Here is a 72,089-nt window from a genome sequence, read left to right as displayed (position 1 = left end):
GATGCATTCTTTTATACATAAGTAATTCAGTTAGTCATTAATTCTGTTATTGGGGTGAAAGTATGGCCTGATACTACAGATTTTAGAGTGTTTACATTGTTCACATAATTAAATTCTTTAATCCTTAGTTATTTAATTGCAACCTGATACAACAGATTTTAGGATACTCACATTTTCTTATATATAAGTGCATCCATTCATCCTTGTTTTGGGGATAAATTTGCTCCCTGACACTACTGCTATTTTACAGTTATAGTTACTGGTACAGTACAGTATACCCGGCCCTTCTAAGGGAACAGGCAGTGGCCAAAATGTTTCTGGAGCTGGCAGAAGTAGCAGCAGAAGAAGGGGGGTGGTAGCAGCAGTCGCAGCGACAGGTCAGAGCTACCAATGTCATCTAGCCGTCGTGTTTTGACCAGCAACCCACCTGTCCTTGAATGGTTGACTCGGTCTTCAACATCATCTCAAGTGACATCAGACACCTCCAGCAAGGAGTCAGTGGGTTCCTCTGACACCACGCTTAGTTGGCATGGCCCGGGTACAAGCTCTGTGCCCCCACCTGTCCTGAACCTGCCTCTTTCATTTTCTGTTCCTTCTGCTCGGGAAGTATTGTATGCCATCAGATTGGCTCTGCTTTTTTGCTACTGCCCTGTCATGATGTGGAGGAGAGATCCGTTGCTTCCTGTGGTATGCGGGCAATTAGCAATCATGAGAGTTTTGCGGGAGCAGGTGTTGCGAGCGGTCAGACACGCAGCCCTGAGACTGGTGAGGGTGACCTCAATGATGTGCAGACAGTAGTGGATAATGATGTAGCCGATCGCACATGTGAGCTGAGTGAATAGGGGGATTCATTATCATCAGGGAATAACGGTGGCAGCTTGTGCATGAGGCAGCAGCTGAGCCAGCAGGGTTATGCCAAACGTTCCCGGGGTAGACCGTCTGCTACTCAGGAGCCTTACTATCTGGAAAGACCCAGCCGTGCATGGGTTCACAGTGGCAGCAGGCAGTCAACATGGAGTGGTGGGGGCAAAATGCCATACTCGGCAGTGTTGAAATTGTTCATCAAGCAGCTAGGGGACGTAAGAGTGGCAATTTGTAGAATCTGTGGGCAGAAGGTGAAGCGTGGCTAGGATGCCAATGTTGGCACCACGGCCCTGCATCAACATATGCAGTTTCACCATAAAGTGGCCTGGGAAAACCGTGGAGCTAATGTAGTGGTACAGCCTGACGCAAGTGGCCCACACCCCTTCTCCAGCAGTCAAAGCCATCCACCTCGGCAGAAGGTAGCTGTGTTTCCTTCCCATCATCTACTGGTCCTGATGCTCCTGCTCCTCCTCGTCACTTGTTCCATCAGCAATCGATCACGGAGGCGATTGCAAAAAGACAATAGTATGCGTGCACTCATTCAACGACGCTGAAGCTGAACGTGTTCCTGGCCAAGTTGCTGGTACTACAGTTCCTCCCTTTCCATGTGGTGGACTCTGCACCTTTCAGAGTCCAGCCCTTATTACTTCTACAAAAAGGCTGTACCAGACCTGCACACGTATGTTGGACCATTCCTTGAGCCTGTTGGTGTTCGCAGCAGTGCCAACAAGTGGAGCTGTAACTACGGTCAAGGATAATATATGTCCTTTACAGCCCACTGGGTAAATGTGGTTCCCGCCCAGCCACACCAGCAACTTGGCCAGGTGACTGCACTGCCACCTCCACGTTCTCAAGCCTCAAGAGTCCTGGCAAATGTCCTCCTCTGCCTCCTTATCCTCAACCTTGTCCTCAGCCTCCACTGAAGGCACAATTCGGAGTGCTCCTCCAGCATATCACTTATGCAGAGCACGGCAGTGTCACTCTGTTCTGCACCTGGTTTGCCTCGGCAAATGGAGTCACACCGTGGAGAAATCAAATCCTGGCTCTCTCCTCGCTAACTGAAAATCGGAACCATGGTCACCGACAACGGGAAGAACATTGTGTCGGCGCAGCATAAAGGAGGACTGACCCATGTGCCCTACATGCACTTCAGCCATTCTTAGGGTGGGTTCACATCTGCGTTCTGTATTCTGTTATGGCTTTCCATTCTAACATGGTTATAACGGAAAATAACAGAATCCATAAGACGGAAGCCTTTAAGAGGCATTTCGTTTTGATCCGTCTAAATAGAAGTCTATGGGAATCATAACGGATCCGTCTGTTTTCTGGCTTGCATAACTGGAACCAAAGTCCTGTCGACAGGACTTTTTTCTCCGTTCTGCATAACGGAAACGGGATGGATCCGTTATGATTCCCATAGACTTCTATTATGACTGAAAGCACAACGGAATGCCTTTCAAAGGCTTCCGTTTTGCATTCCGTCATAATACAAGTCTATGGGCAGCAAAACGAATCCGTCCGGTTTCCGCTATGCAGGACTTGACACCTGCATAATTAAAAGCATAAGCTTCCGTCTTATGGATTCCGTTATAACCATGTTATAACGGAAAGCCATAACTGAATCCAGAACGCAGATGTGAACCCACCCTTACCCTGCAAAACACGTCCTATTTGAGCTGCAAAGGCAGAATAATGTTCCACAACATCGCCTGATTGCGCCATTTCCACCCTCCACATGTTGGACCAACTATATAAGCAGAGGAAGGCCATAAACAATTTCTTGATGATGCAGGCAGACAGGAGTACTCCCCTGTGTGCCTTCGACGTTAGCCAGTGGCAGCTCATGCGTGACACTTGCTGTTTGCTTAGGCTCTTTGAGGAGGCCACATTATTTGTCCGTTGCCAGGACTCGTGGATGAACGTCATTCCACTACTACATGTCCTGGAGAAGATGCTGATCAATCTGGCTGGCCAGGGCACAGGAGATGTGGCTCCTACATCTCACAGCCACCTGAACCCTGTGGGGGCTGGAGGACATTCACGCACAAGCAATATATAAAGAAATGGGTGGTTTATCTGCACAAGTGACTAGAGGGTGATGAGGAAGACCAGGCGGGTGACAACACCACACCGTGGCAGTATACAGTGGAGATGGAGGCAGGGAGTCCCTCCATGTCCCTTGTTCAAATGGCCAGATGCATGCTGAGTTGCTTGCGTAGTGGCAGTCATATTATCACGATTCGGCAGAGGGATGACTACTAGCTCTCCACCATGTTAGACCTTTACTACCGCTCCAAAATGGAGGCCTTTTTTCCACCCACTGAGAGGGAGAATAAACTCAACTACTATCGAGACATACTATGTAGTCAGTTGGCCGCTGCCTATGTGTGCCATCACCCATCCTCACGAAGGTCTGAGTGGGGGGGGGGGGGCTCTGCGCTCATGTTCCACTCCATGGCTGGAGGGGGTGCAGGAGCAGCACCAGCTCCATCAGCAGCAACTTAAGTCTTGAGGGACTGCACTCTGCCACCCCTCATCCAAGATCCCCTGGACTACTAGGCAGCCAAACTCGGTTTGTGGCCGCAACTGGCCGAGTTTGCTCTTGACAAGCTTTCCTGCCCAGCCAGTAATGTGTCATCAGAGCAGGTGTTTACTGCAACGGGGGGCATAGTTACCCCAAGGAGAACTCGCCTTCCAACCCAAAATGTTGAGAGACTGACCGGTTGCCACCTTACCACTCTGTGACTGGGCCACTATGTTGACTCCTCATGTGGTTGACACCTCACCACTCTGTGACTGGGCCACTATATTGACCCCTCATGCAGTTGCGACCTCTCCACTCTATGACAGGGCCACTATGTTGACTCCTCATGCGGTTGCCATCCTCCCCACTCTGTGACAGAGCTACTAGTGTCCCTGTTTGGCCTTGTTGACATCACCATTTATTTTACCCTTCTTCTGATCTCTCAGAAGAACGGAAATTTGAAAAACAACGGATTCTGTCTTTGGAGCATCTGTAAGGCCTCCATCACACCGTCCCTTGCATCAGGATATGCTCATGATTTGGAAGCCAAAAGCAGGAGTGGGTAGAAAACACAGAAGGTGTGCAAATATTCCAATCACGTGTCATCTCGGTTTTGGAACCACTCCTAGTTTTTCTTGGCCTTAGCAATACTGATGGATTACTGACCAAATGCTGACCATGTGAAGGCGGAGGCTCAAAAGACGGGATCCTTTTTTTGGGGTTGTTCTTGGGACCGATCAGAAGAAGGGAAAAATAAACAGTGATGTCAACACAAACTAACTGCTGACACCCTCTCTATCATGGGGCCACTACTTGTATAAGCGTGTAATAGAACAGGTTCTCTAGAATGAGCTGACTGTGTAGAAGGAATGCACTCTTTCACTCTATAGTAGAATCTTGGGCCACTGCACAGTTCTTAATACCCAACGCTAACACTGACCTGTAAGTTCAGGCTTCAGTTATTTGGTCAGTTTTGGCCCCGTAACTGACCAAATAAGTGAAATGTGAAGTGATTCTAAGAGTGATGCCTGTCATACTGAAGCACAGTAACTGTTTCACTACCACAGCGGACTAACTATGCATGTTTCTACGATGTACAGTGTTGTACACAGATATATAGGCTCTCTGCAGCCTGGAAATAGCAGATTTTTTTAACGTGCCTGGTCACGAATAAATTCGGATCAAATCGTTATTTTTTTTAAAATTCGGCGAAGCATCCGAATCGAATTTTTTTAAACTTCGCTGATCTCTAATTCTAACCAATGATTTCCAAAGTGATTTTTATAGAATGGAAATGATAAAAGCACAAGATAATCTTATTTTAATAAAATGGGGTTAAGTGTAAATTAAAGAATTACATAAATATACAAGCTAAGGTTTCAAATAATATAGTAGCATTTAGGTTATTTTGACACAAGTAGCTTAAGGCTGACATGCGCTTAAAAGGAGGCACGCCCTCTCCTCAGTTGCGTGCGTTTTCGGTGCTGTTCCCGCCCTTAGCGTCACACCCCCTGCTGCCGTGCTGCTCGTCAGGTAAGTAGTCTCCGCAGCTCCCCCCGATGCTCGCCTGTCCATCCGGCTGTCAGGGTAAGTTACCTCGGTCTCGTCTCCCCCCCCCCTCCGCGTGCTCCTCCACCACTGCCCGGTGTTCCCTCACCCACCTTCTACTCCCGGCTATGCGGCCAGCGCTGTCCCCGCTTCCGGCGCCGGCAAAGGAGGCCACGTGGGACGCCAAGCAGGTTCGCGGCGCAGCGTCTCGGTTGCCGCGGCAACGGAGTCGGCGTCCCGGCCTGCGTCGCGTGGCAAGCTTCCCCTGGCGGCTCCGGGGAGCCGCCGCAGCTCCTACCTCGTTCCGGTTCTCCCCCTTTTCCGACCCTGTCATGGGAGGGGGTCCGTCCGGAGCCGGTGCCAGGGGGGCGGGGGTGCCGCACCTTCACCACAGGGGAACCATCTGGCCTGGTGTGATGGCCACCTCCAGCTCACGTTCAACACTAGGGTTCACACACATATTAAAGTATTAACCTTCAACTAGGGATCCATGCATCCTTACAGAGGTCATAAAAATCCCCACTCAGGGTTCAAACAGATAGGTGCTGGCATTTTAGTCCTTCCCACTCCAGTCACACCCAAAGCTTTTTATTCTATCCACACAGTCAAAACAGCAGCATCGAAATCTAATAAAAAATAAAAAAATAAATAAAAAAATAAAAAAACTATGATGGATCCCTAGGTCACGGTTGGGACGCATTGGCGCGTTCGGGTCTGCATAGTCTCCCCCTCACGTTACCAATTATTTTGCAGACCCCGGGTGCTGCGCCACTCTGGCTGCGCTCGTGAGCCAGGTTGCGCTCTTTTGTCCCGTTTGAGCCGACCATCGCTTTTCCACTTCACTACATCCACGGACATTTCCGGTAACTGCTTCATTTTCTACCACACTTTAGCGGTCTTTCAGTCTACGCTGCAATGCAACTTCCTTTTCCTTTTTGTCACCCGCGTCAGGGTCACTTCGTAGTCACCGGGTTGTCTCCAGTCACGTCTCAGGTCACTTCTTGTTCATGTCACCATGTTTTGTTTCACTGTCATGTCTGTCAATGACAGGCTGTTGCTGTTACGTGTCAGGCCTATGTATCAATTGGCGGTCACGGCCAGGCTTACGCCTCTTGCCTCCCACGGCCTGTTCTGTCCAGGCGTCCATTCCTTCTTCAATCATTGGCCTGTCACTTTTCAGACTCACGTATTATTACCATTGTCACCTGTTGCGCTCCAGGCTTACGTTCACATCTCACCATGTCGGGTGCCTGCCACGGTTCAAGCTCACGTTTTTTTGTTCAAGTGTATCATCTGTTGCCTGTCACGTTCAAACGCACGTTCATTCTATCATCTATTGCCAATGTATCATCTGTTGCCTGTTACGCTTCAGGCTCACGTTTCACTTTCATTATCTGTTGCCTGTTACGTTTCAGGCTTACGTTTTTAATTTATCATATGTTGCCCGTTACGCTTCAGGCTTACGTGTCATTTTCATTATCTGTTGCCTGTTACGTTTCAGGCTTACGTTTTTAATTTATCATAGGTTGCCTGTTACGCTTCAGGCTTACGTTTCAATTTATCATCTGTTGCCTGTTGCGCTTCAGGCTTACGTGTTTAACTTTTCAGGTGTTGCCTGTCACGCTTCAGGCTTACGTTCATGTCACGCCGTGTCTGCCACCGGCTGAGCATTGATGTATGTTTCCGGTTTCTGTTGCCTCTTACGTTTAGGGTGCACGTTCGTCACTTCTCATGCCATGGTTTATCGCGCTCAGGCGTACGTAGATTTTTTATCTCTGCCAGTGTCCGTATCGCTCAAGGTCTTACGTGGTATTATTTATTTTCTGTTGCCTGTCACTTTCAGGTTCACACTGTTAATTTACTGTTTCTGTTGCCTGTCATGTTTTAGACTCGATTCAGTATTCCTTTCTCCGGTACGATTTCAGGTTTGATGTTTGTTTTTCTTCAGTTTTCATTTCCCTGTCTGGGGCTAAGTACGGTTAGCCTTCTCATGTCATTTCACGCTTAGTCCACGGTCCCGCCGTTCAGAGCACTAGACACTCGCTCGTCCTCCTTTAACCACCATTCACGACTCAGGTGTCGCTTGCAAGGTACGGGGCTTCCTGGTCAAATGTTATTTTCTATTTGTCGCTTCACAGCTGCAGTATGTCGCATATTTCCAACATCGAAGAAGCCCTGTCGGTACCGGGAACACCCGCTTCCGAGCGGCCCTAAGGAGTTGGTCAATTCGGAAGTTGATTGCGGAGCTTAACCAGAGAGGGATCCAATACCCTGCCTCTGCCCTAAAGCAGAGCTGTATAGGCTACTGATGGCTGAACCAGCAGCCCCGGACTTGGAGCAAGTCTCCATGTCCACCCTTCAGGTGTCTCTGACGCAGCTACATGCTGGGATGAACTCCATCGCCTCCTTGGTTTCGGTCGTCCAGTCCAGACTCCTGGACGTCGAGTCCTACCGGGGGCTGCCACCTGACCGGTCCACTCTAGCCTTGCCATAACCTCCACCCCAGGGCCCGTTCCCCCAGGTAGGGTTCCGTACGCTCCCGAGATTGCTCCCTCGCATTTCATTCCCGGCCACATCAAAGACATTTTAGAAAGGAAGGATATCAATCCAGCACCCATCCTGATAGCCACCCATGACACGGTAGACAGCAAAACCATAGCTTGCGGCGACGCGTCCATTGTTCTCAAGGCCAGGGATCCCCGCCTAAACAAAAGCTTACAATCACGGAATTCGCCCTCGCGTTCAGTCTATTTAGGGACGTCATCTGCTCGGTCCATCCCGAGAGGCGGGAGGAGTTAGACACGTACCTGTATAGAGTCACGGACTTGGGCCACTAGTACGGCGGCCAGGCTTCCTACGACTACCATCGCTCCCTTTCAGCCAAACCGCCGCCGCACTGGTCCAACTCCAGCACATCACAAACTGGGCCGCCATGGACATGGAGCTCTTTGCCGGCATTTCGTGGGGCTCAAGGCCCCGGAGTGTGCCTCAGGCCAGTCCATTGCCCACTCCGCAGATGGGTGCCCCAAGGCAAATCCCTCCACGTCCCAGGGCAGATCCCTTCCCAGTAGCTCCGGGTCCCTTCAACGGTCTGACCCAGCCACGGACAAGCTATGGCAGCCAATAGGTTTCCGGGGCAACAGCCAGGTTTGTAATAACTTAATTAAACTGCTTGTCATTACAACAAATGTAGGGCCCGCCATGTATGCACAGTCTGTTTCAGGGCTCACCCCCAGATGGCGTGTCCTCAAAGATCCAGGCCATCCTGACTAAGCGGGGTCAATGTGGTTCTACTAGAATCCCTGCTGCAGAATCATTATAACCCACAGTTTGTACAGTTCCTGGTCTGCGGGTTCACCACGGCTTTCCACACAGGCCTGGTAGGTCTCCCACAAGCCTCTTGGGAGGGTCCCAATCTTCGGTCGGCAACCAGGGATCCCAAGCCGGGGGGGACTCTGATCAGGTCAGAATTGGGCAAGGGGTTACTCATCGGTCCCTTTGACCTCTGGAGGATACTCCCCATAGGTATCGTGTCCAACAGTGCACCAAAAAAAAAAAAAAAAAAAAAAAAAAAGAAGAAAAATCTAATTTAGTCTAAACTCCTTAGTGCCCTCCAAGGAGTTTTCAATGAGTTACACCACCATAGACGAGGCCATCCAATTCACTCTTCAGGTAGGTCGGGGGGCATGGTTGGCCAAGGCGGACATCGCTGATGCCTTTAAATTGCTGCCATCCATCCACAGCTTGGAGGTTCTATGGGATCAAGTGGCAAGACCGGTATTTCTTTGCCAATCGCCTGACGTTCGGGTCCAAGAGCAGCCCCTAGCTGTTCGACCAGTTCACGCAGGCGTTGCATTGGATCCTGGTCAACCACTGCATCTGTCCTCTGGTCATCCTTTACTTGGATGACTTTCTTCTATTCAAAAGCCCAGACTGCCAGCCGAGCAGGCCCCAGGCTCTACTCCAGCTGGTTTCTCAATTCAATGTTCCGGTGGCACCCGCAAAGACAGAAGGCCCCAAGACGGTAATCACCTTCCTAATGCGGCCGCAGACGCCTTGTCCCGCTTTAATTTCAAAACTTTCTTTCAGGTCATGCCAGAGGCAGACCGAGTGGGGCTCCCTCCTCCGATGTATCAAACTCTCGTGATGGATTAAACCTTTTCATTGCTCCAGCAAAATCTTTGATGCAGAAGTCTTTATCTTGTAACACGGCCGGGAACTACAGGACCGCTTGGAACACCTTCAACAGGTTCATGTACTTACATCCAAGACAAGACACTGACAAGACCACTTACATCACAGCTTGCATAGCTTACTATCATACTGACCGCAAACTATCCTTTAGCACCATCAAATGATATTTGGCCAGAGTCCAACATTTCTCCATGTTGGAGGACCCCGAAAGTAGGTCGGTTTTTCTGTCCCAAGCGGTTAGGGCAACACTCGGGGGTGTTCAGAAGAGTAGTCACGCGGTCATCCCGAGCAGGCAGACTGTGTCAGGGGAATTATTTAGAAAGCTTTCCACCTCCCTAGATGGTCTTCCTTTTGGGCTCCTTTCCAGCACTGTCATCAAGGCTGCCATGTACCTTAGTTCCACGGGTTCTTAAGACCCAGCGAATTCACCCACAGTTCAGCCAGGTCCAAGGGTTTAACTAGGGGTCAGCTGGTACGGCACGACGACCATTTCTCCTTACACCTCCTCACTTCCAAACCTCGCAGGTGGGACCACCAGTGGAGGTGAAGTTCTTCCAGTCCACCAACGCATGGTGCCCGGTCCAGGTACTCAGGAGCTTGCTGGCAGCTCTGGGGGACTCCGCCCCTGACTGCCTATGGCTCCCGTTCCAGGCCTCGGCCCTCACGGCCTCGCAGTTCATCTCCCACGTTCGCACCCTGGCGGCGGGCTTGGGTTTCGACCCCAAGACCATTTCAGGGCACTCCTTCCGTATTGGAGCTGCATCCGCGGCTTCAAAGCACAGCGTCCCTGGCCACGTCATCCACAAAATGGGTCGCTGGCGCTCCTCATGCTTCACAGGTTACATACCTAACCCTCAGGCCGAGATAGCCCAGGCATTCCACAGTTTGGTATTGTAACTTGGTCAGCTGCAATAAAGGTTTTCTCTCCCTACTCATGTGTGTTTTTGCCCCCTTTTAGGCTTACCCGCAGCATGGCTAAGGGCACCTCTCCAGCCATATTAGTTAGGCAGGTTGGTTGGTTTTCCTCTGTCAGGTCTCGTCACGTTCGGGGCGCTAGCTCTCTGCAGTAGCCATGACCACAAGTAGCTTAAGGCTGACATGTCAGCCTGCATTTGTGGGAGGGGCGTAGGCGCGCTTAAAAGGAGGCACGCCCTCTCCTCAGTTGCGTGCATTTTCGGTGCCCCACCCTCCCTCCCCTTTTCTCCCATACTCCTCAGGGTATGCCCCCTTTTAGGCTTACCCGCGGCATGGCTAAGGGCACCTCTCCAGTCATATTAGTTAGGCAGGTTGGTTTTCCTCTGTCAGGTCTCGGCACGTTCGGGGTGCTAGCTCTCTGCCGTAGCCATGACCACAACTGTAATATACACATTTCTATGCCCTGTTATAACTGAGTGTCCTGGCAAAACTGTGGGTTTAATGACCAAAACTGACAGTATAATAGATACCTCTGAAGCTGTCAGTTTGCATCAGTAGTCCTCCGGTCTGGCCAGGACATTAAGCCATAATATATTACACTGCATGAACCTAGCTTTACAGCCTATACCCATCTGCACTCTTCATTAAAGTGTTGTCTGAGACTTTGAAACTGATTGTCTATACTAAGGATAGGCCATCAATATCAGACTGGCTGACTTCTGGCACTCCTGCCAATCAGTTGTTTGAAGTGGCTACAGCGCTCTGGTGAGCACTGCGGAATCTTCCTAGGCCAGTGATGTCAAGTTCATCGGTCACATGGCCTATGTGCACCAATACCAAGCGCCGCTATCCAATGGACCTTGCTGTGCTTAGTAGGTTGCGAGGAGGCAACGACGCTCACAAGAGTGCCGTGGCCTCCTCAAACAGCTAAATCATTGGGTTGCCAGGTGTCAGACCCCCATCGCTCTTATATTAATGACCCATCCTGAGGATAGGTCATCAATATTAAACATCCAGAAATGCCTTTAAATTCCTTGACATACGATTAATGGGACCTCAAAAAGCTGACAATACGCTGTATTGCAAGCAGTGAGGGCCCGAGGCAGCAGGGCTTGACATTAAAGGGAATCAAGTGAATCAATTTTGAATAGTAATTCTTTTTCAAAGGGATTCTGTCAGCAGGAAATTCACTATTAAACCAGACACAATGCCTTATTGGGGCAGCTCAACTGAATGTAATGATATGTTTCGCTTAGTCTATTGCTTTATTCTGAAGAAAACTTCTTATTTGCTTATGGATTAAAGGTACGTTAAGTGCACAAGCAGTGGGCCCAAGCCTCTCGGTGTATCCTTGCTCCTCTGCTTTCCTTCGTCAGGTCCTCCCTTCTACTATGCAGGAACATGGATCTGTCAATCAAAGAGAAGAAGGGGCTGGCAGAGGAAGCAGGAGGAGAAAAGGTGCACAGAAAGGCTGGGCCTGAATGCACTTAAATGCTCATGTTCATATGGATTAAATTCACAATTAAACCAGGCACAATACCTTGTAGAGCTAGCTCGGCTGAATGTAATGATACCTTTCACTTAGTGATACATTGTTTCATTGTGAAGATAAAAAAATACCTTTCCTGGTGACAGTCTTTAAAAGGTGGCTTCACAAATTGCTTTTACTAAAAATGTCACCAAAACGCAATAAGAAAACGAATTGCAATGTGCATTTTAATTTCTATACAAACAGTTCTGATTATATCTCCTAGAACAGTTTACTTAAAATTAAACATAAGAATAAAAATAGTACACTCCTTTACAAAAAACAATTATTAGAAGACATGAAAAAGAAAAAAACAAAAACAAAAAAACACAAAACCTATAATGAACAAACACAGTGGTATATCTGCATGGAAGCCATTTATGCAAGCAGAATCTGTACTGTTACTAAAGGTAAATTAAGATTTTTAGAGTATTTCCATACTTGCTTTCATTTGTTCTGTATTTGCCCGATTTTGATCACTTCCCAATGTGACTCCAAAGTGCTGGATTCTGTGATATTTGGTTTGCCACATGGTAAATCTGCACAATCATCAATGTAAAGAAGGGCGGAATTTTGCAATGTGCAAATCCAAACAGATGCAAAAAAACATTTTTACGACAACAGGCACTTTTTAATGAGAAATGGCTAAATTCCATGGAGTTCATGTTTAATACAATGCATTTCACCGGTCACTGCCCCCCACAGAACAGTAAATTTGTAGTTAATGTCTCCAATATTGTGATACATCTACAGGCAGACAGACAGACAGACAGACAGACATAGGCTCCATGTCACATGGGTCAAGCTTTTTTCCTTTGTGATATTTACTGTCCTGTCATATGGGAGCTCACAGCTGAAAACATCTGCAAAGGAGTTCAAGTACTAAAAGCCTACAACAGGATGCACCGGTCCATGCGATAAAACCTCCCGGTAAAATAAAAAATAAATCAATGACAAAAGAAATATATTGTGGACACTTAGTTCATTAAAAAGAGATTGGCTTCATTTAAAAAATACAATATAATATAGCGATTTGTAGGAAAGAAGCTCATGTCCTATGCACTTCCACAAAGTGTAGCTCTTGGGAACCGCCTTTTCCTCTCCTTTTGGCTGCTTTCCTGGAGGTCAGAGGGCATGGAGTCGGCAACTGGCGGGAAGGATTGAAAAAAAAGAATAAATCTTTAGTCCTCCTCATCCTCACTGATGTCGTAAGCAGCAGCAGCGGATCGAGAACGTCTGCCCGGTGATGCAGGTGGAGAGCTTTTGGCAGAGAAGGGCCACCGGAATGATGGGGAGGGAGAACGTTCCCGGGATGGACTGCTGCTGGGGCTCTGTCTTGGACTAATAGCTTGAAGCATTCTTCCTTTTCCCTCCTTCAGCATGTGTTTCTGAAGCAAATAAATAAAAAGAATGGGATAGGCTATATTCAGATATCGCAGTATATCTACATACCCAGGAGTTACAAGACCACCAACCTCAAATTAGTGAACGTGTAAATGGCACAAAAGCCATAATACAGGTCTTCAAATGGTCCAGCACTCCAACACACATTCACACTATGCTTCGTCAGGGAGTGCATGGATGAATGCGCAGGTCCAATAATAAATAGCATTACTAACTGCATGTAATCAGTACATCTAATACCCAATATGATTCCATGTATCTTATTGGGGCATCTCCAGGAGCACAACCATCTATCTCCATGCTGTTCCCAGCATCCGGAAAAGTGTGCGACTTGATTACGTCACACAGCACCTCTGATATGCGCCAGAGTCACAGAATGCTTCCGGATCCTGGAAATGATAACTAAGGTTCTTAGATATCTATACTAGTACCTCTTAATACCTTAGTACACAAATTAACACACAAAAAACTCATTTTTATTTTGGGCTTAAAACCCCCCCCACATTATTACAGCTAAGGACCACTATTGGGGACATGACATTATTACTGCTGGGGGTCATTATTAATACGGGGGCCACTGTGGAGGACATTATATATACTACAGGGGTTGGGATTTTATTTTAAAAAAAAAAAAAAAAGCCAATGAAAACAATCCACTCTTAATGACTATTTTTAACGGCCAGAAAATTGATGCAAAATTGGTTGAAAAATGGCTAAGAAAAACTGGCATTGTGTCCGTTTTTCATAGCCATCTATTTTCACTGTTGTGTGAATATAGACTTACATTAATAGGTGGCTAGAAAAATAATATTGTATAAATAGTCATGTTTGCAGCTAAAAGTCTGACCAAAGGACAGCCTGACACCTTCTTAAAATAAAAGTTCACAATGTGCAGAGTTCGCCTACAGTATGCAATTTAGGCTTATGTCTACATGCACATATCATCACATTATCAGCAGAACTAAAAAGACTAAAAATCTCCATTATACAGATGGCAGTAAAAATCAGTCGGGGGGTGTTCAAATGCTACTCTTCTAAAGCTCCATGCACACAACAGTGAATAATGTCCGTGTGACGGCCGTTTAAGTAACGGCCATCAAAAGGCCATTTTTAGCACCAATGAAAGTCTATGGGGCTATTCACATGGCCGTTCTTCTAACGGCCAATGAATAGCGTCCGTCCAAAAATAGGACATGTCCTATTTTTGGCCGTTTCCACGGCCAGACGGACCCCATTGAAATCAATGGGACAGTTTTTAACGGCCGATTGACAGGAGTGCACCTGTATAACGGCCGTTAAAAACGGGTACACTTTATCTATATGGTCATTTAGGGGTTAAAAAAATAAATACATACTTACTTCATCTACTTGCTCGCGCTGCGGCAGTCTCTTCTCTCTTCATTGAGCAGGACCTGCGATATGCGTGGTGACGTAACCACGTGGGATCGCTCAGTGACTCCATCGTGCACATCGCAGGTCTTTCGGCAGGTCCTGTTCACTGAAGAGAGAAGAGACTGCTGCAGCGCGAGCAAGTAGATGAGGTGAGGGTAAAATCAACAACAAAAAAAACAAAAAACTGCGGTGGGGCATTATGGGAGTATTATTTAAACAATGGGAGAAATTATTTAAGATGCGGCCCTACATTGGGGGCATTATTAAAGCTGGGGACATAACAAAATAATTTCTTTACTATGGGGGACATTATTAAAGCTGGGGCGGAAAAAAATTTAAATAAAATTCCTACACTATGGGGGCCTACCATCCTGTGGGTGTTCTCAGAAGGGTGGGAGTAGAAATAACTGCCAATCAAATGCATCCATTTTTCATGTCTGTTTTTAACGGACATAAAAAACTAATGCAAAACGGACATTAAAAATGGACACATGGCCAGAAAATGGATGCACACACTGATGCAAAATGGCCATGAAAAACTGACAGTGTGTCCGTTTTTAATGGACTTTTTTTTTCACGTCGTGTGCATGTAGTCTAAACCCTTTGCTAGAAAATAAACGCAACAAGATTTGACAATCACAAGGTACATATCCTCCTACTAGGGCTGAAACGTTTACTCGATTGAATCGAGTAATTCGACACAAAAAGATCCTCGATGCAATTTTGCATCAAGGATTCATTTGTGTCATGTGACCACGGAGCGGGAGTGAAACGCTTGTTATTACTCACCTCTCCGTGGTCACCCGCCGGCCTGCACTGCGCTGCACTGTACTGTATCCTAACACATCAGGACGACAGTGCAGCGTGCGGACAAGATGATGGAAAAGCTGTAGAGCGGCTAGGGTTGTTTCAGGTATCGAATTTTCGATACCCAATCAATACTTTTGTCTGATATAGACCTCGATACGGGGATTTGCCTTTTTCGATACTAGGCTTCGCTATTGCGCTGTCTAGTATCAGAGAACATGGAGCGCGCTGCTCTCAGAGCGCTCCATGTTCTCCTCAGCAGCACAGGGGAGAAGGAGTCACTCTTTTCCTCCCCCCTGTGCCGCTGCAACCAATGAGGAGAGATGGGCGGGCGCACTGAGCCACTAATGAAAGTAAACGTTTAACACAAATTCAGAAGGCGGGTGCTGGCGGGGAGCTGCGATCAGCGGTAGTTAACCGCTCCTGTGTTAAATGTTAATTATCATTGGTGGCGCAGTGCGCCCTCCCCCCAGTATTAAAATAATTGGTGGCGCAATGCGCCTCCTCCACCAGTATTAAAATAATCGGTGGCAGTGGCAAGAGGGTCCCCTCCCCCCTCCTAATTGGTGGTGCAGTGGCAGCTTCTGATCGGAGCCCTAGCAGTGTAAAACTGGGGCCCTGATCAGTTACCATGGCAGCCAGGATGCTACTGAAGCCCTGGCTGCCATGGTAATCTCCCTGCTGCAATGTGCACAAATCACAGGGCAGCAGGGAGTATGTAAAGTCCTATTCACCCTAATAAAAGCTCTATTAGGGTGAATAGGACAAGGGATTAAAAGATCCCAGGTTCTAGCCCCTAAGGGGGTAAACAGTTATTAAATAAAAATTTAAAAGTAAAAAAAAAAAAAACCACCAAAATATTAAGTAAAAATCACCCCCTTTCCCAATTTTACATATAAAATATATAAACAATAAATAAATAAACATTTATTACATATCGCCACGTCCGAAAAGGCCAAACTATTAAAATATTTAAAAATGTCCTATGACGGCGTTCACCGCATAGGACATTTTTAAATATTTTAATAGTTTGGACTTTTCGGACGTGGCGATATGTAATAAATGTTTATTTATTTATGGTTTATATATTTTATATGTAAAATACAGAAAATAAATAAGTGAAATTGCGCGATTCAACATTTTTTTTTCTCACCTTGTCCCCCCAAACAATAGGATCGGACTGTTCTATATGGGCCGGACATTCCATAAAATGCGTAATGCACGCAGCTTTTTTTTGGTGTTTTATTTTTTTTCGCATGGTATCGAGTATCGTAATACTTTATGGTAACCAAATCAAAATTTTGGTATCGAAACAACCCTAGGAACAGCGCCCCTACAGGAAAGGTTAAGTACTGGCGCTGGGGACATGGCTAGGAGGGGGAGATGGTGGCACTGGGGGGCAAGCTGGTGGCATTGAGGGGGCTGAAACGCTCTTTTAATTTGTTTTTTGTTATTAGAGTACTTGGATTAAATCAACAGAATACTCGATTACAAAAATAGTCAATAGCTGCAGCCCTACCTCCTACATTAGCAAAGGGGTGATAACGTGAAGAGAAGTTCCTGTATCACTCGCTAGAGTCCTTAGAAGTTCTACAGAGGAAGAGATGACAGTAACATGCTGTGATCCTTCTTGATGTCACCACTTGCAGTTCCCCCCGCCTTACACACACAGAACCAGTAGCACTCCTCACCCTGCTCTCTGAGTTTAAACAAGTGCGATACTCCAAATACTGCACATACACTAATGAGCTTGATACCATTTGAAAACAATGATAAGATGTCAACATGTCTGTTTTACTTAATAATTTTACTCCCCATCCACGTAGTTAATAAAACCTTGGCAGTGAAAAGTTTAATACCACATTAGAGCCATTTCAAACTGGGACATCTATGTCTCATGGCAAAGGTACTGTATGGATTGGCACCTAATATCTTCCACACTAACAAATGCTTTGTTTTCAACATTGCACCACGCTAATTTAGTGATCTCTCTGACACATCTCCACCAAACTTCGATCCGAATTTCAGGAATAATTCGATTTGCCGTGAAGCTGAATTTCCTTATGCTTCGTGGTAGCGAACCGATTTTCCATGAATGGCAGTAAAGAAAATATAATTGATAGAGATATATATATATATATATATATATATTATATTATATATCAAATCATACTTAGCTCATGCATTTGCTCGTGATGGGCAGGCTGTCGCCATCTTGATCGAATATATCTCAAACGAAATCCCGCGCATGGTGTCATATGACGTCACCACGCCAGGCGACATGATGATGTCACCACGTCGGGTGATGTGATGATGTCATGACGTGCTGAGTGAGATTTCGTGCTAGATCTTCAATCAAGATTGTGGTGGCCGGCCCATCGCAAGCAAATGGATGAGCCAAGAAGGATTAAATTTATTTTTTATTTTACATTGTGTTATGCCACAATCAGCTACAAAGAAACACGCTTCGTGACAAAGTAATTAGTCACAAATTAATTTTTTTTTTTTTTATTTGGCAAATAATTGCAAGGTAGGAACATCACACCAAACTTTTGATAAAGTTTCTATTATTTGTCATTCCAAAATATGAAAGTTGGCTTACCAAGGCTCCTTCTGGGCCAAACATCTCCAAGAAATTGCCAATGAATTCTCGTGACTTCTCTTCCCATTTCTGGATTAGGTCAATACTCTTCTCCTCTACTTTTTGCACAAACTCTTTTGACTTCTCCTCCACATCCTTCACCTTCTTTTTCACTTTATCAACTCGTTCCTGCAAGTTATATTTCTTCTCCTAAAATCAACATACAGCACATTTATTTGTCTAAGCCTGGACATCACAACTAATGGTCTCAATAATACATTGGTAGGGATAAATGTCAAGCGTGGTCTACTGCAACTAACATTTTAGCAATTTGCCCAAAATAAATGACAATTCTCACATTGATGAAGCTGACATTCAGCTCTTTGGCTGTATATCCACGCTGTAAGTTACGACGAGCATAGACATCATAATCCCGTACAATCCTGGTGATGATGTCAGATGTAGATATTCCTTCTGTCCGCTGGGTTGGTGCAAACATTCCTGTTTTAATGAGAAAAATACATTTTAGATGATTCCTGATTTTATTGTGAAGGTCAAATCCCATCTCAGACACCATATTATATCCAGAGTATTTATATAAGTGTCTGATAAGCATCTTATCTGGGACCTTGATCTACAGAACCAGGTGATCAGGGGACCGGTCACAGACTAAATGGAGAGGTGGCCATACGTGTGTGTGACTCTCTGTTCAAACGTATTCTGTAGGTCTCTAATAAACCTAAATATCTCCCATAAACTTAGAGACAGTCAATAGAAAAGCATAACATTTATCATTGAGGCCTAAAATAAATTCTGTTATTTTTCAGACTGATACATGTCTATAAGATCATAGAGGAGTACACGGACCTGCATCTTTTATGTGCTTGTAGACATCGTCACTTCCTGCAGAGGAATAGGGAATATCATCATGTGCAACAAAGTCAATCTATAGACAAGAAGAGAAGAAAACAATGATAAACAGCAATTATACTGTATAAAGAAATCTCAGACAGTGAAACGCGCTGGTTTATTCGTCTCAAAATGTACTTTCGCCAGCCACACAACTGGTGCAAGGAGGATTTTGAATTCTTGAGTGGCAGGTCTTAGTAGTTAGACATTCCCTGATCTCCAGAGGATAGGTAATATATGCTTCAGATTGGCATAAATCTTTAATTCAGAGGGAAAACCTTGGGGTGTGGAACATCTCTCACCCTGTGCGCCTCAAGGAATTCTGGGGTCAGTGTCCATGGTGCATTCCTCACCACCTCATCCACGTAGCGACAATGCTGCACTGCATCATATCTCTCGGCTTCATTCATCACTGTGAATCCCTTCAGATTATGCGTCAGCTCGTCACTACAGACTAAAAAGGAAAAAAGTATTTACATGTACAGTTCTGTGGATACAGTATATTACATATGCTGTAGAAATATCAGTTCCTACATAGTAAACCAATTGTCCTATCTGTATACCATCTGGGGGCAACAAGGGAAGCCCATGCAGATTATAAAAAAATATCATGTGCCCTGGTCAGACCCCTATGATGCAAGGCCTTGCACTGCCCATAGTCAACACTAGTAGATCATTTTCAGCCACATAGGAATGTTTAGTGTTAAAGGGCTATTCCCACCTCAGAAAGTAATAGCGTTTTACTAGAATATCCCTTTATTTTATGGTCCTGGAGTTTCGACCTAGAAATCTGCATGCTGCAGCTCCTTCACAATCGTTGCCTGCACTGCAGCATTTGGATCACCGATTCAGTTAAGTGAATGGGGCTGGCTGCCAGGAGGGAAAAACACTGAAGGGGCAATAGCACCGATTCCCCCTTCATTTTGTGGGGGCCAGACCTTTACCAATCATAAAGATGGGAATACCCCTTTTAAGAAGATATTACATATGGATGTTTTTGCCCAAAAAATAACTTAAACACTACATAAATGGTAATTCACAATCAAAACGAGTGTAAAGGAAAATTGGCTTCGTTATACAAAGCAACCAATAAAATTCAACCTTTTTGGGAAAATGAAAGGTGGAATCCGATTGGTTGCTTTGGGGACTTTAGCCAATTTTCCTTTACACCAGTTTTGATAAAGCTCCAGCAGTGGGCCTCTATGCCAGGGATCAGCAACCTCCGGCACGCCAGCTGTTCTGAAACTACAACTCCCAGAATCCTCCTCTCTCTTCTAAGAAAGTGTGCATGCTTGGAGTTGTAGTTTCACAGCAGCTGGAGTGCCAAAGGGTGCTGATCCCTGCTCTAGGAGATTAAAATATACGTGCTAACATATAGACTTACAAATCCCTTGTCCAGAGAGGTGATTTTTTTCAGATGATTAATTAGCTGCCCATGAAATGACACTCTACTTATTAAGTCACTTTAAATAAGCAAATGAGCAGTCCTATCATTATCTACAAGGAGTGAGCAATTTCAGGAAGGTGACATACTGCATGCAATCAGAAAGCATTCCGTTTAAAGGGCAAATGCCCACAGGTCTCCGGCTTGTTACTGGTAATCACACAGCCTCTAGTAACTTTATATTAGGACATCTGTGGCTCCAAGTTAAATAACACTGACAAAATCTGGGAAATGTAACCTATAAAGAAGCAGAGGCAGGGTCACCTCTTAGTGCAGGGGATATGGGTAGCAGGATTTTTCCACGAGCCTTCCAGAAGCATCATCTATGAGTCGGGCTTTGTACCCTTCACATCAGCGTGGTCTACTCGGCACAGGGCGCGCAGTGTTTCCATCAGTGTGGTTAACAATACAGGAAGAGGTCCCCGAGAAATCCCTTACCAAGTACAAGGCCTCTACTTACCCCCTACAATCAGGTATGTGTTAGGGAAGAGGCTCTTTGCTTGCATCAGAGCGCGGGCATGTCCAGAGTGAAACAGGTCAAAGATCCCATCCGCATAAACTCTTACAGGTCTGTCAACTAGAGAAATGCACAGAAAATTCAGCTCACTCCATGGTAGTGCAAGCAAATGTAATGTAAATGTAGAAATGAAGCGCCGCCTGTGAATAAAAGCTCTGCATTACCACTACTGCTACATGGAACCTAGATCTAGGACCTTGTATTCTTGATGAGCTGTATGAAGGGGCCATGGCGTGGGTCTCTTCACCGTCTTCCTGACCATTTACTTAGTCCCAATGCTATTAAGTAGCTATTGTTCAAGTACGTAGGTGGCCCTATGAAAACAATGAAAGGCAGCAGCGCTGGAACAAGAACTGCGGCTACTTCAAACAGTTACAGCTGATCGTCAGGGATGACAAGGAGAGTTTGCCCAATGACCCTTAAGATATTCATTGTCTATTCTGAGGATAGGCAATCAATACCCTGAAAACCCCTTTAAATATACAGTCTTGAAAATTACTGTTGTGAAGAAGCCCACTCCTTACCCTGCCGCTGGTGCCCCAGTAGTGACCACCTTTTATGGTCATGGGTATGACGTACACCGAGAAGTCACACCACATTATCACAGCAGCCAACCATGTTCAGCCCAGCAATTCTACCTCTATGTAAACTGCTGTAGCTATAACTAGAACTACAAAAATCAGCACAGTCTCATCTATGGGGCAAGCATTTGTATCCTTTTTTATTTGGCTGGAATCCCGTATAATGACTCTGTATTACCTATTATGTACAGTTGTGTTCAAAATAATAGCAGTGTGTATAAAAGAGTGAATAAAGCTCAAAATCCTTCTAATAGCTTTTACTTCCATACACACAAAGGCATTGGGAACACTACACATTCTATACCAAATCAAAACATGAAGAAAAATATATCAAATTTGTGTTCCTCTAAAAAAAAAAAAATTTGAAGAAAAGTGAATATTAGACTGTTCAAAAAATAGCAGTGTTTGTATTCTTCTTTACAAACTATAAACTGAAAAATGTTTGAAGATTTTGCTTTCCTTTGAATCACTTACCTAATATTTAGCTGTATAACCACTGTTTCTGAGAACTGCTGTACATCTGTGTTGCATGGAGTCAACCAACTTCTGGCACCTGTGAGCAGGTATTCCAGCCCAGGATGATTGGGCTACATTCCATAGTTCTTCTCTATTTCTTGGTTTTGCCTCAGAAACTGCATTTTTGATGCCACCCCACAAGTTTTCTATTGGATTAGGATCCGGGGATTGGGCTAACCCCTCCATAACGTCAATCTTGTTGGTCTGGAACCAAGATGTTGCACGTTTACTGGTGTGTTTGGGGTCGTTGTCTTGTTGGAACACCCATTTCTAGGGCATTTCCTCTTCAGCATGACCTCTTTAACCACCTCAGCCCCCCTAGCTTAAACACCCTGAAAGACCAGGCCACTTTTTACACTTCTGACCTACACTACTTTCACCGTTTATTGCTCGGTCATTCAACTTACCACCCAAATGAATTTTACCTTCTTTTCTTCTCACTAATAGAGCTTTCATTTGGTGGTATTTCATTGCTGCTGACATTTTTACTTTTTTTGTTATTAATCGAAATTTAACGATTTTTTTGCAAAAAAAAGACATTTTTCACTTTCAGTTGTAAAATTTTGCAAAAAAAACGAGATCCATATATAAATTTTGCTCTAAATTTATTGTTCTACATGTCTTTGATAAAAAAAAAAATGTTTGGGTAAAAAAAAAAAATGGTTTGGGTAAAAGTTATAGCGTTTACAAACTATGGTACAAAAATGTGAATTTCCGCTTTTTGAAGCAGCTCTGACTTTGAGCACCTGTCATGTTTCCTGAGGTTCTACAATGGCCAGACAGTACAAACACCCCACAAATGACCCCATTTTGGAAAGTACACACCCTAAGGTATTCGCTGATGGGCATAGTGAGTTCATAGAACTTTTTATTTTTTGTCACAAGTTAGCGGAAAATTATGATTTTTTTTTTTTCTTACAAAGTCTCATATTCCACTAACTTGTGACAAAAAATAAAAAGTTCTATGAACTCACTATGCCCATCACGAAATACCTTGGGGTCTCTTCTTTCCAAAATGGGGTCACTTGTGGGGTAGTTATACTGCCCTGGCATTCTAGGGGCCCAAATGTGTGGTAAGGAGTTTGAAATCAAATTCTGTAAAAAATGACCAGTGAAATCCGAAAGGTGCTCTTTGGAATATGGGCCCCTTTGCCCACCTAGGCTGCAAAAAAAAGTGTCACACATCTGGTATCTCTGTATTCAGGAGAAGTTGAGGAATGTGTTTTGGGGTGTCTTTTTACATATACCCATGCTTTGTGAGATAAATATCTTGGTCAAATGCCAACTTTGTATAAAAAAAATGGGAAAAGTTGTCTTTTGCCAAGATATTTCTCTCACCCAGCATGGGTATATGTAAAATGACACCCCAAAACACATTCCCCAACTTCTCCTGAGTACGGAGAAGAAATATCTCGGCAAAAGACAACTTTTCCCATTTTTTTATACAAAGTTGGCATTTGACCAAGATATTTATCTCACCCAGCATGGGTATATGTAAAATGACACCCCAAAACACATTGCCCAACTTCTCCTGAGTACGGCGATACCACATGTGTGACACTTTTTTGCAGCCTAGATGCGCAAAGGGGCCCACATTCATTTTATGAGGGCATTTTTAGACATTTGGATCCCAGACTTCTTCTCACGCTTTAGGACCCCTAGAATGCCAGGGCAGTAAAAATACCCCACATGTGACCCCATTTTGGAAAGAAGACACCCCAAGGTATTCAATGAGGGGCATGGCGAGTTCATAGAATTATTATTTTTTTGGCACAAGTTAGCAGAAATTGATATTTATTTATTTTTTCTCACAAAGTCTCCCTTTCCGCTAACTTGGGACAAAAATTTCAATCTTTCATGGACTCAATATGCCCCTCACGGAATACCTTGGGGTGTCTTCTTTCCGAAATGGGGTCACATGTGAGGTATTTATACTGCCCTGGCATTCTAGGGGCCCTAAAGCGTGAGAAGAAGTCTGGAATATAAATGGCTAAAAAATTTTACGCATTTGGATTCCGTGAGGGGTATGGGGAGTTCATGTGAGATTTTATTTTTTGACACAAGTTAGTGGAATATGAGACTTTGTAAGAAAAAAATAAATAATTTCCGCTAACTTGGGCCAAAAAAATGTCTGAATGGAGCCTTACAGGGGGGTGATCAATGACAGGGGGGTGATCAATGACAGGGGGGTGATCAGAGAGTCAATATGGGGTGATCACCCCCCTGTCATTGATCACCCCCCTGTAAGGCTCCATTCAGATGACCGTATGTGTTTTGCGGATCCGATCCATGTATCCGTGGATCCGTAAAAATCATACGGACATCTGAATGCAGCATGACAGGGGGGGGGGGGGGATCAATGACAGGGGGGTGATCAGGGAGTCTATATGGGGTGATCACCCCCCCTGAAAGGCTCCAGGGAGACGCCTGTATGTATTTTGCGGATCCGATCCATCTATCAGTGGATCCGTAAAAATCATGCGGACGTCTGAATGGAGCTTTACAGGGGGTTGATCAATGACAGGGGTGTAATCAATGACAGGGGGGTGATCAGGGAGTCTATATGGGGTGATAACCACAGTCATTGATCACGCCCCTGTAAGGCTTCATTCAGACGTCCGTATGCGTTTTGCGGATCCGATCCATCTATCAGTGGATCCGTAAAAATCATGCGGACATCTGAATGGAGCTTTACAGGGGGTTGATCAATGACAGGGGGGTAATCAATGACAGGGGGGAAATCAGGGAGTCTATATGGGGTGATCAGGGGTGATCAAGGGTGAATAAGGGGTTAATAAGTGACAGGGGGGGGGGGGGGTGTAGTGTAGTGGTGCTTGGTGCAACATATTTACTGAGCTGCCTGTGTCCTCTGGTGGTCGATCCAAACAAAGGGGACCACTAGAGGACCAGGTAGCAGGTATATTAGACGCTGTTATCAAAACAGCGTCTAATATACCTGTTAGGGGTTAAAAAAAACACATCTCCAGCCTGCCAGCGAACGATCGCCGCTGGCAGGCTGGAGATCAACTCTCTTACCTTCCGTTCCTGTGAACGCGCGCGCCTGTGTGCGCACGTTCACAGGAAATCTCGCGGCTCCACCCAGAAGAGCAGGGCCGCCGCAAAGACGCAATCCTGCGTACGGCGGTCCTGAGGAGGTTAAGTATTCTGATGTATTCACACTGATCCATTATCCCTGGTATGCGATAAATAGGCCCAACACCATAGTATGAGAAACATCCAGATATCATGATGCTTGCGCCACCATGCTTCACTGTCTTCACAGTGTACTGTGGCTTGAATTCAGTGTTTGGGGGGGGGGTCGTCTGACAAACTGTCTCCGGCACCAGACCCAAAAAGTGGGACCTTGCGGGGGCTTCTTGCAGATAGCTTGGCTTCACATAGGCGTCTTCTAATTGTAAGAGTACTCACAGGTAACTTTAGACCTTCTTTGATCTTCCTGGAGCTGATTGTTGGCTGAGTCCTTGCCATTTTGGCTATTCTTCTATCCATTTGAATGATAGTTTTTAGCTTTCTTCCACTTCTTTCAGGTTTTGGTTGCCATCTTAAAGCCTTTACGATCATTTTAGCTGAGCAGCCTATCATTTTCTGCACTTCTTTATACACTGCTCAAAAAAATAAAGGGAACACTTAAACAACACAATGTAACTCCAAGTCAACCACACTTCTGTGAAATCAAACTGTCCACTTAGGAAGCAACACTGAGTGACAATCAATTTCACATGCTGTTGTGCAAATGGGATAGACAGCAGGTGGAAATTATAGGCAATTAGCAAGACACCCCCAATAAAGGAGTGGTTCTGCAGGTGGTGACCACAGATCACTTCTCAGTTCCTATGCTTCCTGGCTGATGTTTTGGTCACTTTTGAATGCTGGCGGTGCTTTCACTCTAGTGGTGGCATGAGACGGAGTCTACAACCCACACAAGTGGCTCAGGTAGTGCAGCTTATCCAGGATGGCACATCAATGCGAGCTGTGGCAAGAAGGCTTGCTGTGTCTGTGCACGTAGTGTCCAGAGCATGGAGGCGCTACCAGGAGACAGGCCAGTACATCAGGAGATGTGGAGGAGGCCGTAGGAGGGCAACAACCCAGCAGCAGGACCGCTACCTCCGCCTTTGTGCAAGGAGGAACAGGAGGAGCACTGCCAGAGCCCTGCAAAATGACCTCCAGCAGGCCACAAATGTGCATGTGTCTGCTCAAATGGTCAGAAACAGACTCCATGAGGGTGATATGAGGGCCCGACATCCACAGGTGGGGGTTGTGCTTACAGCCCAACACCGTGCAGGACGTTTGGCATTTTCCAGAGAACACCAATATTGGCAAATTCGCCACTGGCGCCCTGTGCACTTCACAGATGAAAGCAGGTTCACACTGAGCACATGTGACAGACGTGACAGAGTCTTGAGACGCCATGGAGAACGTTCTGCTGCCTGCAACATCCTCCAGCATGACCGGTTTGGCATTGGGTCAGTAATGGTGTGGGGTGGCATTTCTTTGGAGGGCCGCACAGCCCTCCATGTGCTCGCCAGAGGTAGCCTGACTGCCATTAGGTACCGAGATGAGATCCTCAGACCCCTTGTGAGACCATATGCTGGTGCGGTTGGCCCTGGGTTCCTCCTAATGCAAGACAATGCTAGACCTCATGTGGCTGGAGTGTGTCAGCAGTTCCTGCAAGACGAAGGCATTGATGCTATGGACTGGCCCGCCCGTTCCCCAGACCTGAATCCAATTGAGCACATCTGGGACATCATGTCTCGCTCTATCCACCAACGTCACGTTGCACCACAGACTGTCCAGGAGTTGGCAGATGCTTTAGTCCAGGTCTGGGAAGAGATCCCTCAGGAGACCGTCCGCCACCTCATCAGGAGCATGCACAGGCGTTGTAGGGAGGTCATACAGGCACGTGGAGGCCACACACACTACTGAGCCTCATTTTGACTTGTTTTAAGGACATTACATCAAAGTTGGATCAGCCTGTAGTGTGTTTTTCCACTTTAATTTTGAGGGTGACTCCAAATCCAGACCTCCATGGGTTGAAAAATTAGATTTCCATTTTTTTATTTTTGTGTGATTTTGTTGTCAGCACATTCAACTATGTAAAGAACAAAGTATTTCAGAAGAATATTTAATTAATTCAGACCTAGGATGTGTTATTTTTGTGTTCACCTTTATTTTTTTGAGCAGTGTATGTCTTCCCCTCTCCAATCAACTTTTTAATCAAGGTACGCTGTTCTTCTGAACAATGTCTGGAACGACCCATTCTCCTCAGAATTTTAGAGAGAAATGCACTGTAACCAGCATGTACAACATTTGCTGCCTTCCTTCCTTAACCACCTCAGCCCCCAGTGCTTAAACACCCTGAAAGACCAGGCCACTTTTTACACTTCTGACCTACACTACTTTCACCGTTTATTGCTCGGTCATGCAACTTACCACCCAAATGAATTTTACCTCCTTTTCTTCTCACTAATAGAGCTTTCATTTGGTGGTATTTCATTGCTGCTGACATTTTTACTTTTTTTGTTATTAATCGAAATTTAACGATTTTTTTGCAAAAAAATGACATTTTTCACTTTCAGTTGTAAAATTTTGCAAAAAAAAACGAGATCCATATAGAAATTTTGCTCTAAATTTATAGTTCTACATGTCTTTGATAAAAAAAAAATGTTTGGGTAAAAAAAAAATGGTTTGGGTAAAAGTTATAGCGTTTACAAACTATGGTACAAAAATGTGAATTTCCGCTTTTTGAAGCAGCTCTGACTTTCTGAGCACCTGTCATGTTTCCTGAGGTTCTACAATGGCCAGACAGTACAAACACCCCACAAATGACCCCATTTCGGAAAGTACACACCCTAAGGTATTCGCTGATGGGCATAGTGAGTTCATAGAACTTTTTATTTTTTGTCACAAGTTAGCGGAAAATGATGATTATTTTTTTCTTTATTTTTTTTCTTACAAAGTCTCATATTCCACTAACTTGTGACAAAAAATAAAAACTTCTATGAACTCACTATGCCCATCACGAAATACCTTGGGGTCTCTTCTTTCCAAAATGGGGTCACTTGTGGGGTAGTTATACTGCCCTGGCATTCTAGGGGCCCAAATGTGTGGTAAGGAGTTTGAAATCAAATTATGTAAAAAATGACGAGTGAAATCCGAAAGGTGCTCTTTGGAATATGGGCCCCTTTGCCCACCTAGGCTGCAAAAAAGTGTCACACATCTGGTATCTCTGTATTCAGAAGAAGTTGAGGAATGTGTTTTGGGGTGTCTTTTTACATATACCCATGCTGGGTGAGATAAATATCTTGGTCAAATGCCAACTTTGTATAAAAAAATGGGAAAAGTTGTCTTTTGCCAAGATATTTCTCTCACCCAGCATGGGTATATGTAAAAAGACACCCCAAAACACATTCCCCACCTTCTCCTGAGTACGGCAATACCAGATGTGTGACACTTTTTTGCAGCCTAGGTGGGCAAAGGGGCCCATATTCCAAAGAGTACCTTTCGGATTTCACAGGTCATTTTTTACAGAATTTGATTTCAAACTCCTTTCCACACATTTGGGCCCCTAGAATGCCAGGGCAGTATAACTACCCCACAAGTGACCCCATTTTGGAAAGAAGACACCCCAAGGTATTTCGTGAGGGGCATGGCAAGTTCCTAGAATTTTTTATTTTTTGTCACAAGTTAGTGGAAAATGATGATTTTTTTTTTTTTTTTTTTTCATACAAAGTCTCATATTCCACTAACTTGTGACAAAAAATAAAAACTTCCATGAACTCACTATGCCCATCAGCGAATACCTTGGGGTCTCTTCTTTCCAAAATGGGGTCACTTGTGGGGTAGTTATACTGCCCTGGCATTCTAGGGGCCCAAATGTGTGGTAAGGAGTTTGAAATCAAATTCTGTAAAAAATGACCTGTGAAATCCGAAAGGTGCTCTTTGGAATATGGGCCCCTTTGCCCACCTAGGCTGCAAAAAAGTGTCACACATCTGGTATCTCTGTATTTAGGAGAAGTTGAGGAATGTGTTTTGGGGTGTCTTTTTACATATACCCATGCTGGGTGAGATAAATATCTTGGTCAAATGCCAACTTTGTATAAAAAAATGGGAAAAGTTGTCTTTTGCCAAGATATTTCTCTCACCCAGCAGGGGTATATGTAAAATGACACCCCAAAACACATTCCCCACCTTCTCCTGAGTACGGAGATACCAGATGTGTGACACTTTTTTGCAGGCTAGGTGGGCAAAGGGGCCCATATTCCAAAGAGCACCTTTCGGATTTCACAGGTCATTTTTTACAGAATTTGATTTCAAACTCCTTACCACACATTTGGGCCCCTAGAATGCCAGGGCAGTATAACTACCCCACAAGTGACCCCATTTTGGAAAGAAGACCCCCCAAGGTATTCGCTGATGGGCATAGTGAGTTCATGGAAGTTTTTATTTTTTGTCACAAGTTAGTGGAATATGAGACTTTGTATGAAAAAAAAAAATCAAAAAAAAAAAAATCAGCATTTTCCACTAACTTGTGACAAAAAATAAAAAATTCTAGGAACTCGCCATGCCCCTCACGGAATACCTTGGGGTGTCTTCTTTCCAAAATGGGGTCACTTGTGGGGTAGTTATACTGCCCTGGCATTTTCCAGGGGCCCTAATGTGTGGTAAGTAGGTAAATGACCTGTGAAATCCTAAAGGTGCTCTTTGGAATATGGGCCCCTTTGCCCACCTAGGCTGCAAAAAAGTGTCACACATGTGGTATCGCCGTATTCAGGAGAAGTTGGGGAATGTGTTTTGGGGTGTCATTTTACATATACCCTTGCTGGGTGAGAGAAATATCTTGGCAAAAGACAACTTTTCCCATTTTTTTATACAAAGTTGGCATTTGACCAAGATATTTCTCTCACCCAGCATGGGTATATGTAAAATGACACCCCAAAACACATTCCCCAACTTCTCCTGAGTACGGCGATACCAGATGTGTGACACTTTTTTGCAGCCTAGATGCGCAAAGGTGCCCAAATTCCTTTTAGGAGGGCATTTTTAGACATTTGGATACCAGACTTCTTCTCACGCTTTGGGGCCCCTAGAATGCCAGGGCAGTATAAAATACCCCACATGTGACCCCATTTTGGAAAGAAGACACCCCAAGGTATTCAATGAGGGGCATGGCGAGTTCATAGAAAAAAAAATTTTTGGGCACAAGTTAGCGGAAATTGATATTTTTAATTTTTTTCTCACAAAGTCTCCCGTTCCGCTAACTTGGGACAAAAATTTCAATCTTTCATGGACTCAATATGCCCCTCACGGAATACCTGGGGGTGTCTTCTTTCCGAAATGGGGTCACATGTGGGGTATTTATACTGCCCTGGCATTCTAGGGGCCCTAAAGCGTGAGAAGAAATCTGGAATATAAATGTCTAAAAATTTTTACGCATTTGGATTCCGTGAGGGGTATGGTGAGTTCATGTGAGATTTTATTTTTTGACACAAGTTAGTGGAATATGAGACTTTGTAAGAAAAAAATAAATAATTCCGCTAACTTGGGCCAAAAAAATGTCTGAATGGAGCCTTACAGAGGGGTGATCAATGACAGGGGGGTGATCAATGACAGGGGGGGGTGATCAATGACAGGGGGGTGATCAGGGAGTCTATATGGGGTGATCACCACAGTCATTGATCATGCCCCTGTAAGGCTTCATTCAGACGTCCGTATGCGTTTTGCGGATCCGATCCATCTATCAGTGGATCCGTAAAAATCATGCGGACGTCTGAATGGAGCTTTACAGGGGGGTAATCAATGACAGGGGGGTAATCAATGACAGGGGGGTGATCAGGGAGTCTATATGGGGTGATCACCACAGTCATTGATCACGCCCCTGTAAGGCTTCATTCAGACGTCCGGATGCGTTTTGCGGATCCGATCCATCTATCAGTGCATCCGTAAAAATCATGCGGACGTCTGAATGGAGCTTTACAGGGGGTTGATCAATGACAGGGGTGTAATCAATGACAGGGGGGTGATCAGGGAGTCTATATGGGGTGATAACCACAGTCATTGATCACGCCCCTGTAAGGCTTCATTCAGACGTCCGTATGCGTTTTGCGGATCCGATCCATCTATCAGTGCATCCGTAAAAATCATGCGGACATCTGAATGGAGCTTTACAGGGGGGTAATCAATGACAGGGGGGTGATCACCACAGTCATTGATCATGCCCCTGTAAGGCTTCATTCAGACGTCCGGATGCGTTTTGCGGATCGGATCCATCTATCAGTGCATCCGTAAAAATCATGCGGACATCTGAATGGAGCTTTACAGGGGGGTGATCAGGGAGTCTATATGGGGTGATCACCACAGTCATTGATCATGCCCCTGTAAGGCTTCATTCAGACGTCCGGATGCGTTTTGCGGATCGGATCCATCTATCAGTGCATCCGTAAAAATCATGCGGACATCTGAATGGAGCTTTACAGGGGGGTGATCAGGGAGTCTATATGGGGTGATCACCACAGTCATTGATCATGCCCCTGTAAGGCTTCATTCAGACGTCCGGATGCGTTTTGCGGATCGGATCCATCTATCAGTGGATCCGTAAAAATCATGCGGACGTCTGAATGGAGCTTTACAGGGGGGTAATCAATGACAGGGGTGTAATCAATGACAGGGGGGTGATCAGGGAGTCTATATGGGGTGATAACCACAGTCATTGATCACGCCCCTGTAAGGCTTTATTCAGACGTCCGGATGCGTTTTGCGGATCCGATCCATCTATCAGTGGATCCGTAAAATTCATGCGGACGTCTGAATGGAGCTTTACAGGGGGTTGATCAATGACAGGGGGGTAATCAATGACAGGGGGGTGATCAGGAAGTCTATATGGGGTGATCAGGGGCTAATAAGGGGTTAATAAGTGACGGGGGGGGGGGGGGGGGGGTGTAGTGTAGTGTAGTGGTGCTTGGTGGGACTTTACTGAGCTACCTGTGTCCTCTGGTGGTCGATCCAAACAAAGGGGACCACCAGAGGACCAGGTAGCAGGTATATTAGACGCTGTTATCAAAACAGCGTCTAATATACCTGTTAGGGGTTAAAAAAAAAACACATCTCCAGCCTGCCAGCGAACGATCGCCGCTGGCAGGCTGGAGATCAACTCTCTTACCTTCCGTTCCTGTGTGCGCGCGTTCACAGGAAGTCTCGGCTCGCGCGAGATGACACATATATCGGCGACTCTGCGCAGGGCTGCCACCTCCGGAACGCGATCCTGCGTTAGGCGGTCCGGAGGTGGTTAAATAAGGGCAATAATTTCCACCAGTTTTTCAAAGAATGAATGACATCACTCATTGAACTCCACACTGCTATTATTTTGAACATGCCCCTTTCAATAAGTGATTGAGAATTACAGAGAATCAGCAGCATGCATGTCATGACTGTTGGGTCTGTTGGATTTCTATTACTCTACTACACCTGCTAGTAAATTATTTGCCATGTAGAAATATAATTTCTACTAAAAACAGTGATTGATCAGGTTAGTGATGTCTGACTGCTATTATTTTGAACACAACCTAAATAACATTCACAATTCTGCAGGCTTCGGAGCCGAGATCCGTCAGGTGCTCTTCTGGTTTATTTGCATTCTGTAAAGCATAATCTTTCTACCAGGCTCTGCAATGTTATCTGCTGTTAGAAACACAAAAAGTCCCACTGCGCTACAAGCACTCAACTAAACTGTTACGGGCCGTGTCTGTAGCTAACCATGTTGTCTATTTCCAATACACTATGCAATTGCAGAAGGACCGAAGAGCTTTTTCCAATACACTATGCAATTGCAGAAGGACCGAGGGTTGAACAGCTGAGGACCTGCCACTCGCGGCACAGGTCACCTCTGTAACCGTTAGACTAGGCTGCAGTAAAAACTCCTATAGGTGGTCACTAAGGGCCAATCACATTCAAAGCCACGAGTAAAACTTGGTATTGGAAGTAGGAATCACGGATCAGCACTGGATGTGGGGCCCAATGGTTCATTAAACCCTAAATATTCACTGCAGCGCTGCATGTCCAGACATAAATGTAAGGCAATTATAGGTTTATATGAGGTTTACATGTATCAAAGTAGATGTTCATGAGCGGATCCACAGGCAGTGTTTAATAAACTCCGTCAGCAGCATCTTGTCTACAGTCTCCAGGAAGAAATAGATGTTCTTTCCTTTGCCACACAGGGTGCAAAAGTGTGAATAAATGGAAATGTCAAGGCAGGTTATGAAAGAATAAAAAAGATAAAAGAAACAGCTAAAATATGTATACAAGGAAAAACAGCCACGCTGGCATTTGGTAGAGATTGTGCTCTGACTACAGGAGTAGTGATCTATCTGTACTGCGATAATAATCTAACATCATGGCTGCTCATATTCAGAATCACATCAACAGAATCTCGCTAAAAACTTACGTGGGGTTCCTATCTTAGCCTCTGCCATTGTTACTCTCTTGTATGGCTTACTGTAGTCAATCTGTAACTCATCGGAGAAAGGTGCCGGTTCACTCACCCCCTGAAAATATGTAAAAAAAAAATACACCCGTCAGAAAAGCAATGCATTGTATGGGAAACCAAAGTCTTATCCCACAGTACATGGCTTTACACCCCCAGATCAGCATCACACTTCTGTGTTGGAACATCAAAGTTTGAATGTGATAAAAGGTGCCTGGCAGCCGCTCATCCCTCCCTGTCTCCAGAGACATGGGCACTTATCCAAGATGAACTAGCATAATCACGTAGGCATCATACAGTATATTGCGGGCCAAAACATCTATCAGCTGTCAATTATATACAGTGGGGAAAATAAGTATTTGATATACTGGCGATTTTGCAAGTTTTCCCACCTACAAAGAATGGAGAGGTCTATCGTAGGTACACTTCAACTGTGAGAGACAAAATAAAAATCCTGAAAAATCACATTGCATGATTTTTAAGTAATTAATTTCCATTTAATTGCATGAAATAAGTGTTCGATACAATAGAAAATCAGTGTTAATATTTGGTACAGAGACCTTCGTTTGCATATACAGAGATCAGACGTTTCCTGTAGTTCTTGACCAGGTTTTCACACACTGCAGCAGGGATTTTGGCCCACTCCTCCACACAGATCTTCCAGGTTTCGGGGCTGTCGCTGAGCAACAATGAGTTTCAACTCCTTCCAAAGATTCTCGATTGGGTTCAGATTTGGAGACTGCCTAGTAGGCCTGCACAATATATCGCCAAAGCAATCGCAATAAATCGCCATATCGCAATCGCCAATTGGCCGACCCAAAAATGTTGCAATTGTATTACCATATTTTTCGTTTTATAAGACAAACTTTTTTTCCCCCAAAAGTGGGGGGGGGAAATGGCAGTGCGTCTTATAAAGCGATGGTTGACTTTTTACGTGGCTGACACGGATGTATCGCCGGACGCTATGTTGCACAGCACGGCCGGCGATACATCAGTTACAGTGCGGGGAGGGAGGAGGGGCTGGAGGCAAGTTGCTATTTAAATGAACAAATGTTCTTCTATTTATCCTGTTTATCTGTTCTGTGCTATTAAGAAAATGGCAAGTTTTGTATTTTGTACTTTTGCAGTAATGCAAATATGTTATTTACTAGGGATCGACCGATATTGATTTTTTAGGGCCGATACCGATAATTTATACCGATATTCTGGGTATTTTTATTTTTGGAGGAAAAAAATTTTTTCCTACACAAATCTGCTGAAAATGAATGTTTATTGTTAACGTGTATTATTATTATTTTTTTTTTGTAAATCTTTTTCATTTATACTTAATATTTTGGTGTTTTTTTTTATAAAACTTTTAGCCCCCTTAGGGACTAGAACCCTTGTCCCATTCACCCTGATAGATCTCTATCAGGGTGAATAGGAGCTCACACTGTCCCTGCTGCTCTGTGCTTTGTGCACACAGCAGCATGGAGCTTACCATGGCAGCCAGGGCTTCAATAGCGTCCTGGCTGCCATGGTAACCGATCGGAGCCCCAGGATTACACTGCTGGGGCTCCGATCAAAGGAGCAGGGGAGAGGGGATCCTGTGGCCACTGCCACCAATGAGTAATACTGGGTGGGGGGGAGGGGGGGGGGCGCACTGCGCCACCAATGTTTTTACTATTGGGATGGGGGTGGGGGGCGCATTGCGCCACCAATGATTAATACTAGGGGGCTTGAGGGGGGGGGGGGGCGCACTGCGCCACCAATGAAGATACCTCTCTTTCATATACAGGAGGCGGGAGCTGGCTGCAGAATCACATAGCCGGCTCCTGACCTCTATGAGCGGCAGCTGCGATCCGCGGCACCTAAGGGGTTAACTACCGCGGACCGCAGCTGCCGTTCATAGAGGTCGGGAGCCGGCTATGTGATTCTGCAGCCAGCTCCCAGCTCCCGCCTCCTGTATATGAATTAATGAAAGACTCATCTTCATTGGTGGCGCAGCGGCCACAGCCCCTCCCCTCCTCTTGTCTCATCTCCTGCCATTGGCGGCAGCGGCAGCAGCAGCACAGGGGGAGGAGACACTGCTTCCTTCTCCCCTGTGCTGCGGAGAGAACACAGAGAGCGCTGAGAGCAGCGCGTTCTGTGTTCCCAATATGTTATCGGTATATCGGCAAAATAGATGCCGATACCGATAACGTTCAAAATCCTCAATATCGGCCGATAATATCGGCCAAATCGATAATCGGTCGATCCCTATTATTTAATTTAGTAAAAGATGTTTTATTTTGAAAAACACTGTGCATTTCAGTTCCTGAGTTGAGCATAACTACATTTCAGCATTATCAGTAATTTCTGTGTGCTTTTGCCTTGAAAATCCAAGCAAATAGACCTCTAGCACAATTCCCTTAAAATATTGCATCGCATATCGTTATCGCAATTTTTAGGGCCGTAATCGCAATCGCACAAAATTCCCATATCATGCAGCCCTACTGCCTAGGCCACTCCAGTACCTTGAAATGCTTCTTATGGATCCACTCCTTAGTTGCCCTGGCTGTGTGTTTCAGGTCATTGTCAAGCCCAGCCATGACCCATCTTCAATGCTGTTACTGAGGGAAGGAGGTTGTTGGCCAAAATCTCGCAATACATGGTCCCATCCATCCTCCCTTCAAAACGGTGCAGCAGTCGTCCTGTCCCCTTTGCACCCCCAAAGTATGATGTTTCCACCCCCATGCTTCACGGCTGGGTCGGTGTTCTTGGGGTTGTACTCGTCCTTCTTACTCCAAACACGGCGAGTGGAGTTGATACTAAACTATTTTGGTCTCATCTGACCACATGACTAGAAATTCTCCCATGCCTCCTCTGGATCATCCAAGATGGTCATTCGCAAACTTCAAACGGGCCTGGACATGTGCTGGCTTGAGCAGGGGGACCTTGCGTGCCCTGCAGGGTTATAATCCATGACAGCGTAGTGTGTTACTAAGGGTCCATTCACACGTCCGTAGAATGTGTCCGCACCCGGTCCGCAATTATCCGGACCCATTCATTCTCTATGGGGCAGGAATGGATGCGGACAGCACACAGTGTGCTGTCCGCATCCACATTTCCAGAGCGTGGCCCCGAACTTCCGGTCCGCAGCTCCGGAAAAAATAGAACATGTCCTATTCTTGTCCGCAATTGCGGACAAGAATAAGCAGTTCTATGGGGGTGCCGGCCGGGTGTATTGCGGATCCGCAATACACTACGGACGTGTAAATTGATCCTAATGGCAATCTTTGAGACTGTGGTCCCAGCTCTCTTCAAGTCGTTGACCAGGTCCTCCCGTGTAGTTCTCGGCCGATTCCTGACCTCTCTCAGAATCATCCTTACCCCACGAGGCGAGATCTTGCATGGAGCCCCAGAACGAGTAAGATTGACAGTCATCTTGTGTTTCTTCCATTTTCTAATAATTGCTATTGGCCTTCTCACCAAGCTGCTTGCCTATTGTCCTGTAGCCCATCCCAGACTTGTGCAGGACTACAATTTGGTCCCTGGTGTCCTTAGAGAGCAATTTGGTCTTGGCCATGGTGGAAAGGTTGGAGTGTGATTGATTGAGTGTGTGGACAGGTGTGTTTTATACAGGTAACAAGTTCAAACATATACAATTAATACAGGTAATGAGTGCAGAGTAGGAGGGCTTCTTAAAGAAAAACTAACGTCTGTGAGAGCCAGAATTCTTGCTGGTAGATGGTCAAATACTTATTTCATACAATAAAATGCAAATCAATTATTTAAAAATCATATAATGTGATGTTCTGGATTTTTTTTTGATTCTGTCTCTCACAGTTAAAGTGTACCTACGATAAAAATGACGGACCTCTCCATTCTTTGTAGGTGGGAAAACTTGCAAAATCGCCAGTGTATCAGATACCCCACTGTACCTGTATATAGCATATGTCTGATGACAGTCCCAGCAAAAACAGCACTGAAAGCCTAATTTACCAGAAGATAGTGATTATGGCAAACATTCTGCCCTATGCCCCCATATGTCATTTAAAATGGGCTATTTAAAGGGCCCTTGAGCTTTCAGAAAACTTTTGATATGTCATAGAGACATATAAAAGTTTTGAATGGTGGGTGTCCAAACACCGATTGCTAGAACTGCAGGAGATGGAATGGAGACGAGACCACAGACTTTCGATCGAGCCCGTCTCCTGCAGCGAGGACAAAAAAGATCAGTGGGGGTCTCAGCACTCAAACTCCCACCAATCAAAACTTATGATATGGCTCTATGACATGAAAAGTTTTCTGAAAACTCAGTGACATTTAAAATACTTTATTAGTTTCCTTTCACAAACCAATATGGGAGAAATAAGTGCCAGCCTCTGTACAAGAACAGAAGTAATCGGATTAGTTGTCCAGAACTTTTGTTATTCGGCTATAGAAATTAAGATTACATAGTGAGGCGTCAACAAAGCTTTGACGTTACTAAGGAGAAGGATTGGCCACATACTGAGGGCAACGCCCAAAACCGTAAGGTAAAAGAAAGGGATGCCATGTGCAGTAACGGACCATACACAAAGCTATGTGTCAGGACTACCTCCAGATCATACAACCATTTTCTACTCCTAAGGGCTCATTCAGACGGCCGTATGCTGTCCGCAAAAATACTGAATGCTATCCGTTTTTTTGCGGATCCGCAAAAAAACGGATCTGCAAAAAAACGGATAGCATTCAGTATTTTTGCGGACCCATAGACTTCAATGGGGCCATGTCCTGATTTTCACGGACAAGTATAGGACATGTTTCATTTTTTTTGCGGATCCGCAAAAAAACGGATAGCATTCAGTATTTTTGCGGACAGCATACGGCCGTCTGAATGAGCCCTAAAGGAAATGGAAGATTAGGACCCCCTCCGCCCCTCACTGAAGGGGTTAAGACTAGAACACAATAGTGATGTTACATTTATGACTGATGATTTCCAACACCTTTATATAAAATAGAAGCCCAATAATAAAAATAATGTCATAAATGTAAAGTCTGAAAGGATTGCAAATTCCTGCCCATCACCAGAAAGCGGGATGATAATACACAGCTACCCTCGTCAGAATAGGCAGGGGTCCAATATTTGGGCCCCACCCAACTTGCTTCTGTGACGTGTCTCACCGACAACCTGTGGGACATCCCATTTACACTGTATGCAGAAACAGATTTAGTCATTCATTTGGAGAATGACAGGTATCTGCTGCCATCAGGTGGACAACGTGTGCAACAGCAGAAAACTCAGTTAAAGGTTTTCTAAATGCGTTTTTTTTATTTTTTTTTTACTGATGGCCTATCCTCTGGATAGGTCTTCAGTATCTGATTGGTGGTGTCAGACTCCCAGGACCCCTGTCTACAGCTTTTCCTAGGCCGAGTAACGACACGTTCATCGGTCACGGGGGCCCAGGAGCAGCTCACCCCTATAGAAGTGAATGGGGCTGGGCTGCGATACTAAGCACATCCGCTATACAATGTACGGCGCTGTGCTGGACAAGCAGAGAGAAGGCCGCAGCGCTACTGCAAGCACATTTATTAAGACCAGCATTTTAGATGGCCAGTCCCCTTCCCCACCACGCTCACTTTTTCAGACCTGAAGTGAGCGGGGAGCAGTCGCAGATTGTAGATTGTATTGCAAATACCTTTGCGCCACAATCTACGCCAGAAATATGGCTAATGTAGGTGTATTTCTGTTTAATAAATGACCCCCCAGGTCTTCATCAAGTGAATGGAAATGTACATGAGTGGGTTGATACATAATAATCTTTATTTATATAGCACTACAACAATTAAAACAAGTGAAGTGAGGGCCCTGCTCGCAAGAGCTTACAATCTATGAGGAGATAGAGGTGACACAGAAGGTAACAAGTGCTTGACTTGTACAATGGTTCAGCCATCTTAACACAGTAGGGGAGTAGATATAAAGCTGCATGAGCCAGTCACCAGCTGATATCTGTAGTGCTTCTGAGTGCATGGGGTGTGGTGGATGTTGCATCAGGTTCAAGAGAATGGTGTTATAGGAAGGAAGGTGGGGGAGGGGGATGATTGGAAGAGTTAGATTGGAGGATGTGATAGGCAACCCTAATAAGGGAGTGCCTAAAGCCATGGATGTTGGAAATTAGTGCTCGTGCACACAACCATAATTCTGCATCTGTGTCCGATCTGCATTTTTTTTGCTGTCCGCAAGTTATAGAAAATGTCCTATTCTTTTCTGTATTGCGGATAAGAATAGTGTGTTCTAGTGATGGGAATGAGAGAAATGTGGATTGCATAGGGAAGGGTTTTGCAGACAGCAATAAAGACACAGTTGTGTGCATGAGGTAGGGCATTCCAGAGAACTGGTGCAGCTCGGGAGAAGTCTTGGAGACCGAAATGAGGTTCAGATTATGGTGGGTGTTAGTCACAAGTCATTGGCCGTAGGGTGATAGATAGAGATGAGTGTGGATACATAGGGGGGTGCAGCACTGTGGAGAGCTTTGTGGGTAAAAGTGGGAAGTTTAAACTGAATCCTACAGTGTATGGGCAACCAGTGCAATGACTGGCACAACGTGGAGGCATCAGAGTAGCGGTCAGACAGATAGATAAGCCTGGCTACTGTATTCTGGATGGATTGGAGAGTTTAGTAACCTGTTATATGAACCTGTGCCAATAAACAGACACTTCTTTTGGATGCTGGCACACACTGTCTTCTATGGGTCCTTTAAGATGGTACAAGCAGTAATTGGCAATGAGCCAAATGTTCCCAATAAACATGCAGCAATGCCATCCGCTGTATGGGCATTAAAGATCACCGGCACCTTTACACAGGTCAATTATCACGGACGAGAGTTTCTACAAAGATAACTGACTTGATAATCGGTCTGTGTAAAAGGGAATGAATTATTTCTGCACAAGGAGGGTATTGTGATGAAAAAGCATGTCACTGCCATTATTGGTTAGAATTCTTTTTATGCTGTGTATGTGACAAAATAAACTTGATGAAAAATATGCAACAAATTTTGCATATAACAAGCAGATCTTTGTGTGGAGTTTGTGCGGAAACGCAGAGAAATCCACATGAAAATCCGGCCAGAAATGTTGTCTAACAATCCCCAACCCCGGGCAAGGGACGTGAACCTGTGATCATTTGATTGCCTGTGTCAATAATGTAATACTTCTGTACTGCAGTATATTGTGCTTTTACTGTTATCCCATCATACTCTGGAAGGACTTAAAGGGTTTCTATCACTTCGTTTTTACATATTTAGCTGTCAGACACTAGCGATCCGCTAGTGTCTGCTCTCCCAAACCATCCTAATATAATAGCTTTTGGTGCAGCCGTTTTGCTAAAAATGAACTTATATAGATATGCTAATGAGCCTCTAGGTGCTATGGGGGCGTCATTAGCACCTAGAGGCTCGGTCTATCTTCACAAACTGCCGCCGCCCAGCGCGTCCCTCCAGCCCGCCCATCTCCTCCCGAATGCGATCCTCCCTGTGAGCCAGCGGATGAATTTCGCGCATGCGCCGTGCGCGTATGTATTCGGCGCATGCGCAGTAAATGTCTGACCGCTTTCTGCACAGACATCTCCACTGCGCCTGTTCCTCAGAGCACTATGACGTCATCGGCGCAGGCGCAATGGAGATGTTTGAGCAGGGAAGCGGTCAGACATTCACTGCGCATGCGCCGAATACAGACACGCACGGGGAGGATCGCATTCGGGAGGAGATGGGCGGGCTGGAGGGACGCGCTGGGCGGCGGCAGTTTGTGAAGGTAGACTGAGCCTCTAGGTGCTAATGACGCCCCCATAGCACCTAGAGGCTCATTAGCATATCTATATAAGTTCGATTTTTAGCGAAACGGCTGCCCAATAAAACAGTTATATTAGGATTGTTTGGGAGAGCAGACACTAGCGGATCGCTAGTGTCTGAAAGCTAATTAGGTGAAAACGAAGTGATAGAAACCCTTTAATAGGGGTACTAAGGCCCCCGGATACCATGAGAACTGTTCAGTAACAAAATAGTGGGGTTCGGGTAGGTGTATCCTTATATAAAAACAGTTCACAACCTCCCTCTAGTGGCAACAACGGGAACCCAGTATGTAGTATCAGCGTGAATTTGAAGAAGAGTTTCATGGGTTGAATCCTATAATGACCATAATCTGGTATTAACCCTTTGAGCCCTAGAGGTTTTTTTTATTTAGTTTTTTACTCCCTGCCTTTGCAGGGCCATAACTTTTTTATTTTTCCGTTCACATATGAGGACTTTTTTTGTGGGACGAGCTGCACTTTCTAATTCCACCATTTAATATTGCATTCAATGTAGTGGGGAGCTGGAAAAAAATTCCAAATGCAGCAAAATTGGAAAAAAAACAAAATATTTCAACAGTTCTATGGGTTTTTATGACGTTCCCTATATGGTAAAATCGACCAATGATTGCTTTCATTCTCCAGGTCAGTACCATATATGTATAGTTTTTCTGGCGTTTAATATTGAAAAGAAAAAAAAAAAGAAAGTTACATTTTTCTTTTTACTTTTCGTCGCCATATTCTGACCCCTATAACTTTCTGAAAGTTATGTGTGTGGAGTTGTTAGCGGGGTGGATAAAAATCTATGATTTAAATACATTTTTATAGAAAATGCTTTTTGAGGAAAATATATTACCAGCCAAAGGTTATTCCATCATGAAATAAAGATTAGTTTTTTTAATTATGTAGAATAAGGCTGTACATGGCCTCCCATATTGTTGAATGGATTAGGCAGTGGCTGAGGGAAAGACAACAGAGGGTTGTAGTCAATGGAGTATATTCAGACCAAGGTCTTGTCACCAGTGGGGTACCTCACGGATCTGTTCTGGGACCCATATTGTTTAATATCTTTATCAGCGAAATTGCAGAAGGCCTCGATGGTAAGGTGTGTCTTTTTGCTGATGACACAAAGATTTGTAACAGGGTTGATGTTCCTGAAGGGATACACCAAATGGAAAAGGACTTAGGAAAACTAGAGGAATGGTTAAAAATCTGGCAACTAAAATGTAATGTTGATAAGTGCAAAACAATGCACCTGGGGCGTAAAAACCCAAGAGCAGAATATAAAATCTGTGATACAGTCCTAACCTCAGTATCTGAGGAAAGGGATTTAGGGGTCATTATTTCAGAAGACTTAGGCCTCTTTCACACAAGCGAGTATTCCGCGCGGATGTGATGCGGGAGGTGAACGCATTGCACCCGCACTGAATACCGACCCATTCATTTCTATGGGGCTGTTCCCATGAGCGGTGATTTTCACGCATCACTTGTGCGGTGCGTGAAAATCGTAGCATGCTCCTCTTTGTGCATTTTTCACGTAACGCAGGCCCCATAGAAATGAATGGGGTTGTGTGAAAATCGCAAGCATCCGCAAGCAAGTGCGGATGCGGTGCGATTTTCACGCACAATTGCTAGGAGACGATCATTATTATTTTCCCTTATAACATGGTTATAAGGGAAAATAATAGCATTCCGAATACAGAATGCATAGTAAAACAGCGCTGGAGGGGTTAAAAAAAATAAATTAAAAATAATTTAACTCACCATAGTCCACTTGATCGCGTAGACCGGCATCTCCTTCTGTCTCCTTTACTGAACAGGACCTGTGGTGAGCATTCATTATAGGTCAAGGACCTTTGATGACGTCACTCCGGTCATCACATGGTACGTCACATGATCTTTTACCATGGTGATTCACCATGGTAAAAGATCATGTGACGTACCATGTGATGACCGGAGTGACGTCATCAAAAGGTCCTTGACCTATAATGAATGCTCACCACAGGTCCTGTTCAGTAAAGGAGACAGAAGGAGATGCCGGGCCGCGATCAAGTGGACTATGGTGAGTTAAATTTTATTTATTTTTTTAACCCCTCCAGCGCTAGTTTACTATGCATTCTGTATTCAGAATGCTATTATTTTCCCTTATAACCATGTTATAAGGGAAAATAATACAATCTACAGAACACCGATCCCAAGCCCGAACTTCTGTGAAGAAGTTCGGGTACCAAACATGCGCGATTTTTCTCACGCGAGTGCAAAACGCATTACAATGTTTTGCACTCGCACAGAAAAATCGCGGGTGTTCCCGCAACGCACCCGCACATTTTCCCGCAACGCCCGTGTGAAAGAGGCCTTAAAAGGTAGGCAGACAATGTCAGAGCAGCAGGAAATGCTAGCAGAATGCTTGGGTGTATAGGGGGAGGCATTACCAGTAGAAAGAGGGAGGTGCTCATGCCGCTCTACAGAGCACTAGTGAGACCTCATTTGGAGTATTGTGCACAGTACTGGAGACCATATCTCCAGAAGGATATTGATACTTTGGAGAGAGTTCAGAGAAGAGCTACTAAACTAGTACATGGATTGCAGGATAAAACTTACCAGGAAAGATTAAAGGACCTTAACATGTATAGCTTGGAAGAAAGACGAGACAGAGGGGATATGATAGAAACTTTTAAATACATAAAGGGAATCAACAAGGTAAAAGAGGAGAGAATATTTAAAAGAAGAAAAACTGCTACAAGAGGACATAGTTTTAAATTAGAGGGGCAAAGGTTTAAAAGTAATATCAGGAAGTATTACTTTACTGAGAGAGTAGTGGATGCATGGAATAGCCTTCCTGCAGAAGTGGTAGCTGCAAATACAGTGAAGGAGTTTAAGCATGCATGGGATAGGCATAAGGCCATCCTTCATATAAGATAAAGCCAGGGGCTATCCATAGTATTCAGTATATTGGGCAGACTAGATGGGCCAAATGCTTCTTATCTGCCGACACATTCTAGGGTTCTATATGTGTAATTTTTTGGGTAAATAAATTCCATGAATCCATTCACAATGTCCTGCTCTTCCAGAGGTTTTTGTAAGATTATTGGGCAGTTTCTCTGGCTACAAGATATTATCACAGATGCTTGGTTTACTTTTGCAGTTCTCAAAACTGAATTTGACTCAGCAGAGATCACATGCCTCCTCTTCACAGCAAAAATGTTATAACATGAACAGAGTTGAGAAAAATACCTTAATCCTAACTTCTACAAACCTATGAATGGAGAATCAACCTAATCAAACTAATATGAAAAGTTGTTATTCTAAAAATCTTCATCTACTTGCATATTATAAGTTATACCAGCAAGAATTAGTCTTTATGTAGAAAACTATGATTTAAATCAAGCCTTACTGACTAGTGATTTAAATCAAATCCACCCTGGTTGTTAGGGCAAATTTTTTGGGGGGCAATCTATAATTTTCATTGATACCATTTTAGGGTGTGTAAGACTTTGATAACTTTTTATTTAAGTTTTTGTGGGAGGTGAAGCAACAAAAAAATCGGCCATTTTGACTTTTTTGTTTTGCCGTATATCTTAATAATAAAGGCTTTTTCGCACGCAGCAATGCCCATGATGTGTATTTTTTATTGTTTATGCATTTTTATTTTCATTTTGGGGGAAAATGGGGGGTGATTTTAATCTTTATATTTTATTCATTTTTTAAAATACTTTTAAAAACTTTTTATAGTTCCCAAAGGGAACTATAACAAGCAGTCATTAGATTGCTTCTCTGATAGACATGACAAATACACTGGTGGAATTGCACCAGGCAGAGGCTCCATAGGATCTAATGTGCAGCAGCTTCCGATCATTGAGGGAATACAGAGGCTGCCGCACACACACTCCGCCTCCCCTGATCTTCGCTGGGGGAAGCAGGAACGTTTTCTTAAGAGTCCACGAAACAAGGGCAGACTGCTTCATAGTCAGCAGAAATAAATAATGCAAGGATAAGTGCTACAATACATGTGGATTTGTGAAAATGTTGAAACCGAAATAGAGCCAGAAGCTTGAGGAACTAAATAGCATGACTTACTGTCATATGACGGGAAATCTTTGTAGGCACAGAATCCTCATCTGTTGTTCCATTGGGTCCCAGGATATCTTTTCGTCTCTTGCGAGACACAAGCTTTGTAGTGTTCTGAGGCTCCATTACTGAGAGGTGAGGGGGTGTCTTGTGGAGGTCTATATAAATATATCATATGTTTTCTTTCTACCTATTGAAAAAAATATGGAGAGTTAGCAGCAATATGACCAGATTACATTCAGATAGAAGTAGCTCAAACACTAGTTTTCTACAGTTGTTATCCCGTTAATGGGGTTATCCAACACTATAAAAATGCTCCCCCATAATATACTTACCTAACTCTCTGCGCCGCTCCTGGTCCCCGTACCGCCGCTGCTGCTACTCCCCGTGCTCGAATGAAAACATCCTGTGTCAGAGGGAAGCAGCCAATGGCAGACAGGGATGAGCCTCCCTAGCATCGCGTCACCGCCCGCCATTGGCTGCTCCCCTCTGACACAGGATGTTTTCATCCGGGCAGCGGCGGTACGGGGACCTGGAGCGGCGCAGGGAGTCAGGTAAGTATATTCAGTGTGAGGGGCCTGGCATATGGGGGAGCATTTATAGTGTTGGCTAACCCCTTTAAGGACACAGTCTAGTCTGGTACTTTTGGCTCAGCACTGTTTTTTTTGCTTATTAATTTCCACATTTCAAAACCCACAATGTTTTGTTTATCCATCGAGATAGCCATGAGGGTGGTCTTATGCGGAGCAAGTTGTATTTTAATGGCACCATTTTGGGGTACATCAGGTGAATTGTATAACTTTTAGAACTTGGGGTAGGGGGGGAAACAAAAAAAAAATTATGTTTGTTTTTAGGGTTTTAGTGTTCTCTGCACAGTAATGACACGGCCTTTATTCTGTTGGTCAGTGCGATTATGGGGACACCAGATTTATGTTTTTTTGTTATATTTTACTACTTTTAAATGGTACATCTGTCAGCAGATTTGTACCTATGACACTGCCTGACCCGTTACATGTACACTTGGCAGCTGAAGGTCTCTGTGTTGGTCCCATGAGAAATATGTGCCCACATTGCTGAGAAAAATGTTTTAATAAATGCAAATTAGTCTCTAGGAGCAACAGGGGCGTTACCATTACTCCTAGACCTAGTGGCTCAGCTCTCTCTGCAACTGCTCTGGCACTTGATTAACAGGCAGGCCTGATCACATTTACACTGTCTGTCCCTGTCAAGCAAAGTGCAGAGGGTGTGGTAGGTGCAAGAGAGAGCTGAGCCTCTAGGAGTAATGGTAACGCCCCCGTTGCTCCTAGAGGAATATTTGCATATATTACAACATCATTTTTCCCAGCAGTGTGGACAGATATGAACATGGGACCAACACAGATGTCTTCAGCTGCCAAGTGTACATGTAACGGGTCAGCCAAATCTGTACAAATATGCCCTTAATAGATATGCCATATTCTGACACCCATACATTTATTTTTCTGCCAATGTAGCTATGTGAGGGCTCATTTTTGCAGGGCAAGCTATAGATTTGTTTTGATAACATTTTGGGAAACATGGGATCTTTTGATCATTTTTTATTTTTTTTGTGGGGGTGAGGTGACCAAAAATGACAATCCTGGCAAATGGGACTGTGTAATACGGCTCCCACCCACCCACAGTGACTGCAGATACCGCCAATGCCAGAAGGTTAGTCAGATGGAGAGGAGTCCCTTTAACCTCCAATCGTGGGATGCTGATCAGTTACTATGGTAGTCTGGGGCCTTGTGAAAGCGCGCAGGCCTTATGTTCTAAACTGCCTGTTAAGTCATGCCAAATGGGGTATGGGGAATCCCCATGGGCTGCAACAGTGGACCATTGCAGTCTATGGTATAAGCATGTGAACAATTGCACATTCAAGTCTCCAAGGGGGATTAAAAAAAGGTTAAAACACATTTTTTTTAAATGGACCAATGGTACCAATAAGCACTACAGCCCAACCCTGAAGAAACAAGCCCTCATACGGCTTACTAATTTATGTATGTCAGAAGACTGCAATGCAAATCATTTGATTTCAAATCTCATCTTTCAAAGGTTATTTTTTTATAAGTAGCAAAACATACTAAAACTATATAAATTTGGCATTGCCATAATCATACTGGTCCACAGAATAAAGCTGTTATGCCATTTTAAAGGGTTTCTATCACTTCATTTCACATAATTAGCTGTCAGACACTAGCGATCCGCTAGTGTCTGCTCTACCAAACCATCCTAATATAATTGCTTTTGGGGCAGCCGTTTTGCTAAAAAAAAGAACTTTTATTAATATGCTAATGAGCCTCTAGGTGCTATGGGGGCGTCATTAGCACCTAGAGGCTCCGTCTACCTTCAGAAACTGCCGCCGCCCAGCGCGTCCCTCCAGCCCGCCCATCTCCTCCTGAATGCGATCCTCCCTGTGAGCGCCTGTATTCGGCGCATGCGCAGTGAATGTCTGACTGCTTCCCTGCTCAGACATCTCCACTGCGCCTGTTCCTCGGAGCACTATGACGTCATCGCGCAGGCGCAGTGGAGATGTCTGAGCAGGGAAGCGGTCAGACATTCACGGCGCATGCGCCGAATACAGGCGCTCACAGGGAGGATCGCATTCAGGAGGAGATGGGCGGGCTGGAGGGACGCGCTGGGCGGCGGCAGTTTCTGAAGGTAGACGGAGCCTCTAGGTGCTAATGACGCCCCCATAGCACCTAGAGGCTCATTAGCATATTAATAAAAGTTCTTTTTTTAGCAAAACGGCTGCCCCAAAAGCAATTATATTAGGATGGTTTGGTAGAGCAGACACTAGCGGATCGCTAGTGTCTGACAGCTAAATATGTGAAACGAAGTGGTAGAAACCCTTTAAGCAAGCAGTGAAATAAGAAAACTAGCCGGCTGCCAAGAGGTTAACGGGACTGTCCAGGAAAAACATGGCTGCTTTCTACCAAAAAGAGTGTCACATCTGTCCATAGATTGCGTGTGGTCCTGCAACTCAGCCCCATTGACTTCAGTGGAGCTGAACTGTAATTCCAGGCACGACCTACGGACGGGTGTGGCGCTGTTTTGTAGAGGAAGGCGGCTATGTTTGCTTATTCGGTATAACCCTTTTAACTTAGTTTTGTGAGCCCTGATTTATGTGTAGTAGATAAGGAGTCCAGATCACTTTTTTCATGTTCCTACTGCCAGCTCTCAAAGCTGCACCGACAGACCCAGTCAGGACTGCTGTTCTAACATAACTGAGAGGACTCGTGTGCGCATGTACGGGGAGCAGTCGGAAAATAAAATCGTGATCTGGACTCTGTTTCTGCAATACATATTAATACTACTCATGTATTGCTGTAAATAATCGAGGGGGGCAGATTCCCTTTAATGATGCATCACTGATGGCTTTAGCCCAGATGCGTCATCATGTAATGTTTTTCGATTACGATTAATTCTTCCCTCCAAAATGACATAAAAAGGAACATTAAAACATACCCAATAGATTATATATATAATCAATCATTCTTCTAATCTGCATACGGATATGACAATAAGAGAGGAGCAAACGGCTGCATGAAGGGACAGGAAGGCAGTCACACTTCTCCACAGGTGTCGGTGATATACTTCATATCATTGCAAGCAGAAAGACATTAGAAATGTGCCTATAATCATCCAATTAAATTCCCATGGCAGCCAGTTACACCACTGCGTGGCCCAAGAGGGAGTACGGAGGGAGTGGGCCCTGTCCACAATCCCTTACCGCCTATGAGGGAAAGGGGTATAAGTCAGAAGGGGAGGTTTGACGCAGTTTGGTCACATAGTCATCTTTGTTCCAAATCTTAAAATCTCAGGGGGCTCATTTACGATGAGAAGTACACCACTTTCTGTCGCAGATTCGGTCGCAAAGGGGATTTTAAGCCAAAGCTGCCACTTTTCCGAAGTGGTGGGAAAAGGGGGCAGGCCGGCCTGTCATTTACTATGCCTGCTTTGGGCATGGAAAATGACTTAATCTATGCCAGCAAAGGAGCTGCCGTAGATTTCAGCAAGTCACACGGCCAGCGCATCAAGCGCCAGCCTTAATAAATGGCCCCCTCAATACTTCTAAATCTAAATGAAAGATTGTTCTGTGACACATAACACATGCGATACTGAACATGTCATTGACTTGTCTTTGCCCTCATTTTCTGTGGAAAAATACACGTATTAGGGTACTTTCACACTTGCGGCAGATTATTCCGGCAGGCAGTTCTGTCGCTGGTACTGCCTGCCGGATCCGGCAATCCAGACACAAACGGATGCATTTGTGAGACGGATCCAGATGCGGATCCGTCTGACAAATGCATTGTGTAAAGGATCTCCTGTAGTGATGTCCGGATCATGAACGAATCGTTCTTTTGAACCGATTCAGTTCACTGATCCGGAAGAGTCGGTTCCTCTGACTGAGCTGATCCGAATGAAACGGCTCAGTCAGATTAGCATAGAGGCAGCAGCAGGCAGTGTAATAGGAGCAGACAGTGGACGCTAGCCCCGCCCCTCCCCTCCAACCAATCAGAGGCAACCAGCAGTCCAGCACTGACTCACAGCACAGGGGGAGTTGCAGGGACTCAGAGAATCGTCTGAGTCTATTAGTTAAAAGAATCAAATGAGTCAGAGACTGTGTCACCGAGTCCCTACCAGGCTTCCTGCTCTGCTACACTGCTACATGCACCCTGTACACACACAGCTCTGCTACATGCTGTAGCAGAGCAGGAAGTCTGGTAGGGACTCAGTGACATGATTCTTTTAACTAATAAACTCTCAGACAATTATCTGAGTCCTTGCAATAACTATAGCCACAACATCACAGTCTGCTCCACTGCAGCAGAGCTGTGTTTGCCAGGAGTGAGTCCCTCCTGACCTTCGGTTCACTTGAGAGCCGACTCAGCAAGTGAACCGAAGATTCGATGAGCTGAGCATGCGCATGGATCTTCAGTTCACTTGCTTCTGCCGGCTCAGGAAGTGAACCGAAGATCCGATTCATGAATCGGTTCTTTTGAGTGAACTGATTCAAATGAACCGATTCATGAAAAAGATCCGAACTTCCCATCTCTAATCTCCTGACACCCCGACTGCGTACCTCCGTTGATGGATGCTCCCTGTGCCTCCCGAGGACTTCAAGCACTCCGCTCGACACCGATACCACCACAGGAACCAGGAACAGCTCTTACAAGAGCTAGGAGTATTAACCAGGTGAGTATACACGTATAGCAATCCCCACACACATGAGACGAGGCTCTATGTTGAATGTAAAAAAGGGACTCTACAATGGGTTATTTTTCAGCCTTTTATGCAGGTCTCCTAGCAAGGGACACTCCCCCTGGGGCCCTTGTAGAAGACTGTGATGACAGTTTATATTTTAGCCTTCCCAGCAATTATACACAAAACCCCCTTCCCTCTGTCTGTAACGCAATCAACAAAATACAATGGGCATTGTCTGTGACGCAATCAACAAAATACAATTACCAAAACACATTGGGCTCTGCCAGGGATACAATTACCAAACATAATGGGCTAACTTAATCACTCACAGACAGAAAACACAATTTTTTCCCCAAAACACAGAAAACACCTCAAAACCCCACATATCCCCATAATGTATACATCCATGGATAGCTCTGATCTGGGTGAACAACATATCCAAAAATCACCCAGATCCGAGCAGGGGTTCCCGAATTCCATGGAAGTCACATTTGGCCGACCGCAAGCATGGCTTTCCTGCCCAAAACAGTTCCACAGATTTAGGCCTCATGCACACGGCCATTGTTTTGGACCCATTCACTTCAATGGGGCCGCAAAAGATGCGGACAGCACTCCTAGTGCTGTCCGCATCCGTTGCTCCATTCTGCGACCCCGCAAAAGAAATATAACATGTCCTATTCTTGTCCACAAAACGGACAAGAATAGACAGTTATATCAATGGCCGCCCGTTCCGCAAATTGCAAAAAGGCCCCTCCAAAACCCAGTGGCGAGGTTATTTTCGGCACACATTGCAATACCAGATCCTTCTCTCCGGTGTCATCCGGAAAAACGGATCCAGTATAAAAATTTTTTGCATTTTTAAAAGGTCTGCGCATGCATGCGCAGACCGGAAAGCCGGATCCGTTTTGCTGGAACACGTAATGCCTGATCCGGAACTAATACATTTCCAGCAAGTGATCAGTATTTTGGACCGGAGAGAAAACTGTAGCATGCTGCAGTATTTTCTCAAGAGGGACTGAACTGATGCATCCTGAACGGATTGCTCTCCATTCAGAATGCATTAGGATAAAACTGATCAGTTCTTTTCCAGTATAGAGCCCCTAGGACGGAACTCCGTGCCGGAAAACTTTCACTTTAAGGGCTCATTCAGACGGCCGTATGCTGTCCACAAAAATACTGAATGCTATCCGTTTTTTTGCGGATCCGCAAAAAAAATTAAACATGTCCTATACTTGTCCGTGAAAATCAGGACATGGCCCCATTGAAGTCTATGGGTCCGCAAAAATACTGAATGCTATCCGTTTTTTTGCAGATCCGTTTTTTTGCGGATCCGCAAAAAAACGGATAGCATTCAGTATTTTTGCGGACAGCATACGGCCGTCTGAATGAGCCCTAAGTGTGAAAGTACCCTCACAGTTGTAAGATGGCTTATGCCTACTTAGCACATTGTACAATATATTTTGTAGCATGCACCATTACAGTAAATTAGTAATTTTCACAAAAAGAATATTTTGATTTGTCATATGCCCTTCTCATACGCCTGGGAACATGACCAAAAGTGCTCGAGGTCAGTAAATATAAATCCAGGCCGACATCTGGGTATTTAAATATAGCACCAGCAAAGTGCACAGCGTTCATCTGGGACTGACTGGTATGCGCAGTGGGTATCAGGCTGTGAGCCCTGCCATGGGTTGTCACATGCCAGACACAGCCACACCAGTCTTGTGATGACTGAACATTAAGCTAAGGAATAAACTGTGTTCAACCACAATTAAAGGAGTTGGCCAGCAGATTATATACACTGCTCAAAAGAATAAAGGGAACACAAAAATAACACATCCTAGATCTGAATTAATTAAATATTCTTCTGAAATACTTTGTTCTTTACATAGTTGAATGTGCTGACAACAAAATCACACAAAAATAAAAAAAATGGAAATCAAATTTTTCAACCCATGGAGGTCTGGATTTGGAGTCACACTCAAAATTAAAGTGGAAAAACACACTACAGGCTGATCCAACTTTGATGTAATGTCCTTAAAACAAGTCAAAATGAGGCTCAGTAGTGTGTGTGGCCTCCACGTGCCTGTATGACCTCCCTACAACGCCTGTGCATGCTCCTGATGAGGTGGCGGACGGTCTCCTGAGGGATCTCCTCCCAGACCTGGACTAAAGCATCTGCCAACTCCTGGACAGTCTGTGGTGCAACGTGACGTTGGTGGATAGAGCGAGACATGATGTCCCAGATGTGCTCAATTGGATTCAGGTCTGGGGAACGGGCGGGCCAGTCCATAGCATCAATGCCTTCGTCTTGCAGGAACTGCTGACACACTCCAGCCACATGAGGTCTAGCATTGTCTTGCATTAGGAGGAACCCAGGGCCAACAGCACCAGCATATGGTCTCACAAGGGGTCTGAGGATCTCATCTCGGTACCTAATGGCAGTCAGGCTACCTCTGGCGAGCACATGGAGGGCTGTGCCGCCCTCCAAAGAAATGTCACCCCACACCATTACTGACCCAATGCCAAACCGGTCATGCTGGAGGATGTTGCAGGCAGCAGAACGTTCTCCACGGCGTCTCCAGACTCTGTCACATCTGTCACATGTGCTCAGTGTGAACCTGCTTTCATGTGTGAAGAGCACAGGGCGCCAGTGGCGAATTTGCCAATCTTGGTGTTCTCTGGCAAATGCCAAACGTCCTGCACGGTATATATATACACACACACACACACATACATAGGTATAAAAAAAATATATATATATATATATATATATATATATATATTTATTTTAATAATAATAATAATAATAATAATAATATAGAAAAAGGGGTAAAATGGGTTAAAAAAATAAACCAACACCCACCGTACCGACCCTTCGCCGCTGCTTACCACGTCCCCTGACACGCAGGAAATATTTGCTCAGCCAATCACGTTTTTGTTCTACGTTTAAGGCATACACATGACGTATACTTTAAACTGATGCCGCAGGCGAATGCCATATAGTGGCATCTGTCACCAAAAGGTTAGGCCGAATGCACACGTGAACTGTCCGTGGTATCCCGGCCTGGCATCCTGCTGAGAGCAGAAGCGCATGGCGCCGTGCACTTCATGCCGCCGCTGCACTACAGTAATACACTCGTATGATCCAAGCCGGGATACCACGGACCGTTCACGGCCGTGTGCATTCGGCCTTAGGGTGAGTTAACATATGTTTGTTGGGTTTTGTAGAAAAAGCGCAGTGCACTCTTATTGACCAAAATAAAATAAAAATAACCTACCCAGATAGAAATGCCAGATATGTAAAGGGTTACAGGTGTGGTCGGAGTGGACACTAGGGTGCACATTAATGAAGATCGGCGTTCCAAGCCGTCTTACATATAGACCATTCTCTACGTCTGAAACACGCCTGGCTCATTGTAAGAAGTTTCAATGCCCACCATCCAGACACAGGTGGCACCTTCATTACACAGCTGTCTCGGCAGTCAGCTGAAGGAAATTTGGTGTCACGGCACCCCTTACATGTCCTGCCATTGACAGCCAGCCACTGTCACCTTCATTTGCAACCTGGACTGCTACAGACTAGAACTGTATGGACTCGGGTAACACCGATCCATTACAACAGCCACAGTACACCGCATATACGGCTATAGTGTACGGATTCTGAATGCGCTGCAGTGAATAGCGTCTTAGGAAGCATCTAGACGGCCAACTCTCACCGCGCATCTTCTCCCTCCGGAGCTTCAACTCAGCCGGTGAGTCAGCATCTATGGTTCATCAGCAATGCCGCCTGACACAAGGTCCTGCATGCTCTACTCCTGGGCTGGCCAACCTGCGGCTCTCCAGCTGTTGTAAAACTACAATTCCCACCATGCCCTACTGTAGGCTGTCTGGGCATGCTGGGAGTTGTAGTTTTGCAACAGCTGGAGAGCCGCAGGTTGGCCAGCCCTGCTCTACTCCCTCCATACAGCATGCTGTGACTCTGCACATCCAAGAACCATCCCTGCAAGATGCACCAAATGCTTTACGGGGACAGCAGGTAAGGCCCGTCCATTTCCCGAGCACCGGACCACTCATGGGGAAGAAGACAGAACAAAAGGGTCCAAGCAAAGATCTAAGGCAAAATCCAAACTGCATGTTCTCCTCAGAGACAGGAAACCAGACCGAGGTGGGAGGAGAGAGTCTCCTGTCTCTGGGGACGGGTCTTCTCTCTTTCTTGGTGCTGTCATGGGAGAAGTGAAAAAAGTGGCACCAGGGCTCCATAAATGCAACAGCATATTTTTCTATATATGTTATGTAGTGATGCCAAAACACATTGATAACTTTAGGCTATTTTTATTGGCTTCACTTACATTAGCCATGAATGCACAGAAGCCCCTGATACAAACTATAGACCATGTTACGCCTGACATAATACCCATATCCACTACTAAGTGGAGGTCATTTATCGAGACTGGTGCTAAGGAAAACTGACTTAGTTGCCACAATCAGATTAAACTTTTAATTTTCATTTCCTTTGGATCTGATTGGTTGCTATGGACAACTAAGCCAGCTCTCCTTGGCACCAGTTGATAAATGACCCCCCCAATGTTCTGTGATTGATCTTGTGTTGGTCATAAAGAATTGAGGAACGCACTACTTATTACATTACTCTAAGATGGTGGATCTCACAATTTCATGAGGAAACCAAATCTACTAGGAAAGCACTATACAGCTTGGGTGGATATACATTTTCAAGGGAACCTGTCAGCATGAAAATGCAGTGCAGTCTGCAGACAGCATGTTATAGAGCAGGAGGAGCTGAGCAGACTGATATACAGTTTTATAAGAAATTATTCAGTATAACTTGTCATTTATACATGGAAATTCCTGCTTATTCTAAGCTTTGAAGTCATGGAGGCGGTCCTATCAGTGACTGACAGCTATCGCTGTATACACAGTCATGGAGGCGGTCCTATCAGTGATTGACAGCCATCTCTGTATACACAGTCATGGAGGCGGTCCTATCAGTGACTGACAGCTATCTCTGTATACACAGTCATGGAGGCAGTCCTATCAGTGACTGGCAGCCATCTCTGTATACACAGTCATGGAGGCGGTCCTATCAGTGACTGACAGCTATCTCTGTATACACAGTCATGGAGGCGGTCCTATCAGTGACTGACAGCTATCTCTGTATACACAGTCATGGAGGCGGTCCTATCAGTGACTGACAGCTATCTCTGTATACACAGTCATGGAGGCGGTCCTATCAGTGACTGGCAGCCATCTCTGTATACACAGTCATGGAGGCGGTCCTATCAGTGACTGACAGCTATCTCTGTATACACAGTCATGGAGGCGGTCCTATCAGTGACTGACAGCTATCTCTGTATACACAGTCATGGAGGCGGTCCTATCAGTGACTGACAGCTATCTCTGTATACACAGTCATGGAGGCGGTCCTATCAGTGACTGGCAGCTATCTCTGTATACACAGTCATGGAGGGAAGGCTGTCAGTCACTGATAGGACCGGCTCCATGACTTAAAAGCTCAGAATAAGCAGGAATTTACATGTATAAATGAATCTTTTCCCATAAACTATATACCAGTCTGCTCAGCTCCTCCTGCTCTATAACATGCTGCTTACATTGCATTTTCATGGTGACAGGTTCCTCTTTAAGGATTGCCTCCACCTAAAACCAAACAATTGGTTCCTGGTATAATTAAAGAAAGTTATTACCTTTTGACATCAGCATTCTCTATGTAAGGGCTCACGTACACGAACGTATTTCTTCTTACGCTTCCGATCCACATTTTTTGCGGGTTGGATGCGGACCCATTCACTTCAATGGGGTACATGTGCTATCCGCATCTGCGTTCTGTGGCACCCGCAAAAAAATTTAAATGGAACATGTCCTATTCTTGTCTGTATTATGGACAAGGATAGGTCTGTTCCATAATAGGCCAGACGTCCTGCAAAATGCGGAACGAACACAGCCGTTATCCATGTTTTGTGGACCTATAAATTTGCCGTATATATGAGCCCTTAATTTACTGAAACCCACTGATGAGTCTCAGCTTAGGTGAACCTACTGTGGAGTCATGCTGGACACAAGAGTCTCCCGGGATGTGCACATACAGGTCTCTGATCCCGCGGGAGGAATGAGAAGGTTAAGCCGCTGATCTCCTTGCTCCTGTCTACCAGGTCAAAGTCTCAGATTTCAGCCTATATATAGCCATGTCTGATAATCCAGGTTATTAGGCCGGTCACTCACAGCCATGGAGCCTAACAGTAAGAGAATTGCCCTGAGCTCCAGTATTCAAGGAATGCTCCATGTCGCAACCATTGACAAGTGCATGCAAGTACAGAATACATTTAAGGTACGGCCAGATGGGGCGGATTTTCCGTATCACAGTTTGTCATGATTCTGCAGCAAAAGTTATACGAGACAGTCTCTTTCTACTCTGTACCTCACATGGATCCAAGGATCTCCCCATTCAAAGCTCCAATTGCTCTGCCAGATTTATTTTTAAGCTGGCAGCTCAGGGGGGCCTGTCCTTTCTGCTGCAGTTCTCTACCCGTCATGGCGTGGGGGCCTGTCCTTTCTGCTGCAGCTCTCTACCCGTCATGGCGTGGGGGCCTGTCCTTTCTGCTGCAGCTCTCTACCCGTCATGGCGTGGGGGCCTGTCCTTTCTGCTGCAGCTCTCTACCTGTCATGGCGTGGGGGCCTGTCCTTTCTGCTGCAGCTCTCTACCTGTCATGGCGTGGGGGCCTGTCCTTTCTGCTGCAGCTCTCTACCTGTCATGGCGTGGGGGCCTGTCCTTTCTGCTGCAGCTCTCTACCTGTCATGGCGTGGGGGCCTGTCCTTTCTGCTGCAGCTCTCTACCTGTCATGGCGTGGGGGCCTGTCCTTTCTGCTGCAGCTCTCTACCTGTCATGGCGTGGGGGCCTGTCCTTTCTGCTGCAGCTCTCTACCTGTCATGGCGTGGGGGCCTGTCCTTTCTGCTGCAGCTCTCTACCTGTCATGGCGTGGGGGCCTGTCCTTTCTGCTGAAGCTCTCTACCTGTCATGGCGTGGGGGCCTGTCCTTTCTGCTGCAGCTCTCTACCTGTCATGGCGTGGGGGCCTGTCCTTTCTGCTGCAGCTCTCTACCTGTCATGGCGTGGGGGCCTGTCCTTTCTGCTGCAGTTCTCTACCTGTCATAGTGTGGGGGCCTGTCCTTTCTGCTGCAGCTCTCTACCTGTCATGGCGTGGGGGCCTGTCCTTTCTGCTGCAGTTCTCTACCTGTCATGGCGTGGGGGCCTGTCCTTTCTGCTGCAGCTCTCTACCTGTCATGGCGTGGGGGCCTGTCCTTTCTGCTGCAGCTCTCTACCTGTCATGGCATGGGGGCCTGTCCTTTCTGCTGCAGTTCTCTACTAGTAATAGCGTGGGGGCCTGTCCTTTCTGCTGCAGCTCTCTACCTGTCATGGCGTGGGGGCCTGTCCTTTCTGCTGCAGTTCTCTACTAGTAATAGCGTGGGGGCCTGTCCTTTCTGCTGCAACTCTTTTGTAACTGTCCCAGCTTCTAACAACAGATGGGGTTAGTGGCAGTTGAAGGGTGGAACCAAGCATGTGCGACCACTTCTGCGACATTACGTAGGTGGACAGAGAAATAAGGAAAAGAACAAACAGCAGGTGGTGCTATACAGATGGATTAAACTGAATAACTTGGTAGCTATATTCCATTTTTAATTACATACAACTACAAATGTATTCAGACTAGGGGTGGGCGATATAGGCGATATGCACAATATGAATTTGTGCAACGATACAGATTTTGTCTATATCGCCAGACCGCGATATGACCACGGAGCGGTAGTGAATTGAAGAAGCATCTCACTCACCGCTCCGTGGCCTCCCGACTCCGCACCGCGCTGTACTGGACAGGGCCTGGCGTGCACACAGCGTCAGCCCGCTGGCTGACGCTGTGTGTGACGTCAGGTCACTCCCAATGCATGCTGGGAAGAAGACGCGACACCTTCGGACTCCATCAGCCAGCTGCTGCCGAGCACCCTGCAGGAAAGGTAAGTATAATAACAGCGATTCTTCTGGGGGAGGGGGGAGAGATCCATTTGCAAAGGATGGCCATGGGGCTGATCTGATGGCACTGGCCCTGGGGGACATGTATAATGATGGCAAATGCCATGGGGCTGATGGCACTGGCTCTGAGGGAGATGTATGATGATGATGATGGCAAATGCCATGGGGCTGATGGCACTGGCTCTGAGGGAGATGTATGATGATGATGATGATGATGATGATGATGGCAAATGCCATGGGGTTGATGGCACTGGCTCTGGGGGACATGTATGATTATGATGATGGCAAATGTCATGGGGCAGATGGCACTGGCTCTGGGGGACATGTATGATTATGATGGCAAATGCCATGGGGCTGATGGCACTGGCTCTGAGGGACATGTATGAAATTTGTGTTTTACAAACACTTAGGCCCCTTTCACATGGGCGTTGCGGGAAAATGTGCGGGTGCGTTGCGGGAACACCCGCGATTTTTCCGCGCGAGTGCAAAACATTGTAATGCATTTTGCACGCGCGTGAGAAAAATTGCGCATGTTTGGTACCCGAACTTCTTCACAGAAGTTCGGGCTTGGGATCAATGTTCTGTAGATTGTATTATTTTCCCTTATAACATGGTTATAAAGGGAAAATAATAGCATTCTGAATACAGAATGCATAGTAAAACAGCGCTGGAGGGGTTAAAAAATAAATTAAAAAAATGTTAAACTCACCTTAGTCCACTTGATAGCAGCCGGCATCTGCTTCTGTATTCTTTCTTTAGGACCTGGGTAAAGGACCTTTGATGACGTCACTCCGGTCATCACATGGTATGTCACATGATCTTTTACCATGGTGAATCACCATGGTAAAAGATCATGTGACGTACCATGTGATGACCGGAGTGATGTCATCAAAGGTCCTGTAACTGTATTTAATGCTCACCATAGGTCCTTCAACAAAGGAGACACAAGGAGATGCCGGGCTCCGCGATAAAGTGGATTAAGGCGAGTTAAATTATTTTTTATTTTATTTTTAACCCCTCCAGCGCTGTTTTACTATGCATTCTGTATTCAGAATGCTATTATTTTCCCTTTTAACCATGTTATAAGGGAAAATAATAATGATCGGGTCTCCATCCCGATCGTCTCCTAGCAACCGTGCGTGAAAAATCGCACCGCATCCGCACTTGCGATTTTCACGCAACCCCATTCACTTCTATGGGGTCTGCGTTGCGTGAAAAACGCACAAAGAGGAGCATGCTGCGATTTTCACGCAACGCACAAGTGATGCGTGAAAATCACCACTCGTGTGCACAGCCCCATAGAAATGAATGGGTCAGTATTCAGTGCGGGTGCAATGCATTCACCTCCCGCATCGCATCCGCGCGGAATACTTGCTCGTGTGAAAGGGGCCATAGGGCTGTTTCACACGAGCGAGTCCATTGCGGGAATCACGCTCCGTGTGGGAGTGTGATCCTCCGCTCTGGACTTGCAGGAGAGCATGGCATTATCAGGATTTATAATGCTATGTGTCTCTGCATGGCCTTTTTTCCACAGAATGATAGTGACATAAAGCTGTCAGTATGATTCTGTAGTAATAAGGTCAAGCAGAGACACATAGCATTATAAACCTTGATAATACCATGCGCTCCTGCAAGTCCAGAGCGGAGGATCACACTCCCACACGGAGCGTGATTCCCGCAATGGACTCGCTCGTGTGAAACAGCCCTTACTCTTCATCTTTACATTGTTTGGAAAAAGATCTGTTACACAATACACATATTAAAAATTTCTTGAAAAGTTTTGTAATTTGTAATTTTTTATATACATACAGAAGAGAGTAATATATTGCAATATATATCGCACATGCTTCAAATTATAATCGCAATATAGATTTTAGGCCATATCGCCCACCCCTTATTCAGACCCAGGATTTTGTTTCATGGGACAACCCCAAACCAGCACTACTTTAACATTCTGAAAAAGAATGGATTTAGAAGAGCAGAAAAGTCCTATGGTCTCATGCACATGTTGCATATTATGTGTGTGCGGTAAATCTGCAGTGTCATCCAGTACCAGCTAAGTAGAGGACTCTATAGATCTCCTCTGTGCCTAAATTCTTACCTGGTAGGTCATAAGTGATACAACTCACCTTTCCGATGGGTTACTGCTCTTCTGCACTCTCCATTACAGTTATTTCTGCCACCAGATAATGTTCCAGTACGGATCAAGATGATGAGCATATGGACTGCTTCCCAGGGACGGTCGCGCCCTAATACCTGCTCACGTACAGATGACACACTGCACTTTGTCCAGTCCATTCCTCAACTGCTGACATGTTTAAAGGTCAGAATGAATGTCAATGACAGTCTGACGGCTGCACACCAATAGAAGCGCCTGCACATGTTCCATACCGTATAACTGACCACAAAAATGGCCCCCAGAGAGATCTCCACGCAGGCAGACCCAGCTCCTTTTGTCACCTATGTCATCACTATACATGTTCATACACTGTGCCTATAAAAGCTGACCAGCACTTGCCTGAGGTCGCTGGCTGTACCTGTAATAACCATCTTAAAGAAAGTCCCTACTTGTGTTAAATATAAAACAAAAAATACCGTACAATATACCCTCCCCAACACTGAAACACCAAGAAGGACAAGCCGTAAGGTCACGCAAATCCAGGAAGTAGCAGGCGTCGCTAAGATCTGCAGATGATTGAATTTTCAAGCACCTAGCTTCAATCTGTGGCATGTGGGAGGGGCATAAAAGCCAGAAAGCTTGAAAAAAAAGTTTTTTAGCCACATGAAACCTCAAAAGTTGTGTGGGATGATTGAACAGGAGGCATCGCACAGACGTGCCAGTTATCACCACCAGAATCGGTGAACTGTTGGTTTATCACTCCGGTAGATCGCTATACACCTAGGCCGTCACGTCATCCCTGACGATGAACTGGAATGACAGCAAGTGCACCAAGGCGAACCCCTGCCGGGACGGATTGTGCTGCTGCGAGCAGCCTGTGTGGCCTAACCATGCTACCATGGCCGGCAGCATCTCCAGACTTCTCACCTCATTGGTCAGCAATTGCAAAGATCTTGATGATTTGTGTTCCCAAGTGCATTCAACAAAGCAGAGCATTCCTCAGCCAAAAAAAAAAAAAAACTAACAAAAAAAGCGCCTTTAAGCTTACAACCCACTGTCTGATCGTGTGATGTATGGACGGGCCCCATCCACTAAAGAAGAAGCAGTTCCCCACTCTTGTCCATCCACGGGTTGTCTTCACGAGACAACCTGTTTAAAGAGATGCTCTGGTCCCTTTACATTGCTAGCACATCCTCAGGATTTTTTCGGTGAGGGTCCAGCACCCCTGCTGATCAGCCGTTCTGTAGTAGCACCGGAAGAACACACGGTGTAGTAAAGGAGCTGTAGCTGCACTGCTGCTCCCATTGAAGTGACCAGCTCCATCCACTACACAATGAATGGAGTTCAGTGCCGGAGCTACTACAGCTGATCGGAAGGGGGTGCTGGGTGTTGGACCCCTACCAATAAGATATGTCGAAACCCCTTTAAAGGGAATCTGTCACTAGGAAACTCTCTGGTAAACCAAGGACAATGGGGGAGATGTATCAAACTGGTGTAAAGCATTACTGGCTTAGTTGTCCTTAGCAACCAATCAGATTCCGCCTTTCATTTTCCAAAGGAGCTGTGAAAAATGAAAGGTGGAACCTGATTGGTTGCTATGGGCAACTAAGCCAGTTCTACTTTACACTAGTTTTGATGAATTTCTCCCAATATCTTGTAGAGCTGCAAATGAGCAGTGCACCGAGGGTGGGGCCAAGCCACTCTGTGCAACACATGCACGAGAATACAGGTCTACTGAAAGGAGTGGGCCTTGAGTGCAACGGTGCTGCCCTTGTTGCACTAGATGCCTCATTCGCATACTCCTACAAAGCAGAATCTCTCTGCAGGGAGCCACGGATGAACAAAACAAAGGCACCATTGTAATCAGGTGATCAATGCCTAGTTGGCACTGGGCTCGGTTACCCAGATGGCGCTGGTCACAGAACGTAGGCAGTGATAGCTTTTTGAACGCACGACTCCAATAATAAGAACATAATAAACAACTCCGTAATATATCAGTGCCCTCCAGGTGCAATGTGGCTGCAGTCCTAGAAGTCCTCCTCTAGGTCCCTAAAATATATGTGTGATGAATATAGGAAACAAACGCACACGACCGGCCCACAGTCCCTGAAGTGACTGTATAGTACTAGTCCTTCCTGATAGCCGTGCGCACATCATGTCAGTAAGACCCCCAACCATGAGATACACACTGTACCATAGGGGAGCTGCCAGGACCGATCACAGTGTGCATGAGCCCTAAGGGGGGATACACCGGAGCTGTGCGGGAACCACCAGGCACAAGGGTCTGATAATGACCGCTTATCTTGTAATAGACATGAAGGAGCTGCCAGGACCGATCACAGTGTGCATGAGCCCTAATGGGGGATACACCGGAGCTGTGCGGGAACCACCAGGCACAAGGGTCTGATAATGACCGCTTATCTTGTAATAGACATGAAGGAGCTGCCAGGACCGATCACAGTGTGCATGAGCCCTAAGGGGGGATACACCGGAGCTGTGCGGGAACCACCAGGCACAAGGGTCTGATAATGACCGCTTATCTTGTAATAGACATGAAGGAGCTGCCAGGACCGATCACAGTGTGCATGAGCCCTAATGGGGGATACACCGGAGCTGTGCGGGAACCACCAGGCACAAGGGTCCGATAATGACCGCTTATCTTGTAATAGACATGAAGGAGCTGCCAGGACTGATCACAGTGTGCATGAGCCCTAAGGGGGGATACACCGGAGCTGTGCGGGAACCACCAGGCACAAGGTCTGATAATGACCGCTTATCTTGTAATAGACATGAAGGAGCTGCCAGGACCGATCACAGTGTGCATGAGCCCTAATGGGGGATACACCGGAGCTGTGCGGGAACCACCAGGCACAAGGGTCTGATAATGACCGCTTATCTTGTAATAGACATGAAGGAGCTGCCAGGACTGATCACAGTGTGCATGAGCCCTAAGGGGGGATACACCGGAGCTGTGCGGGAACCACCAGGCACAGGGGTCTGATAATGACCGCTTATCTTGTAATAGACATGAAGGAGCTGCCAGGACTGATCACAGTGTGCATGAGCCCTAAGGGGGGATACACCGGAGCTGTGCGGGAACCACCAGGCACAAGGTCTGATAATGACCGCTTATCTTGTAATAGACATGAAGGAGCTGACAGGACCGATCACAGTGTGCATGAGCCCTAAGGGGGGATACACCGGAGCTGTGCGGGAACCACCAGGCACAGGGGTCTGATAATGACCGCTTATCTTGTAATAGACATGAAGGAGCTGCCAGGACCGATCACAGTGTGCATGATCCCTAAGGGGGGATACACCGGAGCTGTGCGGGAACCACCAGGCACAAGGGTCTGATAATGACCGCTTATCTTGTAATAGACATGAAGGAGCTGCCAGGACCGATCACAGTGTGCATGAGCCCTAATGGGGGATACACCGGAGCTGTGCGGGAACCACCAGGCACAAGGGTCTGATAATGACCGCTTATCTTGTAATAGACATGAAGGAGCTGCCAGGACCGATCACAGTGTGCATGAGCCCTAATGGGGGATACACCGGAGCTGTGCGGGAACCACCAGGCACAAGGGTCCGATAATGACCGCTTATCTTGTAATAGACATGAAGGAGCTGCCAGGACTGATCACAGTGTGCATGAGCCCTAAGGGGGGATACACCGGAGCTGTGCGGGAACCACCAGGCACAAGGTCTGATAATGACCGCTTATCTTGTAATAGACATGAAGGAGCTGCCAGGACCGATCACAGTGTGCATGAGCCCTAATGGGGGATACACCGGAGCTGTGCGGGAACCACCAGGCACAAGGGTCTGATAATGACCGCTTATCTTGTAATAGACATGAAGGAGCTGCCAGGACTGATCACAGTGTGCATGAGCCCTAAGGGGGGATACACCGGAGCTGTGCGGGAACCACCAGGCACAGGGGTCTGATAATGACCGCTTATCTTGTAATAGACATGAAGGAGCTGACAGGACCGATCACAGTGTGCATGAGCCCTAAGGGGGGATACACCGGAGCTGTGCGGGAACCACCAGGCACAGGGGTCTGATAATGACCGCTTATCTTGTAATAGACATGAAGGAGCTGCCAGGACCGATCACAGTGTGCATGAGCCCTAATGGGGGATACACCGGAGCTGTGCGGGAACCACCAGGCACAAGGGTCTGATAATGACCGCTTATCTTGTAATAGACATGAAGGAGCTGCCAGGACCGATCACAGTGTGCATGAGCCCTAATGGGGGATACACCGGAGCTGTGCGGGAACCACCAGGCACAAGGGTCTGATAATGACCGCTTATCTTGTAATAGACATGAAGGAGCTGCCAGGACCGATCACAGTGTGCATGAGCCCTAAGGGGGGATACACCGGAGCTGTGCGGGAACCACCAGGCACAAGGTCTGATAATGACCGCTTATCTTGTAATAGACATGAAGGAGCTGCCAGGACCGATCACAGTGTGCATGAGCCCTAAGGGGGGATACACCGGAGCTGTGCGGGAACCACCAGGCACAAGGGTCTGATAATGACCGCTTATCTTGTAATAGACATGAAGGAGCTGCCAGGACCGATCACAGTGTGCATGAGCCCTAATGGGGGATACACCGGAGCTGTGCGGGAACCACCAGGCACAAGGGTCTGATAATGACCGCTTATCTTGTAATAGACATGAAGGAGCTGCCAGGACCGATCACAGTGTGCATGAGCCCTAAGGGGGGATACACCGGAGCTGTGCGGGAACCACCAGGCACAGGGGTCTGATAATGACCGCTTGTAATAGACATGAAGGAGCTGACGCGTCAGAGCAAAGGCTCACCTTATACTGCTGACAGCCAGGACATGGGTCCATACAGACTCCCTATATCTACCTGCTTGGCACTACCTTCCTATATGTACATAGATACGTGTTACTATGTCCGCCAGTAACTACTTCCCCGTACCTGAGCAGTCCGCCTCGTCTAGCCGCGGCACATCAAGTTGGGAAGACGCAGAGCCGCTCACCTCCCGGTGTCTCCGTGTCCAGTTTCCGGGCGGGGCTACTTAGTGTCATAGTCTGACAGCAGCGTCCGGAAGTACAGCTCATAGCCAGCTGTACAGAGGAGCAGCCGCGTAAACAGTCCGCCGGGAACTGGAGAAAGGGCCCTGGAGTTCCGGCCTGCTGTGGATTTGTGGGGCACACCAAGTGTCTATCTTATTTATATGAGTGGAAACGTTTACACAAGATAATGTAAGGTGGCTGAGAAGTGTACTGTGCTGAGGAAGGGGGGGATATGCTGTTCACACTGCTAGCCGTTTCCTCACATCTGAACAATGTCATTTCTGTTACAAATGGTGACACTACACAAGTGTGAACATAGGCTAATGGCCCTTTTATGTGGACCGATATTAAGCCAATCAGGGACGAGTGTTTGTAGATGGCGTAAAAATAGTCGCAAATCCCTTTATAGAACGCCTGTGCGACAATATTTCAGCATGCTCTTTATTGTCCATACGAGGCTGAAGTTGGTTTCTTATTCGGCAGTTTCTTATACATTACTATGACAAATAAACCTTTTTTTCTCTTATTCCTCTGCAGTAAATCTGTTTTTTTCTACATAAATGTTAAATATTATTTGTGAACAATCAGATTAATAAAAAAAAATCTAAATTATTTGTGTTTTTACAAAAAAAACGATAGTGAAAAATGGATGAAAAAATATGCATTTTGAATAAGTAACTGAGGAATTTAAGGGGTTAAACGCTGTTGGGCCACTGATCTAAGGGTGGAAATATAAAGAGTAAGGACCCCTCCATAACACCCAACTGTACCCAGCCTGGCCCAAACTGTGGATTGGCAAGAAAACAGGTGCCAACCTTGCCAACTATATACATTTTCAGCATTTTGAATAAGTAACTGAGGAATTTAAGGGGTTAAATGCCGTTGGGCCACTGATCTAAGGGTGGAAATTTAAAGAGTAAGGACCCCTCCATAATACACAACTGTACCCAGCCTGGCCCAAACTGTGGATTGACAAGAAAACAGGTGCCAACCTTGCCAACTATATACATTTTCAGCATTTTGAAAAAGTAACTGGTGATTTTAAGGGGTTAAACGCTGTTGGGCCACTAATATAAGCGTGGAAATATAAAGAGTAAGGACCCCTCTATAACACCCAACTGTACCCAGCCTGGCCCAAACTGTGGATTGGCAAGAAAACAGGTGCCAACCTTGCCAACTATATACATTTTCAGCATTTTGAATAAGTAACTGAGGAATTTAAGGGGTTAAACGCCGTTGGGCCACTGATCTAAGGGTGGAAATATAAAGAGTAAGGACCCCTCCATAATACCCAACTGTATCCAGCCTGGCCCAAACTGTGGATTGGCAGGAAAACAGGTGCCAACCTTGCCAACTATATACATTTTCATGATTTTGAATAAGTAACTGAGGAATTTAAGGGGTTAAACGCCGTTGGGCCACTAATCTAAGAGTGGAAATATAAAGAGTAAGGACCCCTCCATAATACCCAACTGTACCCAGCCTGGCCCAAACTGTGGATTGGCAAGAAAACAGGTGCCAACCTTGCCAACTATATACATTTTCAGCATTTTGAATAAGTAACTGAGGAATTTAAAGGGTTAAACGCTGTTATGCCACTGATCTAAGGGTGGAAATAGAAAGAGTAAGGGCCCCTCTATAATACCCAACTGTATCCAGCCTGGCCCAAACAGTGGATTGGCAGGAAAACAGGTGCCAACCTTGCTAATATACATTTTCTACATTTTGAATAAGTAATGGAGGAATTTAAGGGGTTAAACGCCGTTGGGCCACTAATCTAAGGGTGGAAATATAAAGAGTAAGGACCCCTCTATAATACCCAACTGTATCCAGCCTGGCCCAAACTGTGGATTGGCATTAAAATAGGTGCCAACCTTGCCAACTATATACATTTTCAGCATTTTGAATAAGTGAGGAATTTAAGGGGTTAAACTCCGTTGGGCCACTAATCTAAGGGTGGAAATATAAAGAGTAAGGACCCCTCTATAATACCCAACTGTATCCAGCCTGGCCCAAACTGTGGATTGGCATTAAAACAGGTGCCAACCTTGCCAACTATATACATTTTCAGAATTTTGAATAAGTAACTGAGGAATTTAAGGGGTTAAACGCCGTTGGGCCACTAATCTAAGGGTGGAAATATAAAGAGTAAGGACCCCTCTATAATACCCAACTGTATCCAGCCTGGCCCAAACTGTGGATTGGCATTAAAACAGGTGCCAACCTTGCCAACTATATACATTTTCAGCATTTTGAATAAGTAACTGAGGAATTTAAGGGGTTAAATGCCGTTGGGCCACTGATCTAAGGGTGGAAATTTAAAGAGTAAGGACCCCTCTATAATACACAACTGTACCCAGCCTGGTCCAAACTGTGGATTGGCAAGAAAACAGGTGCCAACCTTGCCAACTATCTACATTTTCAGCATTTTGAAAAAGTAACTGGTGATTTTAAGGGGTTAAACGCTGTTGGGCCACTAATATAAGCGTAAAAATATAAAGAGTAAGGACCCCTCTATAATACCCAACAGTATCCAGCCTGGCCCAAACTGTGGATTGGCATTAAAATAGGTGCCAACCTTGCCAACTATATACATTTTCAGCATTTTGAATAAGTAACTGAGGAATTTAAGGGGTTAAACGCTGTTATGCCACTGATCTAAGGGTGGAAATATACAGAGTAAGGGCCCCTCTATAATACCCAACTGTATCCAGCCTGGCCCAAACAGTAGATTGGCAGGAAAACAGGTGCCAACCTTGCTAATATACATTTTCTACATTTTGAATAAGTAATGGAGGAATTTAAGGGGTTAAACGCCGTTGGGCCACTAATCTAAGGGAGGGAATATAAAGAGTAAGGACCCCTCCATAATACCCAACTGTACCCAGCCTGGCCCAAACTGTGGATTGGCAAGAAAACAGGTGCCAACCTTGCCAACTATCTACATTTTCAGCATTTTGAATAAGTAACTGAGGAATTTAAGGGGTTAAACGCCGTTGGGCCACTAATCTAAGGGTGGAAATATAAAGAGTAAGGACCCCTCCATAATACCCAACTGTACCCAGCCTGGCCCAAACTGTGGATTGGCAAGAAAACAGGTGCCAACCTTGCCAACTATATACATTTTCAGCATTTTGAATAAGTAACTGAGGAATTTAAAGGGTTAAACGCTGTTATGCCACTGATCTAAGGGTGGAAATAGAAAGAGTAAGGGCCCCTCTATAATACCCAACTGTATCCAGCCTGGCCCAAACAGTGGATTGGCAGGAAAACAGGTGCCAACATTGCTAATATACATTTTCTACATTTTGAATAAGTAATGGAGGAATTTAAGGGGTTAAACGCCGTTGGGCCACTAATCTAAGGGTGGAAATATAAAGAGTAAGGACCCCTCTATAATACCCAACTGTATCCAGCCTGGCCCAAACTGTGGATTGGCATTAAAATAGGTGCCAACCTTGCCAACTATATACATTTTCAGCATTTTGAATAAGTAACTGAGGAATTTAAGGGGTTAAACTCCGTTGGGCCACTAATCTAAGGGTGGAAATATAAAGAGTAAGGACCCCTCTATAATACCCAACTGTATCCAGCCTGGCCCAAACTGTGGATTGGCATTAAAACAGGTGCCAACCTTGCCAACTATATACATTTTCAGAATTTTGAATAAGTAACTGAGGAATTTAAGGGGTTAAACGCCGTTGGGCCACTAATCTAAGGGTGGAAATATAAAGAGTAAGGACCCCTCTATAATACCCAACTGTATCCAGCCTGGCCCAAACTGTGGATTGGCATTAAAACAGGTGCCAACCTTGCCAACTATATACATTTTCAGCATTTTGAATAAGTAACTGAGGAATTTAAGGGGTTAAATGCCGTTGGGCCACTGATCTAAGGGTGGAAATAGAAAGAGTAAGGGCCCCTCTATAATACCCAACTGTATCCAGCCTGGCCCAAACTGTGGATTGGCATTAAAATAGGTGCCAACCTTGCCAACTATATACATTTTCAGCATTTTGAATAAGTAACTGAGGAATTTAAGGGGTTAAACTCCGTTGGGCCACTAATCTAAGGGTGGAAATATAAAGAGTAAGGACCCCTCTATAATACCCAACTGTATCCAGCCTGGCCCAAACTGTGGATTGGCATTAAAACAGGTGCCAACCTTGCCAACTATATACATTTTCAGCATTTTGAATAAGTAACTGAGGAATTTAAGGGGTTAAATGCCGTTGGGCCACTGATCTAAGGGTGGAAAGTTACCTATTTTAATGCCAATCCACAGTTTGGGCCAGGCTGGATACAGTTGGGTATTATAGAGGGGTCCTTACTCTTTATATTTCCACCCTTAGATTAGTGGCCCAACGGCGTTTAACCCCTTAAATTCCTCAGTTACTTATTCAAAATGCTGAAAATGTATATAGTTGGCAAGGTTGGCACCTGTTTTCTTGCCAATCCACAGTTTGGGCCAGGCTGGGTACAGTTGGGTATTATGGAGGGGTCCTTACTCTTTATATTTCCACCCTTATATTAGTGGCCCAACAGCGTTTAATCCCTTAAATTCCTCAGTTACTTATTCAAAATGCTGAAAATGTATATAGTTGGCAAGGTTGGCACCTATTTTAATGCCAATCCACAGTTTGGGCCAGGCTGGATACAGTTGGGTATTATAGAGGGGTCCTTACTCTTTATATTTCCATGCTTAGATTAGTGGCCCAACAGCGTTTAACCCCTTAAAATCACCAGTTACTTATTCAAAATGCTGAAAATGTATATAGTTGGCAAGGTTGGCACCTGTTTTAATGCCAATCCACAGTTTGGGCCAGGCTGGGTACAGTTGTGTATTATGGAGGGGTCCTTATTCTTTATATTTCCACCCTTAGATTAGTGGCCCAACGGCGTTTAACCCCTTAAATTCCTCAGTTACTTATTCAAAATTCTGAAAATGTAGATAGTTGGCAAGGTTGGCACCTGTTTTCTTGCCAATCCACAGTTTGGGCCAGGCTGGGTACAGTTGGGTATTATGGAGGGGTCCTTACTCTTTATATTTCCACCCTTAGATTAGTGGCCCAACAGCGTTTAATCCCTCAAATTCCTCAGTTACTTATTCAAAATGCTGAAAATGTATATAGTTGGCAAGGTTGGCACCTGTTTTAATGCCAATCCACAGTTTGGGCCAGGCTGGATACAGTTGGGTATTATAGAGGGGTCCTTACTCTTTATATTTCCACGCTTAGATTAGTGGCCCAACAGCGTTTAACCCCTTAAAATCACCAGTTACTTATTCAAAATACTGAAAATGTATATAGTTGGCAAGGTTGGCACCTGTTTTAATGCCAATCCACAGATTGGGCCAGGCTGGATACAGTTGGGTATTATAGAGGGGTCCTTACTCTTTATATTTCCACCCTTAGATTAGTGGCCCAACGGCGTTTAACCCCTTAAATTCCTCAGTTACTTATTCAAAATGCTGAAAATGTATATAGTTGGCAAGGTTGGCACCTGTTTTCTTGCCAATCCACAGTTTGGGCCAGGCTGGGTACAGTTGGGTATTATGGAGGGGTCCTTACTCTTTATATTTCCACCCTTAGATTAGTGGCCCAACAGCGTTTAATCCCTTAAATTCCTCAGTTACTTATTCAAAATGCTGAAAATGTATATAGTTGGCAAGGTTGGCACCTATTTTAATGCCAATCCACAGTTTGGGCCAGGCTGGATACAGTTGGGTATTATAGAGGGGTCCTTACTCTTTATATTTCCATGCTTAGATTAGTGGCCCAACAGCGTTTAACCCCTTAAAATCACCAGTTACTTATTCAAAATGCTGAAAATGTATATAGTTGGCAAGGTTGGCACCTGTTTTAATGCCAATCCACAGTTTGAGCCAGGCTGGGTACAGTTGTGTATTATGGAGGGGTCCTTATTCTTTATATTTCCACCCTTAGATTAGTGGCCCAACGGCGTTTAACCCCTTAAATTCCTCAGTTACTTATTCAAAATTCTGAAAATGTAGATAGTTGGCAAGGTTGGCACCTGTTTTCTTGCCAATCCACAGTTTGGGCCAGGCTGGGTACAGTTGGGTATTATGGAGGGGTCCTTACTCTTTATATTTCCACCCTTAGATTAGTGGCCCAACAGCGTTTAATCCCTTAAATTCCTCAGTTACTTATTCAAAATGCTGAAAATGTATATAGTTGGCAAGGTTGGCACCTGTTTTAATGCCAATCCACAGTTTGGGCCAGGCTGGATACAGTTGGATATTATAGAGGGGTCCTTACTCTTTATATTTCCACGCTTAGATTAGTGGCCCAATAGCGTTTAACCCCTTAAAATCACCAGTTACTTATTCAAAATGCTGAAAATGTATATAGTTGGCAAGGTTGGCACCTGTTTTAATGCCAATCCACAGTTTGGGCCAGGCTGGATACAGTTGGGTATTATAGAGGGGTCCTTACTCTTTATATTTCCACGCTTAGATTAGTGGCCCAACAGCGTTTAACCCCTTAAAATCACCAGTTACTTATTCAAAATGCTGAAAATGTA

At 45.3% G+C, this 72,089-nt stretch overlaps 1 protein-coding gene across 4 annotated transcripts; it reads right to left on the bottom strand.

The window, feature by feature from the left end:
* Positions 1-11,742: 11,742 nt before the first annotated feature.
* On the bottom strand, positions 11,743-65,608 carry PCYT1A (phosphate cytidylyltransferase 1A, choline). Of its 4 annotated transcripts, none has more exons than XM_040428401.1 (9): positions 65,510-65,608; positions 45,088-45,268; positions 33,186-33,285; positions 20,571-20,687; positions 18,969-19,120; positions 18,625-18,703; positions 18,116-18,258; positions 17,779-17,967; positions 11,743-12,961 (listed from the first exon to the last, which is right to left on the bottom strand). In XM_040428401.1, exons 2-9 carry the CDS (start codon positions 45,202-45,204, stop codon positions 12,755-12,757), a joined length of 1,104 nt encoding a protein of 367 aa, XP_040284335.1. In that variant the 5' UTR covers positions 45,205-45,268; positions 65,510-65,608; the 3' UTR covers positions 11,743-12,754. The 4 variants fall into 4 exon arrangements, with proteins under 4 accessions (XP_040284335.1, XP_040284334.1, XP_040284336.1 ...); XM_040428400.1 differs by having other exon boundaries at positions 65,449-65,597; XM_040428402.1 differs by lacking the exon at positions 65,510-65,608 and adding an exon at positions 60,497-60,615.
* Positions 65,609-72,089: the final 6,481 nt, after the last annotated feature.

The sequence above is a fragment of the Bufo bufo genome, chromosome 4 (assembly GCF_905171765.1).
Source record: "Bufo bufo chromosome 4, aBufBuf1.1, whole genome shotgun sequence".
In the NCBI taxonomy this organism is placed as follows: Eukaryota; Metazoa; Chordata; class Amphibia; order Anura; family Bufonidae; genus Bufo; species Bufo bufo.
Note: the sequence above shows the minus strand (reverse complement) of the source record. Positions and strands in the feature narration are given on the sequence as shown.

Coding starts and splice junctions, on each gene's coding strand:
- PCYT1A (XM_040428401.1), bottom strand. CDS start 45,204: ATGGAGCCTCAGAACACTACAAAGCTTGTGTCTCGCAAGAGACGAAAA. Junction 19,121..20,570: donor CACATACCTGATTGTAGGGG/GTAAGTAGAGGC, acceptor TTTCCTTTTTAG/TCTGTAGTGACGAGCTGACG. Junction 18,704..18,968: donor AATTCCTTGAGGCGCACAGG/GTGAGAGATGTT, acceptor TCTTGTCTATAG/ATTGACTTTGTTGCACATGA.